This window comes from Terrapene carolina, unplaced genomic scaffold, assembly GCF_002925995.2.
Source record: "Terrapene carolina triunguis isolate 2854851 unplaced genomic scaffold, T_m_triunguis-2.0 Scaffold174, whole genome shotgun sequence".
Taxonomy (NCBI): Eukaryota; Metazoa; Chordata; order Testudines; family Emydidae; genus Terrapene; species Terrapene triunguis.
In genome coordinates this window covers 603,698-674,921 of record NW_020664525.1, presented here as the reverse complement: position 1 = coordinate 674,921, position 71,224 = coordinate 603,698, and the positions used below count along the sequence as shown (strand labels likewise).

The 71,224-nt window shown below is 47.2% G+C and overlaps 2 protein-coding genes across 2 annotated transcripts in view; both read left to right on the top strand.

The window, feature by feature from the left end:
- The window catches only part of LOC113406978 (transient receptor potential cation channel subfamily M member 8-like), a 78,957-nt gene extending 66,086 nt beyond the window's left edge, over positions 1–12,871 (top strand). Inside the window, exons 22-25 of the mRNA XM_026653977.1 lie at positions 3,135–3,234; positions 7,188–7,221; positions 8,556–8,643; positions 12,557–12,871. Coding sequence (XP_026509762.1) covers positions 3,135–3,234; positions 7,188–7,221; positions 8,556–8,606 — 185 coding nt within the window. The 3' untranslated portion in view covers positions 8,607–8,643; positions 12,557–12,871. The remainder of the gene's footprint in view (positions 1–3,134; positions 3,235–7,187; positions 7,222–8,555; positions 8,644–12,556) is intronic.
- Positions 12,872–39,872: 27,001 nt separating this feature from the next.
- On the top strand, positions 39,873–62,167 carry LOC113406982 (secreted phosphoprotein 24-like). The gene is made up of 7 exons (XM_026653988.1): positions 39,873–39,996; positions 40,086–40,210; positions 42,759–42,881; positions 45,288–45,398; positions 50,714–50,768; positions 51,563–51,670; positions 61,988–62,167. Exons 1-6 carry the CDS (start codon positions 39,945–39,947, stop codon positions 51,658–51,660), a joined length of 564 nt encoding a protein of 187 aa, XP_026509773.1. The 5' UTR covers positions 39,873–39,944; the 3' UTR covers positions 51,661–51,670; positions 61,988–62,167.
- Positions 62,168–71,224: the final 9,057 nt, after the last annotated feature.

The following is a 71,224-nucleotide window of genomic DNA, read 5'->3' as shown; positions in this document are numbered from 1 at the left end:
ACCTTGAGAGGCAGGCCAGTCCTCGCCCACAGACAACCTGCCAACCTTAAGCATATTCTCACCAGCAACCACACACCGCACCATAACAACTCTAACTCAGGAACCAATCCATGCAACAAACCTCGATGCCAACTCTGCCCACATATCTACACCAACAACATCATCACAGGACCTAACCAGATCAGCTACAACATCACCGGTTCATTCACCTGCACATCCACCAATGTTATATATGCCATCATGTGCCAGCAATGCCGCTCTGCTATGTACATTGGCCAAACTGGACAGTCACTACGTAAAAGGATAAATGGACACAAGTCAGATATCAGGAATGGCAATATACAAAAACCTGTAGGAGAACACTTCAGCCTCCCTGGCCACACAATAGCAGATGTAAAGGTAGCCATCTTACAGCAAAAAAACTTCAGGACCAGACTCCAAAGAGAAACTGCTGAGCTTCAGTTCATTTGCAAATTTGACACCATCAGATCAGGATTAAACAAAGACTGTGAATGGCTAGCCAACTACAGAAGCAGTTTCTCCTCCCTTGGTGTTCACACTTCAACTGCTAGCAGAGGACCTCACCCTCCCTGATTGAACTAACCTCGTTATCTCCAGACTGATTCTTGCCAGCATATTTATACCTGCCCCTGGAAATTTCCATTCCATGCATCCGACGAAGTGGGCATTCACCCACGAAAGCTTATGCTCCAATACATCTGTTAGTCTTAAAGGTGCCACAGGACTCTCTGTTGCTTTTTACAGATCTAGACTAACACGGCTACCCCTCTGATACTATCCTCCATGAATTTATCTAGTTCTTTTTTGAACCCTGTTATAGTCTTCATGTAACGATACAATGGGGGTGGCAAAACTATTAGATCTTAGCGGCTCTGTGTTTTGATGGGTTAAAATCTAAGAGGTATAGGCCAACACCACACCCCAATCTGACCCACTGATATTTATCCTTGCCCTTTATTTATGCTCCTTCAGCTAATGACGCTTGGGTGGGCACTATAATACATTATTCAAGGACAGCCTGTAAGCAGTGCTCACTTCTCCAGCGGCTCTTCTGCCCTCTGGAGATTGATTGAAAAAGAAAACGAATACTCCTCTGACCACATGGCTGTTGCTGCTGCTAAGTGAGCTCTATCAGGAACACGTATATATAGAAATCCATTCTTGGCTTTGGGTAAGGCCTCCTAACAGTTCTCCCTGCATTTATTCGGTCAGCGAGCACAGATATGAATTGCTTTAACAAGCTTTTCCGACAAATTGGCTCTTGTCTCTGGTATTCTCCCAGCTTTTTGTAAAGTGCCATTCATAAGAGATGAGAGAGAAGAGAGCTTCAGTTAATTGACAGGCTTTTTCCTATACATCAGCAGCATGGCTTTTGCCCTGCAGCATTGATTGAAACTCTTATTTAGTTTAGGAAAAAGTTACTTGTAGAATGTGCAGATCCCCTGCACTGTTTGTGGGGTTGGTTGCCCAAATCATCAGGGTTGCAAATGGCGCTTAGCTTCCACACCAGACAGATGATGATCTGACCATAGAAACTCCTGCTGAGCTGATCTATAATTGATCTTGTACTTCTAGACCCAATGGGAGGACTTAATTAGAGCCAATTTGTGGCTGCTCCAGCAGAGTTGTGCTGCTGGTAAAGAGCACTGGGGGCTGCTTACTCCCTGTGCAGTAGGCAGCCATAATGCTCTCACTCCAGCTCCAGTGCAAGGAGTGGGGAAAGGTGGCCAAGGACTCACTCTTGTGTGGGGTGGACTCCCATTGCCGTCAGAGGGATTCGGTATGGGCATAGCGGACTGCTCATAGGGAGCAGCTTGCAAAATCAGGGCTTAAGTCACCTGGCAGCCCTGACTGAGGCAGAAGGCCTGGTTAGGTTGCAGGTCCCGGTCAAGCACCCCCCATTGGCCACTCACTAGACTGCCGTGAGGGAAACCAGCTGCTGGGTCCCCCGGTGTGTTAAGCCTCTGGAGCCTGAATGGAGCCCAACCGCTGGTCCAGTCCTGGGGTCCCTAGGCACCCACTTGGGGTGCAGATCCTCTGTCTAGCACCCCCTCCTCAGGGCTGGAACCTGCTGTCCAGCTGCCTAACCCCTGGGCTCAGTGCTGACCCTTTAGACTCCCCTGTAGCTTAAACACACCCTTTCCCAGAACTCCCCCGCAAGGTGTGAGCTTTTGGGTCCCTGTTGAACTCTCTCAGAAGGCGCATGGTAGCTGTGAGGTATATAACCCGTACAGACACCTTGCCAGTCTCACCATTGCTCTTCTTCTACTTTCCATAAAGCACGAGGGAGTGGGGCTCATCTAGAACATAACACAAATCCTAACCGCAGTTGCCCCTCGAGAATGCTTAGAATCATAGAATATCAGGGTTGGAAGAGACCTCAGGAGGTCATCTAGTCCAACCCCCTGCTCAAAGCAGGACCAATCCCCAGACAGCTTTTTACCCCAGATCCCTAAATGGCCCTCTCAAGGATTAAACTCACAACCCTGGATTTAGCAGGCCAATGCTCAAACCACTGAGCTATCCCTCCCCCCCCATTTGGATTCAGGGGACCATCTGGATTCAGGTAAGCAGGCAGGGTCCCCAGCCTCATAAGGCATCTACATTCTGGCCCCCTCTATTTTTATAACCTTCCAGTCTTCTCTGTCAGGTGACACCCTCAGGTGACCAGAGACTCCTCCGAGGTGACTTTGTTACCAAGGTGACCTCCCTCCCGTAGGATGACACCGAATGATTACATTGTGAGGTTCCCCAAATTGTCACACAGCATCACTCGCATGTTTGATGTTTGCCTGAAGCTGGAAAATTCACACTTCATTTAAAACCTCCCCAAAGCTGAATGCTTCGAAACCTCAAATATTGTGTCCATTCGGAGGTTGGAGTGGAAATGTGAGTCAATTCCTCTTTTTAATACAAACCCAGTTAGCTTGTCCCGTGCCTTGACCAGGCAATAAAATACATTAATGTTCTATTTACATTATCGCTGCTAATTTTCTGTATGCAGAGAAATGAATTCCGTGAGCTCTGGTGAACAGAATCACCGTCAGGCTTTTTAACATTTCAAAAGAGTAGAGGCAAATTAAGTTAGTCTAATGCCTTTTTGTATTTCTCAGGCTCAAAATATGAGGACAATGAAACGCTTGCATGGGAAGCAGTCATGAAAGAAAATTACCTCGTCAAAATCAATTCCAAAGCAAACGATTCATCAGAGGAGTATGTCTGTTTTGTCTCTCTGCTCGACTCTTAGACGAAACTGCACTTCTGCAAACTTTTTATTTTTAATAAGAAAAAGAAAACCTTTTTTTACATTTAGAAAGTCTGCTTATACACTAATATATTAATAAAATCAGCCTAAAACAGTTCATCCATTCTGCTTCAAGTAAAATATTGGAGATTTTATAATCCATTAGCATAGTGCAGGTTGGTTGCCTAGGTTGTTAAATTTTCATTACAATTTTGCAAATTTGACAATATGTGCTGAATAGATTTATTTATGTACAATTACATACTAAAAATGTCTTCCATTAGCTTGCTAGGGTGAACTTGGGCAAATCACCTCTCTGTGCCTCAATGTTCCCATCTGTCAGGTGGGGATAATCATAGAATCATAGAAAATTAGGGTTGGAAGAGACCTCAAAGCAGGACCAACCCCAACTAAATCATCCCAGCCAGGGCTTTGTCAAGCCGGGCCTTAAAAACCTCTAAGGATGGAGATTCCATCACCTCCCTAGGTAACCCATTCAGGTGCTTCACCACCCTCCTAGTGAAATAGTTTTTCCTAATATCCAACCTAGACCTCCCCCACTGCAACTTGAGAACATTGCTCCTTGTTTTGTCATTGGCCACCACTGAGAACAGCCGAGCTCCATCCTTTTTGGAATCCCCCTTCAAGTAGTTGAAGGCTGCTATCAAATCCCCCGTCACTCTTCTCTTCTGCAGACTAAATAAGCCCAGTTCCCTCAGCCTCACCTCATAAGTCATGTGCCTCAGCCCCCTAATAATTTTCGTTGCCCTCCGTTGGACTTTCTGCAATTTATCCACATCCTTTCTGTAGTGGGGGGACCAAAACTGGATACAGTACTCCAGATGTGGTCTCACCAGTGCCGAATAGAGGGAAATAATCACTTCCCTCGATCTGCTGGAAATGCTCCTACTAATGCAGCCCAATATGCTGTTAGTCTTCTTGGCAACCAGGGCACACTGTTGACTCATATCCAGCTTCTCGTTCACTGTAATCCCCAGGTCCTTTTCTGCAGAACTGCTGCTTAGCCAGTCGGTCCCCAGCCTGTAGCAGTGCATGGGATTCTTCCGTCCTAAGTGCAGGACTCTGCACTTGTCCTTGTTGAACCTCATCAGATTTCTTTTGGCCCAATCCTCCAATTTGTCTAGCTCACTCTGGACCCTATCCCTACCTTCCAGTGTATCTACCTCTCCCCCCAGCTTAGTGTCGTCCGCGAACTTGCTGAGGGTGCAATCCATCCCATCATCCAGATCATTAATGAAGATGTTGAACCAAACCAGTCCCATGACCGACCCCTGGGGCACTCCGCTTGATACCGGCTGCCAACTAGACATCGAGCTGTTGATCATTATCCATTGAGCCCGATGATCTAACCAGCTTTTTATCCACCTTATAGAATCCATACTTTTTTGACTTGCTGGCAAGAATACTGTGGAGACTGTATCAAAATCTTTGCCAAAGTCAAGGTATATCATGTCCACCGCTTTCCCCATATCCACAGAGCCAGTTATCTCATCATAGAAGGCAATCAGGTTGATCAGGCATGACTTGTCCTTGGTGAATCCATGTTGACTGTTCCTGATCACCTTCCTCTCCTCCAAGTGCTTCAAAATGTATTCCTTGAGGACCTGCTCCTTGATTTTTCCAGGGATTAAGGTGAGGCTGACCAGTCTGTAGTTCCCCGGATTCTCCTTCTTCCCTTTTTTAAAGATGGGCACTATATTTGCCTTTTTCCAGTTGTCTGGAACTTCCCCCAATTGCCATGAGTTTTCACAAATAACAGCCAGTGGCTCTGCAATCACATCAGCCAACTCCCTCAGCACCCTTGGATGCATTGCATCCGGCCCCATGGACTTGTGCATGTCCAGCTTTTCTAAATAGTCCTTAACCTGTTCTTTCACCACTGAGGGCTGCTCACCGCCTCCCCATATTGTGCTTCCCAGTGCATCAGTGTGGGAGCTGACCTTGTCTGTGAAGACCGAGACAAAGCATTGAGTACTTCAGCTTTTTCCATATAATCTATCACTAGGTTGCCTCCCCCATTCAGTAAGGGTCTCACACTTTCTTTGACCTTCTCCTTGTTGCTAAGTTACCTGGAGAAACCCATCTTGTTACCCTTCATATCCCTTGCTAGCTGCAACTCCAATTGTGCTTTGGCCTTCCTGATTACAACCCTGCATTCTCGAGCAATATTTTTATACTCCTCCCTAGTCATCTGTCCAAGTTTCCACTTCTTGTAAGCTTCCTTTTTGTGTTTAAGCTCACCGAAGATTTCTCTGTTAAGCCAAGCTGGTCACTGGCCATATTTGCTATTCTTTTTGCACATCAGGATGGTTTGTTCCTGCACCCTCAATAAGGCTCCTTTAAAATACAGCCAGCAATCCTGGACTCCTTTCCTCCTCATATTAGCCTCCCAAGGGATCCTGCCTATCAGTTCCCTGAGGGAGTCAATGTCTGCTGCCCAGGTTGACACCCACTTCTACTTCTCCTACCAATTCTTCCCTCTTTGTGAGCAGCAGGTCAAGAGGAACATGACCCCTAATTGGTTCCTCCAGCACTTGCACCAGGAAGTTGTCCCCAACACTCTCCAAAACTTGTCTGTGCACTGCTGTATTGCTCTCCCAGCTGATGTCAGGGTGATTGAAGTCCCCCATGAGAACCAGGGCCTGTGATCTGGAAACTTCTGTTAGTTGTCCGAAGAAAGCCTCGTCTACCTCATCCTCCTGTTCTTGTGGTCTATAGCAGACGCCCATCACGACATCACCCTTGTTGCTCTCACCTCTAAACTTAACCCAAAGACTCATGCTTTCCTCCTTTTTCAAAGTGCTTTGAGATTCATTGATTAAAAGTGCTATGTAAGAGCTAGCAATCATTTTTACATAGATTAATGGCGCATACCAGACATGTAACCGTGAGAAATAAGGTTATACATAGATTGCGGGGATTCCAAGCTGACCAGAAATCTTTACTAAGTACAAGTAGTAAATGGGGTCTCCAATTCTTTGTTGGGACTTGAAAGGTTAAATATGTCCTAAGGCTACAGGTAGCTTCACAAATTCTTTGTCAAATCCTGACACTTGGCTGATCAGCCTCAGAGTTCTTTCAGGAATCACCTCAGCATTTTTACAGCAACAACTAAGTCAGACAAACTGCCAAGAAAAAAAAAAAGCATACAGACCAGAATCAGAGAACAAAGTGATCAAAAGGCAGACGGGCAGATTTTTAAAGGTATTTAGGTACCTAACTCCCATGGAGACCACACATGCAACTTTATTGAACATGCTACTGAATATAAAAAGCAACCCTCCAATAGTATCTAGGTGTTCTCCATTTCCATTTTTGGCATTGAAAAGCTGGTAACTTTGGGTGGAGGGTTTCACTAGTGCTAGGGCATGCAGCTTTCCTGTTGTGGACATTCCATCCTTAAATGCATAATTAAGACTTGCCATATGCTGCTCAGCATTAAGTCACAAGCTAGATGTATTCAAATTGGGGTGGCCAAATTTTGAGCCAAAAAGGGTCAGGTAAGAAACTTGCCAAGAGCAAAACTGACAGTAATTTGTACAGAGTTACATTAGATGTGATCAAAGCCAGGTGCACACAACCATAATGACTTGTCTCATCCTGGAAAGATGAATGGGAACTATTTGAGTTCCCAGGCAATAACACCTGCAGTCAATATCAGCCTTGTCATTAACCTTCAACTATGTGCATTCAGAGTAGAAGAGCATTCTAGGATCCAAGAGCCATAGTTTTCCTTGATCCACATTTTGGGTGCTCCTATGTGACTAGGTGTCCTGCTTTAAATTAATTGTATGTAATGTTCTGCTGCACAGTTTGACACTGAATCAAGGAGTAGGTGCCAATCGCTAGTTTAATTTTTAGTCCCACAAGACTCATTTTAGTATTTGTCATCTCTTCACAGGATGGCACATCGATTTAGACAACTGGATATGAAGGTACTTTGTTTTTGATTGGTCTGGGAAATATGTGTCTGTGATATGACAGTGAGTGGCATATATAGAAACTGTACCCCTTTATTTATGCACTGTTTACACTTAACTGCAGTCAGATATAATTTTCTTAGGGCTGTACTTCTAAGGTACTGTCCTGTATTGGGGGCAGAGTAGAGGCACTGTGCCTTAAGCAGAAAACTTTGTGTGTGGCACAGATATCTGATAAGGTTACAACAGCCACATGAGGTCACTTAGATGCTCGGAAGCATCTTGTTGTGTTGAAGAATGAAGGAGCAGATATTTTCTAAGCTCTGCAAATGTGGAGAGAAGCCACGCTGTGCTGCTGCTTCTAAGAGCTTTATTAGGTAGGATTTAATTTCTAAATAGTGCCTTAAACGTGCTTCAATTTCAGGAACTGCCTCAGAGCAATGTACCTGTCAGACCCATTGCTTGATTACTAGAAAACCACTAGAGAGTTCTAAAGCAGAAGGGAATCTCAGTGTTGCATAGTAACTGAACAAGGTGTCGCCCCCATTGTAAATACACTTTGAAGGCAGAAACTTCATGCGGCAGTGTGCGCTGTCACCTGTCCAGTTAATTCCATCAAGCAAGATTCTGATCCCCCTCCAGCACCTTATCCATGAGTAGTCCCACTGATTTCCCAGGAAGTAAGTGATGTCTCAGTGAGGGTAAGGGTATTAGTTTGCTGTGTGTGCATCTGAGTGAAAGAAGCATTAGAGGAAACAAGTGTAAAAACATAACAGTCTTTACAGTAGACTGGTTTCCACAAAACTCCAATGACCAGATCTGTGATCCTGTCTCAGGAGCCAAGGCCGATTCAGAGTAATTTGGAGTCAGTTGGTTTCATGATGCCTGCTTGTTAAATGCGTGAAATATGTATGCATTAGGACTCACTACATTTATTACATTGATGAACATTGTAATGGTGGTTGTCCTTCCAAATGGACTGTACTGGGGCAATGTTTGAAGAGGCACTTCTATTGCTCACTAGGGCTATTTCGCTGTGACAAATAACTATAAGCACTGCATTGTTTACCCACACAGCTGAGTTTGTCTGGTAAATGCAAATAGCAGTTGGCTAATGCTCAGGCACTAACAGCTGGCATTCAGAGGGGAACCAAAGAAACAGGAGCTTAACTTGGAGGTGCCATGGGAGTTATTGTTACTGTTTTACAGCCATTCCCAGGCATTTTAAAGGACTTACTGCTTATTTGCCTCATACATCTCTCTGGCTGTTATCCAAGCTGCAAAAATGCCTTGGAATAAGCTAGGCTGACTTCGAACTAACATGAATCTTGATTTGTTTTTGTTTTTAGCTTAATGATCTGAAAGGCCTTCTGAAAGAGATTGCTAACAAAATAAAATAAAAGCAACTTGAAAGCAGAGGCGGCAAACCTCAGCAATGTAAGCTCACTTTATTGACTAACATACAAGAGAGGATTTAATCAGCATCTCCAGTGCTTAAATGCATCTGTCTAAGAGAGAGGAAGGGTTCCATTTGACAGTGGTTATTGATGCTTCTATTTATACCTTCAGCATTGAAAAGGGAACACTAGGCCCTGGGTTTCTGTCTCACTTGGTCATTCTGGATTAGATCCAAGGATATGCTAGCACCATCTTTAATTTCCAGATGGTAATTTTTTAAAAACTTATTAAACCCCAGCAGAATTGTCTTGTTTTGACCCCTTGTTTGCTGAAAAGCTCCAAGCTGTACCAGTTTATGTATTATTTATACTAGAAGCCCCAACTGAGATCAGGGGTCCCATTGTGGTAGGTGCTGTACAGACACAATGAAAGTGCTTGTCCTGATCAGCTGAGTCAGGGATCAGCAACCTTTGGCACGCGGCCTGCCAGGGTAAGCCCCCTGGCGGGCCGGGCCAGTTTGTTTACCTGCCGCGTCCGCAGGTTCGGCTGATCGCAGCTCCCACTGGCCGCGGTTCGCCCTCCAGGCCAATGAGGGCTGCAGGAAGTGGTGGCCAGCACATCCCTCAGACCGCGCCTCTTCCGGCAGCCCCCATTGGCCTGGAGCGGCGAACCACAGCCAGTGGGAGCTGTGATCTGCCGAACCTGTGAACGCGGCAGGTAAACAAACTGCCCGGCCTGCCAGGGGGCTTACCCTGGCAGGCCGCGTGCCAAAGGTTGCCGATCCCTGAAGCTAAATCAAAAAGACAGACCCAAGGGGATGAGAGAGCAAGGATTATTTTTTAATATGGAGATATACTTATCTCATAGAACTGGAAGGGACCTTGAAAGGTCATCGAGTCCAGCCCCCTGCCTTCACTAGCAGGACCAAGTACTGATTTTGCCCCAGATCCCTAAGTGGCCCCCTCAAGGATTGAACTCACAACCCTGGGTTTAGCAGGCCAAGCTATTATTCCCTGGGACTGTGGCATAGAATGTAATTTACCCAAAATGACATGGGAAGTTTATAGCAGAGCTAGGAACTGAACCAAGATTTCCCAAATCCTAAGCTAGTACGCTCACCAACAAGGCCATCCTTTCTCTCTCAGCAAATTGTCTACTTCCTTTGATAGGTTTCCTTATTCTTCTTCAGTTTGTGATTGTCAGGCGTTACTGAATGGTGTGAGGGATTCAGAGCCCTTGGGATAGCAAAAGGAATTTGAGATGCCTGACGAAAAGGCTAGAGTGATGTAGAACAACATCCAAACTAGCAATGACTGGCATCTTCCTTTGCAGAGAAAATGGAATAAGAAATGTGGCTGTCTGGAAGTGAGGACTATCTGGAATTACAATGTCAAACTAAACTTTAAAGCACGGGTGGGCAAACTATGGCCCGCGGACCACATCTGTCTCACCAGCTGATTTAATCCGCTTCAGACGAGGAGCGGGGTCGGGAGCCGCTTCACACGCGCGTGCTGTGGCTCCATGTGGCTCCCGGAAACAGCGGCATGTCTACCCTCTGGCTCCTATGCAGAGGCACGGCCAGGGGGCTCTGCGTGCTGCCCCCGCAGCTCCCATTGGCCAGGAACTGCAGCCAGTGGGAGCTGCAGGGGCGGCGCCTGCGGATGGGGCGGTGTGCAGAGCTGCCTGGCCGCACCTCTGCGTAGGAGCCAGAGGGGGGACATGCCGCTGCTTCCGGGAGCTGCTTGAGGTAAGCGCCGCCCAGAGCCTGCATCCCTGAGCCCCTCCCGTGGCCCAACCTCCTGCCCTGGCTCCAGCCCTGATCCCCCTCCTGCCCTCCGAATCGCTTGATACCAGCCCAGAACACCCTCCTGCACCCCAAACCCCTCATCCGCAGCTCAACCCCAGAGCCTGCACCTCCAGCGAAAGCCCTCACCCGCCCCATGCCCCAACCCCTGGCCCCAGCCCTGATCCCCCTCCCGCCTTCTGAACCCCTTGGTCCCAGCCTGGATCACCCTCCTACACCCCAAATCCCTCATCCCCAGCCCCACCCCAGAGCCCGGACCTCCAGCCTGAGACCTCACCCCGACACACACACCCCAACCCCCTGCCCCAGCCGTGATCCCCCTCCCGCCCTCTGAACCCCTCATTTCTGGTCCCATCCCAGAGCCCGCACCCCCAGCCAGAGTTCTCACCCCCTCCTACACCCCTACCCCCAATTTTGTGAGCATTCATGGCCTGCTATACAATTTCCATACCCAGATATGGCCCTTGGGCCTGAAAGTTTGCTCACCCCTGCTTTAAAGCCACAGGGCTTTCTTTCAGGGATTGAAGAGATTTGTTCCTTGTAGAGAATCATTTTCGCCAGTGCAAAATGAGCGTAAAACGCTGGCAACTCAGTTCTCCACTCGCTCATAGTGGGGGATATGATTTTATACCCACTTTGCAGAGGCAAATGATTATATAAGACGCAATGCCAGAGAGACCCATGGGGGTAAACTGCACGGTTCGAGGAAAGGGCTTAGGGTTTGGCTACACTTGCGAGTTACAGCACAATAAAGCAGCCCCGGGCGCACTAGCTCACTCCCCGTCCACACTGGCATGGCACGTAGAGCGCTCTGACTCCGTGGCTACAGCGCTGCTGGTACTCCACCTCGGCGAGAGGAATAACATTTGCTGTGCCTTGGCTACAACGCCCGGGCGTCAGTGTGAACGAGGTATTGCGTTACTGTGCTCTGATCGGCCTCCGGAAATGTCCCATAATCCCCTTAAATCAAGTGGCCACTCTTGTCATTGTTTTGATCTCCTGTAGGAATGCGGAAATGCCCTTTCAAAGCTCCGTTTCTGACAGCCGGCATGCAAGCCGTTACTGTGGAATGCTGTGTGTGTGAGAGAGTGAGGCGGGGGGGAGGAGGGATCTGTTGCTGTCTGAACTTACAAGACAGCATGCTGACATGCTCTCAGCCCCCCAAAACCCCACTCTCTCCCCCCCCACATACTCCCTGTCACACTCCACCCCACCCCTCCCATTTGAAAAGCATGTTGAAGTCACTTGCATGCTGGGATAGCTGCCCATAATGCACCACTTCAGTGCCACTGCAAGTGCTGCAAATGTGGCCACGCCAGTGCGCTGTCAGCTGTCAGTGTGGACAGACTACAGCGTTTTCCCTACTGCGCTCTACGAAGGCTGGTTTAACTCAAAGCGCTCTACATCTGCAAGTGTAGCCATGCTCTTCGTCTCTCTAGTCCTTAGAGGTAATAAATTCCAAGTTGTTCAACTTGTCAGTTAGCTCAAGTCAGGTAAAAGGTCTGAACTCTAGTTTGGTAGCTTGGGGACTACTCTGGTTCCTAAGTGATGAAGTATAATGGAAGTTGAGGATGCTGGGTCCATCTGAAGTATGGCTTACTGCTTGCTGGCAGGCAGTGAAATCTTCCTGGATGCTGTGAACGCTCTCTTGCATATGAGCTGTCCAGGTTCTGAAGCTGGGCTCTCCCAGAAAAATGACCCAATGTACTAACTAATCTAGATTTATGGGAAGGGCAGACAAGCGATTGCCTCCCAAGAAGCTGAAGCTGTATCTTTGTAGTACCTTGGCCAAGGAGTGTAACCAATCAGCATGGTAATGTTTACATCCACGCTGCACTCGTTTGGTGCAGGGGGAAATGATTGCATACAGTGCAGGGCACTGGAGAATCAGGCCCAGCACCTGCAGAAGATGCTGAATTGACAGCCCCAAAACTTCCCAACTGCCACTGCTCTTACTGAATCCGATAGAGCTGCCACTCTTCCTCATTTCTTAGCAGAGCAGCAAGCTCTTTTTATCCCTAGTAATTTGTTAGGATTAGACCCCTGGATTCCATGTTGACAGATACTGGAATGAAAACAAAAGGTGTCAACTGACGGCAGCGGGAGATTTATTCTAAAATTCTCTTTTTATTTTCTTTGCTCACGCAGGTACTGACTTGTTCACACTAATTTCTAGGAGACGTCTCAAAGCGAATCGTATCCTGCCACAAATGGCAGCACCTGGAAAGGCGTGAGGAGGATGCGTGGTGCTTTTAAAATGACATTTCTGCTTTTTGCGTCTCAGAGCTCTGGGCTCTTTTATTTCCATGGTCATCTTACATACTGATGATAAAAAATTATCCTCCTAGTTGAGCTCCAAATTCTAGAAGCTGATCTGTTGCTTTTCTTCTCAGTCTTTAGTTATTGGCTGTAAGCAGATAGCTCTCATCAGCTGCTCAGAGATCACTTTCCTAACTCCAACAATTCTGCTGCCAGCCCACTCTAGTTTGAGTCTCTGGAACAGATCTTCACCCAGGCGTCAACTAGACACTCAAGTGCAGATTGTCAGAGGTGTTTAGGCTCCTAGCTCAAAGAAAGTTAGGAGCCTAAATACTTTTGAGGATTTGGGCCTCATTGCTCCTTTTAGTGACCCACCAATGATCTCCTCCCCTGCCTTCCTTGCTGCTCACATAGTGTATTTCCAAACCCTGATTACATTTTTACATGCTGGCATATGAGGATGAAAGGCCTCCTGCCTTCCTTAATAGGACATATTGCACTTGGCATCCAAAACTAACCTGCCACCTGGATTCCTGGTGAACAATAAAGACTTCTTCAGATTAGTCTGAGACACTATTTTGTAGTCCAGACTGAGTGCCCACACTCCAGTGCTGAAGGCATGCAGTTCATAAATAAGTCTAATCGTGATGTTTTGCAAGACCCTGATATTGCATTTGGTTTCACTTGTTCAAGTTCTGTAGGGCCTGTTCGTGTTCTGATTCCTTAACAAACAAGAGGTGGTATGTGATTCACCACTCATTTGATGCAACAGCAGGGTATCCTGGTATCACAGTAGTTTAGAAAGCAAGTGTCCCCAGTTGAGTGTTCTTTCCTGGAAGGGAAAGGGGCTTCTAAATGCAATGCTGCCCGTAGCAAGATCAGCTGGATGTCAGCTTGGCTCAACCAGAATGGCTCTGCCTTTGTGTTACATGCTGAAAGTCTTCCGGAGAGCCAAGCCCCGGCAAGCTATTAACACAAATGACTGCTGTGTTTTCTCTGCATAAGAAAACAACTGAATATATTTTCCAGGGGAAGCATTATTAATTGCCTGTTACAATAAAACTCTTTCAGCATCTTGCTGTTCACATCTTTGCTGTGTGATCTGCTATCCAAACTTACCAAATGCACTGAGACAGGTCAAGCTCAGTGTTGATTACAACACCAATACTAAAGGTGATATCTGTTCAGCGGTGCAACATAAGATTTCAGTAGTCCCACATTGGAAAGGCTTGTCAGGACGTGCTCAGATTCCCACTGACTTCAATGGAAGTTGGATTGGGTCCTAAATGACTAAGATAAATCTACTTTATATAAATGGATTTTCGTTTGTCACTTGTGTCTGCCTTTAATGTGGAAAATGTGCCTTCGTTCCATTTTTATTGTCTGTCATGCCATATTCTATGGTACCTGTAACAGTGTTGTTCTCCTGCGTATTGTGCTGGATGTAGCTACAAGTAGTGTGACAAAGAATCAAATGTACCTTTATGAATATACACATTAAATAAGAAGTTAACTCTGGCTTCTTGCCTTATTTCGGGGTGGGAAAGATAAACAAGGGATTTTCCTAAGCCAAATAGGTTCTGCTACCATTGCTACCCCTGTGACACTTTCTGTATTTATTTATCTAATCTCAATTCTACAGGCAAGTGTTCCGTGTTATTGCCAGTTACATATCACCCATTGCCTTACTCTAGGAATTGCAACACAACTCAGAAGACTTTGGGAATAATTAGGGAAACAGTTGCACTAGGCACCCATCTCTGTTTGAAAAGGATTCTCCAATGAGAGGAAAGACATTCTGACGGTCAATGCCAGTGGCCTTTCCTCCTGACCAATAGAGCGTGCTGTTTTCTGCAGTGAGGGAGCCTCACTTCCCAAAGGGTCCAGCACCCACGTCTCCCACTGATGTTAAGTTCAGCATCAGGCCCCAGGGTACAATTCAGATCCGTATGAAAGAGATGGAATCCTCCTGGCGCTGCCCCATGCTGAGATCCTTTCCAAGCTGTCGTACGGCTCTTGGAAAATAATCGGAGAAATGTGTCTCCATGCTATGAAACTCCTGGGAAGGATCGACCAACTGGATCGCTCCACAGCTCGGAGTACCTCTGCACTGCAAGGTGTAATTGAAGCATGTGTAGACATACCTGAGGTGTGAGTGCAACACATGCAGACATACCTGAGCTAGCGTTGACCTACCTAGCTCAAATAATAGTAGCAGTGAAGCCATGACCACATGGGCTTGCCACTTGAGTACATACCCAGGGTTCCACAGGAGTTTTTTGAGCCAGCTAGGTCAAAGCTGGCTTGGGTACGTCTACAAGTGCTGAGTGTCACCTCTGGTTGCAGTGTAGACCTAAACCGAAGTGTTTTGATTTCAGGAAGCTGACCATGACGGTGCTGCTCGCCAACGCAATAAAGGGAAGAGAATGTCATCTCAGGTAAGAGGAAGGGAAACCTCCCTCCCTGCCTTCTGTGCAGGGCGGGGAAGAGGAGCATCAGTCACGTGTACTCTTGCTCTCCATGGCCTTGTCTCCCTTGTTCCAAATTGGAGCCCATTAGTCACTGCTGATGCAGCTGCACTAGTGTGAGGGTGAATGGAAAGCCCCGAGTCCATGGCTTTGGTGGAGGAAAGCAGGTTAAGGTTAGAGGGATAGACCCTGCAGCTCCATGGCTGTTACTCCAGTCTGTCACCCCTCTCTGCCAACCTATGCAGCACAAGCACAGAGAGTGCTGCAGTGCAGCAAGAGGCGGCCTGGGGGAAGCCCCTTCGGCACCAGGGTTTAGACCACCTTCATTTCATTTAAAACCTATATTTCTCATTGCAGGGCGAATGCCCGGAATAGAAACCGAGGCCAGTGCTGCCTGCCGGAGTCTGAACATAGCCTGGAACAGTAGCCCTAAGCTAGGGGTTGTAAAGATATACTGGGGGTTTATGTCCCGCCTGCCCTTCCCATGCTGCTAAATAGGACGGGGGCTCTGGTATGGAAAAATCCAGCAGGGGGCACCCAAATAATGAGGAGAATTGGTCCTAGCACCCATGTTTCAGTAGTATGAGGCTTCTCAGTGTGGGAGTCCATTACTCCTGCTCCAGTGCAGCCTGTCCCCAGCTGAGCTGTTCTGCTCAGGGCTGGACGCTGAGCACTCTGCTTGGGTGCAGAGGGATGTTCCTCTCTTCGAACCCTTTCAGCTAAAGCAAAGGGCAGAGTGCTGTAAAACTGGGCCAGTGATGCATCTGGATTTCATTTCACGCCCTGCTAGGCTGGTTCAGAGGGCTCAGGTGTTTGGGTTGATGCCAGTGGCTGGAGCCACGTTTCCCAGTGACCCTGAACTGCAGCAGCTAAATAGCTTTCCGGCGAGACACATCCTAGGGGTTTGTCTGACGCATGCAAATGCTGCTCTGAATCCCCTTCATTCTCCTTACAGCCCATTTACCCTGGTTCACTGCACCTCGGCGAGGCTGATCTCTCCATTCGTTCCACAGCTGCCCTTTGGACAGCTACCACGTACATGGACAGGAGTCTTGGAACCCAGCGTCAGTGTTGCTGCAGCCAGGAATGCTGGCGCTGAGCTTGGTCTATGAGACTTGTGCCAGCACTGTCAGATCTCAGTCTGACCGACCCTGGGTACTTGGAATCAGCCCCCTACACCTGGTTCCCAGAGCTATGTCATGGACTCAGAGCGAGCGAGGTGAGATGAGTTTCTCTCTGTACATAAATTGAACATTAAATGTAGCAAGAGGGAGGCTGTCTCTCTCCTCTGGCTTTGTGCCACGTAATGCCATTGACATGGGTGCGGCGGTTTTAGTAAAGTGATCAGCTCTGCCACGCTATCGGTAGCAGGAAGTACCCCTGGTGTTCCATCTCCTCCTTCATTCCTACGCGGTCAGCCCCATTCTTTCCCTCTGCTCCTGGGCTTCCTGCCAGCATCCAAATGTGCAATTCATATCGGCATGGCCCTGTCCCGAGACATCATTCTAACACCAGATACATTTACAGGGTGCTCGGCTGCCTCAGATGGCTCTGCATACTCCAAGGGTTCGTTTTACTGACATTCACAGCTGTGCCAGCTGGTGCTTTACCAGGACCTACGGATTAAGACCTATATATAAAGAGCTAGATATTACCATCCCAAAGGCAATTCTATTTTCCAGGCACTGGCAAAGGATGTGCACACAAGTTAGCTTAAGATTTCGGACTCCAGTGCTCAAGCATCTGAATCTCTATCTTGTGCCCTCGCTTGTGTCTGTCCCGTGTGACTTAGCACAGCTGTACATGACTGCAGCAAGGTGGAGCGGTAGGTCCAGCATCTCCCTAGGTGAAATCCACTGTGGCTCAGAGCCCGTACAAGGCTGCTGTGGTGCATAACCCTCCTTCTGGCCCTCAGCACCACAGTGAATTTCATCCTATGAGATGTAAACTAGCATGGCTTCCCTTTAAGCTTCCATAGCTTAAACCTTGCCACAGCCTTGGCCCCTTGTCGGGAGGCAGAATTCTTACATTTAAAGCGGCAGAGCACAGCAAATAGAATCAAAGTTGCATGCACCGTGACCTGAGTTATCCACTTGAAAGGGCACCAGGTAACAGCCCCATGCAAAATGCACTGGTGAGGCATGAGCCACGAAGTTAGCAGCAGCAGCAATGAACACTGTGCTCAAGCAAACCCAGCCCCCAGAATAAAGCATTTTGTTCCCAGAAGTTCCAGAAAGGAGGTGACTGCTACTTCTGTGTCACACATCCAGGGCTGGCCTTACCATGAGGCGAACTGAGGCAGCCGCCTCAGGTGCCAGACTGTGGGGGGGCGCCACTAGGACCCAGAGTGTAGAAAATTGTGTCTGCTGCTGGTACATATGTATTCTCTCTGCTCTAGATGCACAGAGATGGTGGAGTGCTGTACTGGAGGAAGGAGGGCACAAGAGACATAACAGGCAGGCAGGAGAAAAGGTGAGAGGGAAGAACAGAAAGCAGCAGGAGCTGCAGGGAGAGAGAGGAGGAGGAGCCTCTTATGTACCTCTCTAGCACCCCTGGACTGATTAACACCAGCTTCTCAGGGAGCTTCCTGTTTCCTGCTGCTTCCCTGAACCCACTTGAGGAGAACAGGCAGTCAACTGAAGAAGTAGGAGCCAGTTAGGCCCTTAAGACGCTGATATCTTCCCTCACTCAGGCCCTGCTACCAGCTTATTTGTCCCCTTCAATTGAGTGTTGAGAGCCACTATAGCTGGCACAGAACATCAGTCATGAGTGAAAGAAGAAAACGCCCCCCTGAGGCAGCATTCAGAAAAAGAAAGAAAGCAAAGGAAGCTTTTCTATCTAAGCAGGAAGGAGCTCTCCTGAGATAAATAGACACAAATGTTCACGGTGAGCCTTCTGGCCCCAGTGAGGACTGTGAGTGGTGAGGAAATGCCAGATCTTCCAGTTAGTCAGAGTGCAGGTGACCTGGCAGCTACTGCAGCATCCATATCTCCATCTCAAATGGATGTAACCATGCACATTCCTGAAGAAAAGTGTAGATCAGAGAAGAGTGTGGTGGAGGCGCAAGAAACAGCTGCTGCTGAGTTTAGTTCCTTAAGTCTAGATGATCCAGGACTGTGGACCCACTTGAGCAGTAGCCTGAGGGACTTCCTTGTACTGCATGAGCCACACCAAGTGAAAAACTTCCTGTTCCCCAAAGACAATGAAAATAGAAGTTTCTATCCAATACATTACTGGTGTGAAATCTCCAATGGTGACAAAGTGGAGAGGCCATGGCTTATGTACTCAGAAACCCAGAATGCTGCATACTGTTTTTGTTGCAAACTCTTCCAGTCTAATGTTCCAGCCACATTGGGTTCTACAGGAACAAAGGATTGGAAAAATCTGGCTAGAAATGTGGCATGCCATGAGAAGGCAGGAGATCACCAGAGAGCATTCCATAGGTGGAAAGAGCTTGAGATGAGACTAAGGTTAAAGGCCACCATAGATGATCAGCATCAAGAGAAGATTGCATCAGAGTCTCTTTACTGGCAAAATTTTCTGAAAAGGCTCATTGCCATTGTGAGAATGCTTGCTACCCAAAACCTAGCACTTCAGATCAGCTGTATGTACCAAACAATGGAAACTTCCTTACAATTGTGGAGCTGATGGCTGAGTTTGATGCTGTACTCCAGGAGCATCTAAGAAGAGTCACCACCCAAGAAATGTACACACACCACTACCTTGGAAAAGCAATTCAAAATGAGATCATACAGTTACTGGCAACAAAAGTCAAATAGAAGATTGTGACAGATCTGAAGTCAACAAGATATTACTCTCTTATTCTGGACTGCACACCTGACATCAGCCACACGGAACAAATGACTTTAATGGTGTGTATTGTAACAACAACAGAACCTAGTGAAAATGTCCCTGCAATAGTGACTGTCAGAGAGCATTTTCTAGAATTTATTGACATTGATGATACTACAGGAGCTGGTATGACAAATGTGCTTCTTAAAAAGCTGGAAGATACGGGAATTGCGATAGCTGACATGAGAGGTCAGGGCTACAATAATGGTGCCAACATGAGAGGAAAGAACAGGGGAGCGCAGACACGGATCCGAGAGTTAAACCCTCGAGCTTTTTTTATCCCATGCAGTTCTCATTCATTGAACTTGGTGGTCAGTGATGCAGCATCAGCTTCTAGTGAGGCTGCTGAATTTTTTAATATAATTCAAAGCAGCTATGTATTTTTCTCTGCATCGACTCATCGATGGCAAATTTTGAAGCAACATCTGGGAACATCCTCTCTGACACTGAAACCACTGAGTGCCACACGATGGGAAAGTCGAGTGGAGGCGATAAAACCTATCAAACACCAAATTGGGAAGATAGATGATGCCATAGTTGCCATTGGGAGAACAGTGGCAGAGGGAAATATACATAACTTCAAATTTCTGTGTGGCTTAGTGTTGTGGCATGACATACTGTTTGAAATAAATGTTGTAAGCAAGAGACTCCAAGATGTTGACCTTGATATATCTGGAGCAATGGAACAACTGGACAAAGCAAAGTCATACCTACAGTCTTACCAGTTAGATGAAGAGTTCAAAACGTTCTGAAGAGTGCACAGAAGTTGGCAGAGGAACTTCACACTGAAGCTATTTTCCCACCCATTCAAGAATACAAGAGTCACTGAAGAAGAAGACATTTTGATTACGAGGCACAGGATAATCCCATAAGAGACCCCAAACAACAATTCAAAGTTGAATTCTTTAACCAGGTGCTAGATTGTGCAATACAGTCAGTTGAAGAACGTTTCATGCAGCTCAAGGAACACAGCAGTATATTTGGGATGTTGTATGATATTCCAAAACTCCTCACAATACCTGAAGAAGACCTACACCAGCAATGCAGGGCACTAGAGACAGTGTTGACACATGATGACATGTGCGATATCGATGCGAGTGATTTAGGTGATGAACTGAAAGTCCTTTCAAGATACATTTCAGCAGGATCAACTCCAAAGGCTGTTCTGGAATATATGTGCACAAATAAGATGACCACTCTCTTTCCAAATGCTTTTGTTGCTCTGCGCATACTTCTAACACTTCCTGTAACAATTGCCAGTGGAGAACCCAGCTTCTCCAAGCTGAAGTTAATAAATACACATCTACACTCCACAATGACACAGGAGAGGCTGGTCGGCCTTGCAACCATCTCAATAGAGCATGAGCTCGCCCAGACTGTGGACCTTCAGCAGGAAGCAGTTCAAATCTTTGCAACCAAGAAGGCACGGAAAGCACCACTTTGATTATTCAAACAGATAAAAATGCCAGTGTTTACTATGCAGCCAAGAAAAGTTACATTTGCTGTTCAGGCGTTTGAAAGTTAAGTGTTACTTAAAATTTTTGAACAAGGCATTTTAAGTTGTTAGTTCTCCTTTATTGGGGTAGGTAGCAGAGCAATACCATGAGAGGAGTAGAACAGGAAGAAGGCAGAATTGAGACCTTTCAAAGTTTTGGCCCAAGCAAAGGGGCACGGGGGCATCATTTGAGCTCCCCGCCTCGGGTGCCAAAATGTTGTGGGCCGGCCCTGCACACATCTTTTCCTGGCAGCCTCCTGGGAGATTTACAAGAGGCCCCTTTGTCCAGCCAGATGGCTGAAGGGAGGGCCAATGGGTTATATCAGGAAAGAAGCTGATTCTTCAGAAGGAAGAACCTGGTTTTGTGTTCCATGTCTTACTGAGTTTGTCATAAAAGAAGGAGGGTAAAACATAAAGGCCCAGATTCTCCTCTGCTGAGAACCACGCGGGGCAGATTTGGGAGCAACTAAGAACCAGCTGCAGCTCTGATTTTTCAGGGAGTACCTGCACTCACCGCTGCTTAGAGCAGAACTAAGGCCTAGGGTGCCTTTAAATTATGCAGGAGACAAAGGTCCCCTGGCCTTTGAAATGCCACCTACACTAGAGCATGGTGGTGCAGTTTCCGTAGGCGCCAGGTATGTTAGTTTGATATGAGCGGAGACCAACGCCGTGGTGGGGAATTCTTAACAGCCCTGATCCAGCTGTTTTCTAGCCTCTTTCCACCGCCTGGATGGTTTGAAGAAGCTTGTGTGTGTGTGTGTGTGTTGTGTGTGTGTGTGCCTTAATCCTATGAGAGAGGATAAACTTAAACCGGGAGCCCTGATCTTCCAAGTTCTCAGATCCTATTTAGACGCATCAGTTTTCTTGAAAGACATCCCTTTTTATCACACACTTTATTCGGTGCAAAGGCGTCAGGAAGAACTTTGGGGATAGATTGTACCGACTGGACACAGCCCATTGTAAAGTCGTTGGAGAGCCATCCACCTCTGAACAGAGCACCGGCTCAGCATGCCTCCATGGTGCACACAGCCTGGGCGTTTACTACTACGCTCTTCTCGGGTGTGCAGCTTGCTGTGCTCATGTGGTTGGTTTGTTTTTCTGCTGCTTCATTCCACCCACTGGCTCCAGGAACAAACAAACAAACCGTGACCTCTTACTTGGGAAGGGGGGAGGTGGGCAGGGGCACAGCTCCAGGACCACCTGCTCGCTCTTTGTGGAACTTGATGGAGAAATGCCATCTTAGCCCCAGAGGCCAATTTCCAACCCCACTGGCCCATATGTATAGCTAGGGGATGAAAAGCAGGGTTTTGTGATGGAATGAGCAGAGCTTATCCTTCTTGTTTGTCTGGGAGGCCCCGGAGAGAAAGGAGCGGGGAGCCCGGTTTCCTCCCATTGTTAACATTCATTGGTAGTTTGGTTTCAGAGGAAAACACCATGAAACGGCCTGTGATACCTTAGTCCTCACCTGCGGGATGGATTCCAGATGTTGCTGGAGAGAGGGCTGGTTCTCCTGAGAAAAGTGGGAAAGACCGGGCTATCTGTCAAGCTCCTTATAGCAAAGCATGCTGGGAAGGGGAGGAGACTGGAGCCTTTATAAGACAGGCGCTTTTGGCTCTTGCATGATATTTGGGGAAAGAGAACCAGAGAAAGGGGAGCTGAAAAGGATGTTAGCAGAGTATTTCGGTGGCACTCTACAGGTGAGGGATTTGCTGCTTGAGCAGGCTGCTCTCTATATGGGGAGAGGGATCTATAATGGGGGGAGGGATAGCTCAGTGGTTTGAGCATTGGCCTGCTAAACCCAGGGTTGTGAGTTCAACCCTTGAGTATCAGAGGGGTAGCTGTGTTAGTCTGTGTCATAACTATAAAGGGAAGGGTAACAGCTCTCTGTGTACAGAGACTCCAAATCCTTTTACCTGTAAAGGGTTAAGAAGCTCGAGTAACCTGGCTGACACCTGACCCCAAGGACCAATAAGGGGACAAGATTTTTACAATTGGGGGGGGGGGAAAGGCTTTTGTGTGTGTCCTTTGTTTAAGGGGTTGTTTGCTCTTGGGACTGAGAGGGACCAGACATCAATCCAGGTTCTCCCCATCTTTCTAAACAAGTCTCTCCTATTTCAAACTTGTAAGTAAAAAGACAGGCAAGGCGTCTTAGATTTACTTTGTTTTCTCAACTTGTAAATGTACCTTTTACTAGAGTGTTTATCTTTGTTTTGCTGTACTTTGAACCTAAGACAGAGGGGGGTCTTCTGAGCTCTTTAAGTTTGATTACCCTGTAAAGTATTTTCCATACTGATTTTACAGAGATGATTTTTACCTTTTTCTTTAATTAAAAGCCTTCTTTTTTAAGAACCAGATTGATTTCTCCTTGTGTTAAGATCCAAGGGGGTTTGGATCTGTATTCACCAGGAGTTGATGGGAGGAAGGAGGGGGGACGGTTAATTTCTCCTTGTTTTAAGATCCAAGGGGGTTTGGATCTGTGTTCACCAGGGAATTGGTGAAAGGGTTCTCAAGGCTTCCCAGGGAGGGGATTCTTGAGATGGTGGCAGCGGGACCAAAGCTAAGCTGGTAGTTAAGCTTAGAGGTTTTCATGCAGGCCCCTACATTTGTACCCTAAAGTTCAAAGTGGGGATACAGCCTTGACAGTCTGGATCTGTAAAAAGCAACAGAGAGTCCTGTGGCACCTTTAAGACTAACAGATGTATTGGAGCATAAGATTCTGACGAAGTGGGTATTCACCCACAGAAGCTTATGCTCCAATACATCTGTTAGTCTTCAAGGTGCCACAACAACCCTTGAGGGGGCCATTTAGGGAACTGGGGTAAAAATCTGTCTGGGGATTGGTCCTGCTTTGAGCAGGGGGTTGGACTAGATGACCTCCTGAGGTCCCTTCCAACCCTGATATTCTATGATTCTATATACCAGAGAAGATTTTGGCAACTGCTCTTCTGTGGAGTGAACTGTCTGTTGGAGGACTAGCGCTGTAGTTTCTAAGACCCAGCTGTTCTCATGGGTGAAGGACAGCCTGACTCGGCTGTGGGCAGTGAGAGGTTTGTATTGACACATGCTGTAATCTTTATTATGGGGAAAGTGCTGGTGACTCCTAATACTGTCTCAGGTTCGACGTGTCTTGCTCATGGTTGTTTTGTTTATAATTAGGGCTCTGAGACAATCGTGATTTCATGGACTGGGCAGAAATCACTAAATTAGCCCAATACTGTGATTTCTCTCCCTCCCCCCCAACGGCAGGGAGGCAGAAAGGTGCACTAGACTCGTGCTTGGTGTGGCTCATAGCACCCCTCCCCCACCGCTACTCTGACACCATGCTGCTGCGCACGACGAGCCGCACTTAGCACGAGACTGATGCATGCAAATGCCGGCTTCTGCCTCTCTGCGGTTGGGAAAATTGTTGCATTCTGGCCGGGGCGGGGGAAGAGACTCAGTGGCCGGTTTTCTGCAAAGGACGGTGGCAGTGACCTTTTGCCAACTGTTTTCCGTGCCTTTCCCATGAAATTTGCTACGTTACCTGTGATGCTGTTGGGATTTAAAAAAAAAATCTGATTTTTCTCAGGGCTCTATTTATAATGCAAAATTCATATCTGTGCAATGCAAAGGTCCTGAAACCCGACCTTTCCACCCCCGCCCTCACTGTCAGCCCGTTGGCCGACAAACGCACCAACCCAGGGCAATAGGGGAGTTTGCCCATAATCTGTTCCATAGCTTTTGCCAAAAGCTTTATAGTGGTTCGTGATAATTCAATAAGATGTTGAGTTTGTGGTTGGGGACCACTGAAAGGCAGGGAAGTGCGGTGGCCTTCCCATCCCACATACAGCCCCAGAGAAACAGGGATAGGATGTAGGTGGGGAGGGTAGGATTTGAACTTATCAGCCTTGGGTTCAGGTTCCCGCTCAGTCTGGATCGTCCTCTGGCTCATCAGGAAGGGCAGGCTGAGCTGGCTCCTCTGGGTGGAGGTGCAGGATAATGTGCTCCTCATCCTCTGGGGCCACCTCCACCTGCCTCCATGCCCTGACCTTCCTTGGCATCCCATTGGACAATGAGCCTGGTGGGGCTGAGGAGGGGGTTGTGCATCACCTCAGGCTCGGTACTGGGAGCTTTGGAGATCACCCGGGCCAGCTCTTTCAAGAATGGGCATGTTGGGGGACCCCTCCCAGAGCTGGAGTCTTTTGCCTTCTGGGAATGCCTGTCTGCACCATCCTCTCTGAAATGTCCTGATCCCGGGGGCTGCGGGAGAAGTCCGGGAGAACGGTGAAGTCTGACCACCCATTTATCAGGACCCGGGTGTGTTCGGTTGACCAGGCGGCAGCTCTTGGGCGTAGCATGTTCTACATTCATATGTGCTGGGGAAAAGAGGTCAGCAGAAAATGGTTGTGAAGTGGTCAGTGCAGCTCGCTACTATGGGTGAGAATCAAGGGGGACAGGGACCTTTATAGATGTGGGTAAAGGTCAGGCAGGAAAGCGTTCAGAGTGTTGTGGGAACAGAGCTGGAGGACTATTGGACACGGAACATGCCCCCTTACCCCTATCCACACAACAAACTGACATGGGTATGTGACTGGGCCACAGCCTGAGGAGTGTTCATACCCACACCCTCAGACGTGCTAGTGTTCTTATCTTGTACTCACTTGAAACCCGTGTTTCAGGGGTTTAGATGTGGACAGTAGGGGGCTCTGGCACAACCCCGATATTGGACTAGTGTCCTGTCACCAGTCTAGACATAGCCTAAGTGCAAATGAAGTGTCTGTGTCTTGTAAATAAACTATTTTGTATTTCCTTATTTGGGGGAGAAGGAAGCTTACATTTTTTTCTCCAAGCAGTCTTCTGCTTTTCCATTATTAATTTGCTTTAACATAGATGTTGTATTATCTCGAAGCAGTTTTGCTTCCATTTCCCCCTGTATTTTTAGTATTTCAGTAATAATTGTTGAGTTTTTACATCATGCCATTTAATTTTGTGTAGGATGTTAATGTATTGCCAATAACACAACTGGCTAAAGCCATATCCAAAGTAACATGTAAATCCAATTATCTCTCCACTAATTTATAATGTGGGATTATACCACTAGGACAATCTCTTTCGATAACAGAACATTAAACGGATTGCATAAAATGCCTTTGGTTTATGATTTAGCTGGCTTCTGGAAGGAATTCATTTTCCTTTTGCTACTTTCAATCAGATAACTGAAATAAATATTGTGGTTCATCTGAAATGCCAGCTAGCTCTGGGATACATTAAAATGACACAACTTGAAATCTCACCTCCACTGAGGATGTGGGACTAAATGAATGTTGAAAAGGTTCTATCAATTCAGGCTGCTGTCTGCTTGCAGATATCGAAGCATGGGGAAGAAAGATTTACCCAACTTAGAAAATTTAATCATGGCCATAATTAAGTCTTGATTACAATAAATCCTCTTCACTTTGTGAAATCTTAGCTTCATTAATATCAGAGTGTTTCAGGGGCAGGGATAGAAATGTGAAATGAGAGTCTGGCTGGGTGGTTCCGCTAGCTGCTGTTGAATTTTTTGACATGAAATGCTTCTGTATTTGCTCGGTACAGTTCCCTGTACCCGAATGGAGGGAATAACTTGCAATGAATAATGTATTCACTAGCTTCAGCTTTTTTTTCTGCTCACAAAATATCAGGCAGTAGGTTGCTTCCTACTGTTGATTTGTTGTTTGGATGTGTGAAGCCCTTGCAGCTCCCATTGGCCGCGGTTCCCAGCCAATGGGAGTTGCAGAGCCAGCGCACAGAACAGGGCAGGGTGGGGGCAGCATGCAGAGCCACCTAGCCACGCCTCCACCTAGGAGCAGCAGGGACAGGTCGCCACTTCTGGGGAGCCGCCCAAGATGAGCGCCCCCTGGATCCAGCACCCTGAAACCCCTCCCGCACCCCACCCCCCTGCCCCAAGCCCCCTCCTACACCCAAACTCCCTCCCAGAGCCTGTGCCCTGAACCCCCTCCTGTGCCCCAACCCCCAGCCCCACACCCAAACTCCTTCCCTCTTAGTTAACTGGAATTTTTCACTTACCAGCACCTGCCATTCTCCCAACATCCTGGATAAAAAAGCTTTTACTGTATATGGGCATCATCTTCCAGTTTTTAAAGTACATTTCTAGTGCTCATGGGTTCAGAGAACCTTGAAAATACAAACCCCGGAGACTCAAACCCAGGAAGGCCAATAAGATCCCAACATTGACTATTTCTTAATTAAAAAAAAACCTGTCCTGATGTTTTGGGGCCTGATAGATGTTTGAATGGTTGGGATTGGTAACACGGTACTGCTGCAATTGTGGACTTCGAGTTTGTGGTTAAAAGGAGCCCTGGAGAGGGCTGTGGCTGGGGAACAGCTGATTGGGGAAGCAGCCACAGCTGAGGCCACACCCCAATCAGCTGACTGGGAATGCCCCACAGCTGGCCCTATAAAAGGGCTGTGAGCCAGGCGCTCAAGAGGACTCTTTCTCTAGCCTTTTGAGAGAGCAGGACCTGGCTGCCTGGGAGCTGAGCAGGATACCTGAGGTGGAGCAGTGCTGGGGAAGGGCAGAGGGAGCTGGGGAGCTCCAGCCTAGCAAAGCCTCAGGCTGCAGGCTGAGTTAAGGGCCCACAAAAGTACTGGGGCTGCAGAGGGGCAGCCTAGATATAGGCAGAAGCAGCTGGTCCAACCCCCCTTGCCGATGGTGAGTGGTTTACAGACTGCAGTCTGCCCCAGGGAGCAGGAGCTAAGTGGAGACTGGCAGTAGCCACTGAGGCAAGGTGGGGATGGAGGGGGGGTTCCCCAGGGTGGGGAGACCCAAATTGCGGGTTACTGCTGGGGGCAGGACCTGACATAGAGGGGCACCGGGGTCGGGGCGGGACACGGGGGCCAGCGGCAGGTGAGGCATCAGCTGGCAGAGGGCGCTCCGGAGCTGGAAAAGAGTTAATACCCTGGACAACCAGCAGGAGGCACTACACCGGTGAGTCTCACCCTGCCACACATACCATGGTAGAATCCAGACTGAGTGACAGTCACCCCACCTTGTAACTTGGGGTGCCCTTTACAAGGCCTTGCTGCTAGCGCCTCCAGCCTGGACCACTCACAAACAGCCTCCAGCATGTGTCACTCCCAGCTAGTCTGTGTGTGCCGCAGCCAGCCAGACACACCTTGGCTCTTACCAACCTTCAAGCTTACCCCGGGGTGACCCCCCCCACACTCCCAGTCTCTGATTTCCCCCCAGAACTCAAACACACTGGATCAGATGAAACAAGTGTATTAACTACAAATAGATAGATTTTAAGGGAGGGCAAGTAATGAGGCATAAAAGTCAGAAATGGTTACAAGAAAAATAAAGATAAAACGCTTACTGGGATCTACTTAAACGATCTTAGTTGCAAAGCAAACTTTGTCACCATATGTTCCAGCCGATTACTGACCAAACTCAGGTCAGGACCCCTCCCCCAGAATCCAATCACTGCTTCCCTTTGTCTTTTCAGGTGCAGAGAAGGGGAGGGGGGGCTTGGGGGGTTTGTTCCTTCTTTTTATAGTTACAGTCCCAGTCTTGAAAAACACTTCCAGCTGAGAACCAGGAGCCAGAGTCTATGGGGAAGGATATTCCCTGCTCGTTGCTGGGTTTTTTCAGCTGGTTGAGCGGCCTTTGTCTTCCCTTCCTGGTTGATGACTCTGTTTACTGCTTAAATGCAAATTAAGCAGCACACACATTCCTTTGTTTAGGACAGACCTGTTTGTCAACTTCTGTTTGGGCAGGGTTGTGAGATTTGGAACACATATTAATAACATCATCCAGGGGAATCTGATAAATTCACATACAATGTTGACCAGCAAATTACAAGTTTTCAAACGATGCCTTACAAGGTGTATCTTATACAAACATTATTGCAATAGAGTGTAGGGTGTGAACGCGCGTATATTCTGTCACAAAGTTACATTAACGGCACTTATTGCTTATGGGATAGGCAGAAATTTTGCAACAAAAAATTAACTGTTTGATTATCTTAATGAGTAGAGAGGGGAGACTAAAGCAGCAAGTACTTCAAGAATACCGTGAATTTCTAAATCGATTCAATTCAGTCATGTGCATGCACCTGTTTCATTCACTGTCTGCCAATTCTGTGTAATTGCATTTTACTAATATAAATGCTCTTGGGATGTTCGAGTTTGCAGGCTTGATACTTACAGAAAATGAATTTGAATCACTTTGTCACTTGGCACTGGAAATCTGATTGCAATGGCTAAATTAGTGCAGTCAGGGAACAGAACCAGTACCACATGATGCATGTGACTAGTTGCAATCAAACAGCTTGAATTTCAAATAAGAGTTTGAATACACTTGAGAAAATAATGATCTGTCCATGGACATTCCATAAGAGGAGGCAAAATTCAAAAAAGTTCGCTTTGAATTGTTCACTCAAATCTGCCCAGTGCAAGGATACCGGAGTGATTTGTTGGCAGTCAGGAGTCCACTGATAACACTTAACAATTCTATTGCACCTTCCAGCCAAGGATCTCAAAGCACTTTGCAAATGCTAATGGACTAACCGTCGCAACCCTTCTGTGAAGTAGGTAAGAATTTGCGGTCCCCTCTTTACAGATGGGGGTAACTGCCACAGATTTTCTGAGCATGTGATGCACCTTCTCCGTGCTAAAGCAAGGACCAGAAGCCACAGCTAAGGGGGGTTTTATATGCTCCATGCACCCAAGAGGGAAGGAAAGGGTTGGTGCAGGGCCTAGGAAGCACTCACTACAGAGACTTTCCTTCAGAAAAGTCGACTGGCTGGGAGCAGAGGCTCTGATCCGAGCTCCCCAATGGGCTGTAGCTGTTCAGAACCCTTCCCCCACGTACCCCGGCAAAGGTGCACTGCAGACTGGAGGTACACCTCTATCCCGATATAACGCTGTCCTCAGGAGCCAAAAAAACCTTACCGCGTTATAGGTGAAACCGCGTTATATCGAACTTGCTTTGATCCACCGGCGTGCGCAGCCCTGCCCTCCTGGGAGCACTGCTTTACCGCGTTATATCCGAATTCGTGTTATATCGGGTCGCATTATATCGGGGTAGAGGTGTACTAGAAAATGGAAGGCTGTCTCACGCTTGCTCCCACAATCACAGTATCCAAGCACCTCCCAGCTCTGAATGCACTAAGCTGCATAACACACCCTGTCAAGTCTGTGGCAGAGGGAGGGACTTGAACTCTGGGATCCTGAAGCCCAAGCTAGGGCTCTAACTGCTCTCCCTCACCTATTTTTTTTCTGTAAAGGGAAAGTGGGCAGCCCTCTGCTGTGAAATTGAAAGTCTGGAAGTTGGGACAAGGGGCTCTTCCTGTTAGTAATAAATACACCAAACTGGAGGGGCCGAGCCCGGGCTTGTGTGGTAACATTACCGAGGTAGGATTGGTGTCCGAGTACCCCACGACGAATTGGAAAGGTTATTGACCCAGAGGGCGCTCTGAGCTAGTTATCAGCAAATCTGTAAGACGGGTTCCTCATGGGCCATATCACCTAAGCAACTGTTTGATGCCAAAGCACAAACCTGGAATGATTTCATAAAGCTAATCGCCCTGAGTCTTTCAATGAGTCACAATTAAGCAAACGCACTTCTGTGCTACCTTTTGTCAACAGAGCAGATAGGGATGTTGAAGCAATCTCTGTGGAGGGAGGACAATTCTCAGAGCATGGGAAAATGACTCTTGCAGATGGACCCACTAATGGGGGCCAGGGGGGAAGAGCCAGACAGGTGTGAGAATAGCTGGTAGGTGTTTTCCCAAGCTCGGACCTGAAGGGTCCAGCTTCAAGCACCAGCTTCAAGCTGGCCTCCAGTTCTGCCCATTTTGGCATACACAACTGAGTGAACATGCAGTCATTCAGCACAAATCATGCCAGTGGGCGCGCACACTGGCTGGCTGGGGCTCAGAAGGCTCCTGACTTCCATTCAATGGAAGTGAAGAGCCTAAATGCCTTTGAGGATCTGGGCCTGGGTGCCCAGCTGCCTGGCTTTCATGCGTGGTGGCTGTCAGGGACCTCCAGAGAGAAAAGCATGAGTTACTGCCTCTTGAGTGTGAGAGCCAGGCTCTAGCTGGGAACTGTAAGAGACCCCCCTCCTTTGTTGATTGGCACAGCACATGGGCAGAGGGTCGCTTGCAGAGCAGGTGCGATCCCATGTTTGCATGCTCAGCCTTCAGTGTGTTTATGGCTTGCCAGGGTGGGAAGCTGCTTCTGCGGGAGCTGTTACAGGGTGCGGGGAACCTACAGCACCCTTTGACTTCACTGGGCATTGTGGGTACTTGGTAGCTCTGAGGCTAAAGCCGTGAGTGGGAAAGACATAGCAGCAGGTCTTGGACAGCTGTGACCCAGGGTCTCTTTACTTCTTGCTTTGCTCAAATGCCCGAAAGCTTGCCCTCTGGGGCTGTCAAATGGCTGACTGCTTGGATGGCTTGCTACGCTTCACTTAGCCATCGTGCTTAGAGATGTACCCAGTGTGAATGCCTGCAGTGATCAGACTTCTGTGCTGTAAGTCACGCCAGCTGGGGCTACTTCTGACACTCAGACCTGTTGACAGTTTCCAAATGTCCCCCACTAGCAAGAGAACCTACCACGCTGCCGGCTAGCTGCTTCACACTTGGTAGAAGAGACAATGGCGGGGGTTGCAAATGAAATTGGTAAAGTAGCTTTTTGTTTGGAAAAATATGTAGCTAGCCTGTACGATAAGCTGTGTTCCCCATACTCCCCCTGAAGGTGAGTAGGAATAGGACAGCAGCAATAGGGCAATGAAGGGGTTAATGGAGGCCAGAGGGACCAATTAACCTATTAGGTTGCAAGCTGAGGGAATTAAGGCTGAGAGGAAGGCCTTAATTAGGAGCTGCTCACCTGTGCAGGAAAAGGTGGGGCTTCTGTAAAGCCAGGGAGCTGATAGCAGATAGGGGCTGCAGGGCAGTAGTCTGCAGTCACTCCCGGGGGAGGTGTGTTTGGGGCTATAGAAACTAGTCCAGTTATTCCCTGGGAGGAGGAAGTTTGAGTTGGCAAACCCAAAGGGGGGAGACAGAAGGTCTAGGAAAGGCTCAGGGAAAAGGCAGCAAGATTCACGATGGTGCAGACCTTGGTTGTGGATTACAGGGTCCCTGAGCTGGAACCCGAGTAGAGGGCAGGCCCAGGGTCCCTTATCAGCCTAGGGGCAGTGAATGGGAAGACTGCCTAAGACTTCTGGTGAGGAAAGACTTGGATACCCCCCAGAGAGTGAGAGACCGGCAGCAGGGCATGCAGTGAGTATGAACCTGGAAAGAGCTAATCCCCAGAGCGGCAAGGAGGAGGTTCTAGCTATGGTATGTGGACCCCATGACAGTCTGAGGAAGTTGTCTTTTGTACCACTTGCAAACAGGCTGAAATTCATGACCATCATGCTACTCACAATGCTCACACACACAGCAAGGAATGCACATTACTTATAAATCAGACTGCTGCAGTAGCAATAGGGCATTGACAGAGAAACTCTTATAATGGGCCAATACCTTAATTTAGCAACGGGAAGGCCGTCCAGAGTGTACCAATGACAGAAGGCTTTCAACAGAGGGAAGAGTGAGGGTTGACTGGGTGTCACCTTGAAGACACTGGTTGGCTACTGTTAATTTACTTGGCATAGGGAAAATGTGTGTGGGAGAGGTTGTGGGTTTTAGTCTAAATTTCCTGGCTCTTGTGGGCATTGATTTGCTTATTTGCTGTTAACAGCCTTAGCTACGTAAACTGAAACATACAGAAAACAACATACCTGCAGAGTGCACATGCCCTGCATATTGGACGACAGAACTTTGTGAAACTTAATGAATATAGTCTTAAAAAATCTGTCCCTTGCTTCATACTTGCCAATTCTTTAGATTTCTAGGTTAAAGTTTGACTCTCAGTAACAAAACTAAAATGTGTCCCCGTGACTCCATATCAGAGCTGATAACTGCTGAGCGTGCAGAAACAGCAAACATAAATATTTAAGTTTCAAAGGCAGCTAGGTTCAAAGAAATGAGAACTGAAAGCTGTGGGATTCTCATGCACCCTCTGATGTTTCATAAGGGTTGTACGGTGTTATCAAGGTTTTGTTTGAGGTTATAAAATGTTTCCTATGCTCCAGGTTCAAAGTCCACTTCCAGGAACACCAGTGGAAATTGTGAGGGTCTGAGTGCCTTCTCTGTACCAACTCAAACCTTTTCACACACAAGAAGCCAGGCCTTACCTATAAATACTTGTTCAAACTAAACTAAACTAAATCCCAGTGAAGTCAACAGAAAGGCCATAAAAGAACAAGGCAGTAACTTTGTTGGGTGCATCTCTAAGGCTGATGAAATATAGAACTTCTTTAGGCTGGAGCTCTTACAGAGGCGTACAGTCCTACCCTCAATTTGATAGCTATGGGAGAATACGCTCTCCTCTGGTGGCACATGACTGTCTGAGTTTGCTTCCTGTTCCTGGCATTTCTGTTCTTTCACTGTTCTTGCTCACATGAAGCTCCAAGCCTTCAGCTGCATTGCTCTTTGCCAATCTTTAAAACAAAGGGCTCACCCTTGGTGGGCCGGAGCTCGCCCTCTGCTCTTGTTGACGATGAGGGCACGTGTCACATCGCAGGACTGAATCTGAGGAGAGAGCGTGAGAACAATCAGGGAGAAGCTAGAAGAACAAGCAGAGTCCATCCAGTTCTCTTCCATCCCATACTCCATCGTAGGGACATGTAGGGCAACAATGTTCAGGCGTGTTTGCAGGGAGTGACTGTGGGCTGGTCAGGGCAGACTTTTACCCAGTTTCTTAAAGGGAATATGAGCCTGATCCAAAGCCTATTGAAGTCAATGAGAGTCTTTCCAGTGGGCTTTGAATCAGGCTCTATAACCTTTGTGGCTGACTTTGGTTTAACCAGTAAAGTCATAGAATTACTGTTTCTGGATTCTGCCCAAGCACAATAGTGCCACTCTTCAGAGGTTCTAAGGAGGAAATCTACCATGGAGGAACAATGAAGAGGCAGAAGGTTATCGACAAAACCAACAATATCTTCCTAGGAAGCTATGCAGGGAGAATGATGGTTCTAAATGCCCGAGATGATGCAATTGGGCATGTTCTCAGAAGTGTAAACATGCAGTAATGCCTCATGATTTACCCTTTTAGATGACAGTGTATGTTGTAATTATCTAAACATCTCTTCTAAAGGGAAATTATTGTTCTCTCAATTTTCTAGGAAAGGAGTAGTCTTGTTGCAGGGAATGAAACTGGCCTGCAAATTGTCATCTAACTGAGGGCTATTAAGTTCCTTAATTTTCTCTTTTCATTGCAGAAATGAAATTGGATACAAAAAGCTCCTCAGAGATCTTGGCATCTGGAACTTGCTGGTAGGGGATCTAATGAACAACACTTAAATTGCCTTAAAGTATCTCTTTTCCCCCTTAAGTTTCAGGAGATTTAAGGTTATCCTGAAAGACAGACTCAGTTCTGTTTCCAAAGATGTTTTTGTTTGTGTCCATAAGGTTTTCTATCAGTTGTGTGAGTTCAGGCTCTCTTTGAAAGTCTACTAGACCTTCCCAAATCTGATTAAGTTGGAAATACTGTCCCGATAGTACAGAAATGCTGTGAGTTTTCTCTCAGCCCTGGCAGAGAGAGAGAGAACCAAAATGTTAAGGTTGTATTTCAAGTGTTCCATATTGGCGTAGCTCTGTTTCCTTGAAGTCAATGTAACTCCCATTGGCTTAAGTGGGAGCAGAGTTGGATCAACAATGGAGTACCTTTGAAAAAAATCAAATGGTTTAACTTTTTGATCTTTCCACATCTCCCTCCATGCCCTAAAAAGTCTGGTTTTGGTTCTGTTTGCGACATCTGATGGACACAACTATACACTTGCCTTATGATTACTATTAGCTATTTAATGCTATGAACTAGAGTCTTCTCCCAAAGATACTTGTATACAATGTAGATACTTGTAGGCGAACTTTTGAATTGAGGTACATAATCCAGGTAGGCCATAATGCAAATCCTCGTCAGAAACATATGTGGTGTTGAAAGTCATGTGATATGTTCTATGTAATTGCTTTGGGTTTTTACTTTTTTTCAACTGATTTTATAAAGAAACAGTGAAAAATAAAACAAGGTGAATGACTTCCAGCTTGTGTATGTCTCCGAAACAGCACGCTACATGGGATCTCCAATCTTACAACCCATCAATGCTGCAGGAGCAGACAAGACAAAACCACACAATGCTACAAAGACATAACTCATTAAGGTGCGGGAGACAGTAATAAATGTGTTTGTTTTTAATACAGTTGAAAAACAACCTTGGGTCTGGATGTTGAACACTCTGAGGTGTTTTGGATTGGGGGATTTGATTTGGCCTCTACCAAAGCTACGGGCCACACTTAAACTTCAATCTGGATCTAAATTCAAATTACAACAGCCTTCCTAAATTCAGGTATGTTTAAATCATGAGTCTAGTTTAGGGCAGTCTCTAGTTCATAGGCAGTGTGCTGGGGGCTGTCAGACCTACTTCACTTTGAAAGGCAGAGCTCGTAAGAGTGATGGGTGAACTGGCTGGACTTCTGCAACAGATCTGAGCAGAACCCTTCAGATCTTCCTTTCTACTTCTTCAATGGATAAGCCTCTGGTCTGTGACTTGGGAGAATGAGGTTGGCTTCCCAGCCCTGCCACAGACTTCCTTTTCCCTCCCCCCCGGTGTCCCCTGTTTCTTTCCATTCTTCTACCTGTAGACAAGATTCCTCCTCCCTTCCTCCAGATTTCTGAGAGTCTTTTCCCAGCTCTCCCTGTACCCATCCCTTATCTCTCCCATGGTTCCTGCCCTTGCTTCATCAGAGTCCCCCATGCGTGTGGCCCACTCCTTCCCCCCCCATCCTCTTGGGGTGCCTCCCTAAAGAGTTCTCTCTCCACAAGCTACCTCCTGTATCCTCTCCCAGTTCTCTTGTGCCGGCCCCCATCTCCCTTCCCCACCACAGGTCCCTTCTGTCTTGTACTTCTAGTTCATCCCATCCCCACCAAAGATCAACACCCCCCAAGTTCTACTGGTGCCCCCCAAACGTTCCTTTCCTTCTAGGAGTCCTTCCTTCCCACCCACCTTGCAGCTACCTGTCTCCTAAAGGGTGGAGAAGCTGCTGGTGGTGGCTAACTTCTTCTTGACTGGCCCAGCTCCCTCCTGTGGGGCCAGATGCCAGGCTACCTCTGCCTCACTAGCTCTTGGCTCCTTTGGAAGGGCAGGGAAAGAGCTGGGCTAACTGAAGAGAAGCTCTCTGCTGACCGCCTGCCTAACCAGGAGTGGGGTGGAACGGCCCTTGCTGGCAGGATGCTGCAGTGAGATTCCTGCTGAGGCCAGGAAGTGAACCACTGTTAGCCAGCTAGCCAGAGGGAGGAGAGCCTAAGGCTCAAAGCAGCCACCTCAACTGCACTCCCCATCCCACCCTTCTTAAGCAAGCCGAAAGCTGGGGAAATATTAGGGTGGGGAGAGGGGTAATTTCACCCATCCCCCTGCTTACGATAATACCTCTGGACCCAAGAGTCAATCTGGGGTTGGATATCTCAACTGAACCCAAACTTGCCTCTCCTTAAACTCACCTGCTACTAATACCTTGAGCAAAACCAGTTTTGCTAAACTTCAAGAACTACTGGAGTGTCTAAAGTATCAACCGAGACACGGGGGAAATATTTACCGAGCTCATTACAGACTTAATGAGCTGAGCTTCAGGTAGATGAAATGCACAGTGTCCAAGTTTAGTAGGCAAGCCAGAAAGGGGCAGCGGAAGTTTTTATTTCAGTAAGTAATTATTTCTGAGCACCCATCGGCACCTCTCCTATCTCCGCGCGGGGAATGTCTCGCTGTAGCTGTGATAAGACTGGAATCTTCAAAACACTCAATCAATTCCTTTGTTGAAATGACAATTTATTTTATGATGGTGCTTGGCATTTCTATGGCATTCTATGCGTTCAGCCCCCTGGATGAACAGTATGTGTTCAACCTGTCTAAGATGGGTAAATGTTGCTATTTCTCACCCGGAGAAACTGAGATGATGTGACTCTGAGATGGGGGATGTAACTTGCCATGGTCTCACAGTAAGTCATTGTTAACTGATCCCGAGTGCATGCTAACTCCTCATCCTGAGCTTGGTACTCCAGAGGGCACGGTCTGAACTCTAATTTTCCTGTGTGTTGCATTTTGCTGGTTCTCTTATGGCCTCTGGGGGCTACCCTGTAGATGGCGCATTGACTGACTTTGGAGAAAATTAAAGAGCTGGTCTCAAAAGAAGGCTTCTGAAGAGTTTCCTCTAGAGCCCAGGCAATGTACTGTATCTCTGTGGCACAGCAAAGCCAGTCTCCAGTTGGACAGACTGCAGCATGGCCTTGTTCTAGACATGCCCGGGTTTGCAGTAGTTCAGGGTAAAAAGACTGGATTACGGTGTGACATCCACTTGGGAGGAGGAAGCTTGCAACAGCCTGCCTGCAGTGTCACGGGTACTGGAGCTAGTGGATACTGACCTCTGTTACATGAGGGGAGTACTAATCTTTTTATATCCCTGATCCACACTGAGTAGCAAGAGCTGGGGGGAGTTCAAACTCTTAACAGCATTGCTGTGTGCCACTCCTGTATGACATACTGTAACAATAATGCCTAGCTCTTTCATAGCACTTTTCATCAGTAGATTTCAAAGTGCTACCCAAACTAGGGATTGTGAATCTTCACGACCCCCCTGTGAGTCTGGGCAGCTCTATTATCCCCATTGTACAGATGGGGAACTGAAGCACGGAGATGCAAAGTGACTCACTCAAGGTCCCACGGTCTGCAGTGGAGCAGGGACTCATACCCAGATCTCCCAAGGGTAGCTTCATTATTAATTGGGGTTGCAAATGCACTTGTTGCTAATAACAGGTTTGTTCTTTGGTGGCTCCATAGAGATTAATGATTAGAGATTAAACTCAGCAGAGGCTGAGTTTTATTAATACCACAATCAATATAAGCAAAATTACAGAACTAGAAAAACAATATGAGAATAACAGCAGAGACGGTGTCCCTTATACTCACGAATCTGGGGGGCTGTGGGTTCCCTATAAAGTGAGATTAAGCATGAAGGTTGATTCCCTTTTATGCATCCCTTTTATCCCCACCTATTTCTGAGACCATATTTAATGAAGTCGTGGCCTCTTGTCCATATTTGTCATTCCTGCTACCCATTTTGGGGGTTGACAATTGTCGTGAGCATTTGCTCAGCTGGGAAGGTACTCTGAGCAATGTGGTTAAGGAAGTCTTTGCTGATTGGTTAACTGCCTTGAGGTGTTAGTGGTGGTGTTGGCGGCCAGGGCCGGCTCCAGGCACCAGACGAGAAAGCACGTGCCTGGGGCGGCACATTGTAAGGGGTGGCATTCTGGCCAATTTTGGGGGCGGCCAGCCCAGCCCTGCAGGGGCACGAACTAGCGATCCCCGCCGCTCATCGTGCCGCTGGGCTCCCCGGGACGCATCACTCCCCGGCGCCTGCACCGGCCTCCGCTTCCCGCGCCGCTCTGAGCCCAGGCCGGCCGAGCCACCTTTAAAGGAGCGGCTGAGCCAGCACCTCCTGCAGCCCCCAGGGGCTCTACCTGCCTGGCCGGGAGAGGCATCCCAAGGCCGGAGGGCTGCCCACGGGCCGCCCTTCACCCCCCTGCAAGCCGCCTTGACCGCCCTCGACGCGCTCCCTGTGGCTGCCGTTTTTTTGGTTTGTTTTTTGTTTTGCTTTGGCAGTCCGGCCGCCTTTTTTTTTTTGCCTGGGGCGGCAAAAAAGCTAGAGCCGGCTCTGTTGGCGGCAGATGGAGTCCCCCTAGAGTGTTTCTGGCCCTTTCTTTGCAAGTTCCCAGAGGCTGCTTCTGAGGGCTCTGATACATAAGGTTCTGTCTCATCACCTCACCTGCTCAAGGTGTGTGTGAGGCAGCTAGACGGATTATCCAGGAAACACAAGATCAGTGGTCCTGAGGTCTGATAGACTCTACCAAGCCTTGTTTGTCCCAGCCCCCAGCTATCTAATGTAATGTTTCTCCCCCTCATTTCTGCAGTGCTTATTAAATCTGGGCTTCTGACCATTCCGGTACTTGACATGCAGCTGTCTAGCAAGTTCCCTTGTGTCCTCTATGTTCAGGAAGGTCAAACGAGGACTCAGCCACCTATATGGTAAGAATAATCCTGCTGTTTTCAAGGCTATGTCAGAAATCTTAGCCGTCAGATCTGCAAATGTATTGTGTATCGGGCACTAGCTTAATGCACAGAATAACATTCATGACAGTCCCGTTACTCCAGATAGGCTTGTAAATCACTTGAGTGCCCTTGAAACTTTTACCCTCTAGCTCTCACTGAAAGTTAGTGAGACTGAGGCACCTACATTACTTAGGTGCTTTAGAAAACTTTACCCAAACTTGTTGGGTGGCTTCCCTGTGATACAGGCACCAGAGCTGCCTCAGACATCTGATAATCTGAACTGAAGGATTGACTGGCACTTAATCGCTTCGCTTTTGGCATGTTTGAAATCACATCCCATGAACCTCTTGATTAGCTGCCTTCTGGCAAAATAGAAGCATGAAGGCTTTAAATCATCTGTGAGCTGACCTGTCATGTGTCCAACTCCTGTTGTGTCCGATTTCACCCTGTAAACTCTTAGAGCTTGAGCAAAGTTCACTAACTTTAAAAGTTGACTAAATATCCATAATTACTCTGTTGCAACTCAGATGTGCTTACTGCAGCATCAGAGGGGTATCGGGGAGCTGGTTCTGGCCATAATTTCTTTGCTTAGCTTGGTTCTAAACTTGGTAAAAGTTAGAGCAGCCTAGGGGCTTCTCTAGTCTGCACCAGCTGGCAGTGGTTCTTGGCAGGATTGTCTGCCAGCTGACAATAGCCAGAGTGCAGCAGTGCCCTGGCCATGCCCCTGCCACCGGCAGCACATCCCTTACACCTGGGCCAGGCGCAGGGGTGGCTTAAGAATTGGCCAGACCAGCTTTACATGGACAAAAAAATCCCCATGCCAGGGGAATTCTCTGCTGCCCAAATAGGACCAGAATGTGGACCCTTTGTCTCTGGAGTAGTGCAAAGGGGCTGGATTAGGTCTGATCCAGTGGCTTTAAACTGAAGAGCAAAGGCTAGAAGCAAACCGATATAACTGGACGTGGAGCTTGTTAGGAGCTGTATTTCTGATGCTCCCTGACGTCTCTAATTTGGTCGCAGACTTGTGGAGAAGTATTGCAGACAGTACCCCTTTGATGAAGAAATCCCACAAGCACTAGAAAGCCTAACAAATATTTGCCATTAGATCAATCCTTTCTGTTTAAAGTGCAATGTTTGTAGCTAAACTCTGACACCGGAAGGTCAGGTGGAGTATCAAGGTTGCATTATATAAAGGCAGAGAAATATATGCTGGAAAGCTGATGGGAAGAGTTCGCTGCTTCGAGGGGGAAAGTTGGGTTTTCCAGCAGAGAAACCATGAAGACCTTATTCATTTTTGCCCTTGTGATGAGTGTTTGGTCTTGTTCTGGTAAGTTCCTCTAAATAGGAAGAGCATGCATTCTTACTGGATGAATGACCAATGCTTGTTTTAATGGGCCTGTGATATGTTTGTGTCAGGGTTGCCGGTGTATGACTATGAACCATCTATCACGGAAGAAGCTCTGCGTGCCTCCATTGGAAGAGTGAATTCCAGATCACAATGGCCAGCCCTGTTTGGCATCGTCAGGAGCTACGTTAGAGGGGTGAGTGTGGAGCTGGTCAAAAGAATGTCACTGACATGTTTGTGGTGGGGAAAAACCAGGAAACATCAACCAATTTTCTTTTGGTTTGGAATGCGCTAATTTTCTTTAAAAAAAAAATTTTTTTTAAAGGGTGATTTTTTTTCTTGGGCATTCAGTCAACATTCTTGGTTTTCAAAAACTAAAATCATGTTTTTTGGAAAACCAAAATGTTGTCGGTTTTCAGCTTTTCATTCACCATAAAAACCATGGTTTTTTGGTTTTTTTTTGAGGGACACTTCAAGGAAAAACAATGTTTTCAAAATCTTCCATGGAAAAATAATTGGCATTTTCAATCAGCTCTAGAAAAGTGCACTCCAGTTTTGGGTGCATTGTAATGTGGCTCAGTTGAACGTTTCTTGGCCAGCGTTTATAATATTTAGTAGATGCACTTGTCCTTATCACTTATGTTCATCATTCATGCAGTCTAAACATATTCAATCTGTATGTAGTATCATGGCAGCAATTCTACTGGTCATGTGTAGCTGGCACTAGCTGCCTTCAGTGCCTACAGCTTCCTCAGAAAATTGCTTTAACAGGCTCAAGTTTCTTACGCTCAATTGTTATTCCACAATGGACTTTTTGAAAAGCAAAAAACCAAATGTGACTGTCACCCTCCTAGCCCCAGTGACATATGCTGTAACTCCTGCATTTTGATGTAAAATTAAGAGGCTTGCAAACCCAAACAAACCCAAAGCCCCACTGTTTCTAAACTTTGAACTTGGAATGTACCTAGTCCTGCATGATGAGTGGTCCCATGGTCCTGCTGGAATAACTCTAGTTGGGAAATATTGCGGGTAGCAAGGTTGGAAAATAAGGTGCTGAAAGTGAAAGGGAGATTCACTGGGTCTGGAAAGTCAATAAGAATGGGAGGAAGAGGAGAGAAGACCTTAATACATATAACTGCAAATGTACCTACCAGTCTTTAAAGTTTGTCACGTTTCCTGCTGGACGGTACTACTCAGCACCTGTTCTGGTAATAGGATTATTGTTTGGTATTATTGAACACTTATATTGTGAGTAGTGCCAAAAGGCAACAACCAGATTTGGCCCCAAGGTGCTAGGCACTGTACAGGCACTCTTTTTAAGGGTCTCACTTTGGAAATTGATTGTTACACAGCTTCTGTGACATTTATAAGCTAAAATAATGAGATGACAGACTTATAACATAGCTGGGCATGAATAAACCATGGGGTGAACGGTAAGTTGCAATTGCAGGAGTAATGACGGAAAGAGGAGACCCAGGAAAGATTTTCTTTTAGCTCAATAGGGAGCTTTTTTCCTAACACAGTCATCCTGGGGTTTTTTTTGGTATAACAGATTCCTCAGAAATAAGGTTAGTTAACAGTAGATACAGGTTAACTGTCACTTGTCTGTGATTCTCCACCCTTGACAGCTCATTGCTGGAACTGTTTACAACACACAAGGCAGAGCTGCAATTCAGCAGTAGCTTTGCTGTTGGGCTGAAAGGTGCTAATGACGTGTGTGTGTGTGTGTGTGTGTGTGTGTGTCTGATGCATAACCAGCCTGACTCATTAGGGAGACAATGTGAGTTTCCAGTGTCAGCCCTTAGAGCAGGGGTGGCCAACCTCAGCCTGAGAAGGAGCCAGAATTGACCAATGTACATTGCCAAAGAGCCACAGGAATATGTCAGCAGCCCCCCATCCGCTTCCCCCTCCCAGTGCCTCCTACCCACTGGCAGCCCCGCCAATCAGCGCCTCCCCACACCCCCGGATCAGCTGTTTCGTGGCGTGCAGGAGGCTCTGGGGGGAGGAGGGGGAGGAGCGAGGGCACGGCAGCTCAGGGGAGGGGGCAGGAAGGGGTGGAGTGGGGGCAGGGCCTATGGCAGAGCCAGGGGTTGAGCAGTGAGCACCCCCCGGCACATTGGAAAGTTGGCGTCTGTAGCTCCAGCCCCAGAGTCGGTGCCTATACAAGGAGCCGCATATTAACTTCTGAAGAGCCGCATGTGGTTTCGGAGCCACAGGTTGGCCACCCCAGCCTTAGAGCTCCAAGGTTCCTTTTGGATGGCAAAGCAGCCACCCAGGAGAGCTGATGCCCAGACTCTTTCAAAGCTCATATACTCCCAGAGGAAGATCTGTGAGCTCCAGGGGTGCACCAGGTGTAAAATTCCAGGACTGGGGCAGAAAGGGAACTGTTTAATTAAGCAATTTACACTGGTGAGAGACCATAGAGAGTCAGGTGTTGCTTGGGGCCATCACGCCTTACCTGAGGCTTCTGCAGGAGGAGTTGCTAGTGTGAAGCTTTTACCAACTCTGTTCAAGGAAATAAGATGTGGTGTAACTGGTTTATTTACAAAATGTCCACAAGAAAATACCCTGACCCAGTTCCTGATATTCTGCTCCAGTCCCTGATATTCTGGTTGGATACTGACTCTCAAGGCCCTGATTTCTGCCACAGTTTGGCAAAGAGGCAGTAGTACCGAGTACTTTACACAGGGGAAAAAAACCCAAGCAGCAATCACACATGCTGTTGGCCTTTCCTTCTTATACAGGTTGACCTGTTGGATAACAATGACTACAGTATAGTGCTGGACTTCATTGTTCGAGAAACCACCTGCACTAAAGATTCAGAGAAGGATCCGTCCTTGTGTGACTTCAGAGTGGGACGCTATGTGGTAAGCATGCCGGGTCTCCTAGCATGGAAAACACCCTCTGTGTGATTGAACATGGCCTGGGAATCGGTCAGCTTTTGTACTGATCATTCAAGGCCTTTGCTAAGCAAATACTTGGCTTGAAGCATTAAGTATATGACATTTGAGGACTGGCCACAATACATAACCTGCTGTAGACTCCTCCCTGCTCAACATGCACAGGGTGGGAGAAAGGGGGGTATTCCATGCCACGTTAGAAAGGACCAGACCAAGCCCATCTTCATTATTTTACATTGCCTCACTTAACAACACAGGCGTAGTTAAGATGTTTTTTTCACAGCAAAAAATACCCGACTGAAAAATTGCTCCTGCATCTTCCTCTCCACGATGAGCATATTCATAAATTCCAAGGCCAGAAGGGACCATTGTGATCATCGAGAATGACCCCTTGTGGGTGGAACCCAGGCCAGAAAACTTCCCTGAATTAATTCCTGTTTGAACTAGAGCAGATCTTTTAGAAAAGCAGCCAAGCTTGATTTAAAAATTGCCTGCGATGGAGAATCCAGCACAACCATTGGTAAATTGTTCCAATGGTTAATTCTCCTCACTGTTAAGAGACACTTCTTTTTTCTTGTCTGAATTGATGTAGTTTCAACTTCCAGGCATTGGATGTTGTTGTATCTTTTGTCAACTAGATTGAGGAGCCCTCTGTTATCAAATGGTCCATTACCTGTGTAAGTACTTTGATGCTGACCAAGTCATCCCTTAACCTTCTGATTGAGCTTCTTGAGTTTTCCAGTCCTTTAATCATTCTCGTGGCTCTTTTCTGAATCCTCAACAATTCCCAAAGGATATTGAGAAATTAGAGATGACAGAACTGAACACAGGATTCCAGTAGCAGTCATACCAGTGCCAAACATAGAGAGACTAGAACCTCTCTACTCCTACTCATGATTCCCCTGTTTATACATCCCAAGGATCACATCAACCCTTTGGGCCATGCTATCACTCTGGAAGTTCAAGTTCATGGTGGACACCATGATGTCCAAGTCCGCCCTGCATCCCAGGGTAGTCCCCCATGTAACTGGTCTGCTACCTGGATGAGCATAATATGAACACCAAGCTGCTGTTTTGAGGATATTTAGGATTCAGTAAAAATCAATGCTTATCTGATGGTCACTCAACCAGCTAGCCCCAGGATGGGAGTGGAAGGAAATGTGGCTTAAAGCCACCTCTGTACACAGTCTCCCACTCCTGAGCTGAGCTACATGCTGGCCTGTTCCCTGGCATAGAGCAGAGCAGCCCGTAGGACTCCGAGTCCTCTGTCAGGCAACACTTGTTACCAGGCCAACTGAAGTCCATCACAGGGCCACACCCAAGTCCATTGGCAACTAGTCAGTGGATTTTATCATTTAGGGGAGTCCCTATCCAGTGGCTGAATTTGATGCATGTGTGTATGTCTGCGATTGTGTCCTTACTCAGCTCGGTCAGGTAAAGTACAGGAAAGTTCCCTCAACTGAGGGAATAGGAATTTCAAACTGTCTTCTCTGCTTTGTGTCGCTTACAGGCAATCCTAATAAACGTGCAAAAGTATGAAAGTACAGTATCAAAATATCACCAGGAGGGCGCTAAGGGCACTCCTGCAGTACCCCATCACCTAAAATAGGTGTTAGTTGTGCTTCAGTTTGTGTGAAACTACCACTTAATCATTAAAGCCTCCCGTCTGGTGATTAAAGAAGTAATTTAAAAAAAAATGGGACTACCACCAGCTCAGCACCGTATGGCTCCCCATCTGCAATCTTAGAGAACCAAAGGGATGAAAAGGGCCTCTGAAATGTAGATGGTCATAGAGTTTAAAGCCAGAAGGGCCCACCAGATCATTGAGTCTGACCGCCTGTATGACTGGCCACTAAACACCACCCAGCCCAACAACCAGAATTAGACCAAACACTACAGCCTTCAGAAGACTAAATTATTGGGTGGATCAGAAGGGACTGATGTTCTCCCTGCCCTGGAGGAGTTCCTTCTGTGGGGGCTGAGGAACACTGGGGAAGCAAGGTGTGAGGCACCTCACCTTAGCGCTGTCCATGCTGCACCTATTTGTGGTTGGGCAGAGGGCAACAGTCTCCAGGGCGTGGGGGGTGATGTCTTTCAGGAGCATGAAAGCCAGACATTCCCAGTTCAAAAATGGAAAGACTCAAGAGACTGGTGACTACACTGAACTGCCACAAATAAGTTTTGCTGGAAGACCAGAACCAAAGGCTAATCCAGGGTTGTGAACAATGTGCTCTCTCAGGTCCCTGCTCTTGGTAGCTGGCTATCAAAAGGCTGTATGACTTTTCATTGAAACTTGTTCTCCAGACAGTGCCAGTAGGCTTATGCCATAGCCTCCATAGCTGCATGGGTGAACTCTATTTTGATCTGTTACAGCAAACGGCCTTCTGCAGAAGTACAGTGCGGGTCTCTGAAGAGCAGATACAGAACTTGGCAGTTTACTGCAGCCAGGATGGGTCCAGCTCAGAATCCTCAAGCAGCGAGGAGGTAAGTAAGCGGAGAATTTGCTTTTGCTATGCAGCTTCGTCTTAAGGAAAATTCCGCCTCGGGGGCACATGAGCTCGGCTTCCCCTAACCTGACTAGGAGTTGCACATGCATATCTGAAGACACTCTGCCTTCATAGATCATTCCACTGAAGCAGTGAATGACAGAGACAAAAGTGGTGATCGCTTTAGGGGGGGAAAACAGCCCTTCAGCACACGGCCAACAAAGAACAAAAACTGCCTCTCCCGACAGGGCTCTGTTCCCCTCTCCGGGTCTGGAACTTGGCTATTTTGTCTCATGCATCACCCCAGATCTGCTGGGATCTTTGATTTTCCGTGATGGATGCCATGGGAGAACTTGAGTTGCAGCCTCTAATTCTACATTGTCCTGCATAGTATTTGTAGGCATGAACATAGAGATGCAGATATGCAGCTCTAATAGTCAGAAACAAATACAATTTATTCACCTACTCTTCTGTTTTGCTGTTCAAGTCATCACTAGTCCAAACACTTCTTGTTATAACTAAAGCACTTTCACTCTGGGAACTGTTCCACATCCTTCTTTGGTTTTGATTTGCCTCGCTCGATTCCTAGACTTGAGTAAAAAGTTGGATCAAAACAGCTGAGCTCCACTTGGCTGTTTCAAAACCATGCAAATGTGCACATTTTCAAAGACTTTGATGCAAAACCAGGTTCATCTGGGTGCCAATTTTCCCACTGCTGGACAAACATGTTCCTGCATTTCCAGATTGTAACAAAGCAAGAAAGCAGCTGAGTTCTGGATGGTGTCATAGAATTATAGAAATGTCTGGGGGAAAGGGCCCTATCTAGTCCATCCCTAAAATTTTCCTCAAATCTAATCGAAATCTTCCTTGCTGCAGATTAAACTCATTATATCTTGTCCTACCTTCAGTGAAGACAGAGAGCAATTGGTCACCATCTTCTTTATAACAGCCCTTAACATATTTGAAGGCTATCAGGTCCTCTCCCCACCCCTCCGCCCCAGTCTCTCTTTCTCAGTACTAAACATGACCAGTTTTTTTAACCTTTCCTCATAGGTAGGCTCGGAAGGATTAGATTTTTGTCAGTAAATGTCAATTTCATTGGCTACACACAAACCGACAAAAAAATATTTCCATCAATAATAATCAAAATGTACAGATAGGCAAAGTAAGAAAATGCTGCTTCAGAATTTCTTAGTTGTATATTTTGACATGTGATATTGGCGATTTGTGTTTAAACTATTACAAATCTTTAATTTTTTATATCGGTCTACTGTCTTTAACCAGGCATTGTCTGATTCCCCCATAATTTCCTGCAACTGTGAACATTTAAATAAATAAAAATAGAAAAAATGCTTAAAAATAAACATTGAGATTATTCAGAGGTTTTTTTTAATTTCAAACTCGGCCAAGCCTACTCATAGGTCAGGTTTTCCAAACCTCTTATGACTTCTGTTGTTCTTCTCTGGATTCTCTCCAGTTTGTCCACATCTTTTCTAAAGTGTGATGCCCAAAACTGGACACAACACTCCAGCCGAGGCCTCACCAGCGCTGAGCAGAGCAGCAGTTACCGCCTGTGTCTTACAGCACTCCTGTTAATACACCCTAGAATATTAGCTTTTTCTGAGATTGCATCATACTGACTCGTATGCCATTTGTGACCCACTATAACCGCCAGATCATTTTCAGTAGTACTACCACCTACCCAGTCATTCCCCATTTTGTAGTTGTACATTTGATTCCCCCTCCCCGCCCCCAACTGTAGTACTTTGCACTAGTCTTTATTGAATTTCATCCTGCTGATTTCAGATCAATTCTCCAATTTGTCTAGGCCGTTTTGAATTCTAATCCTGTACTCCAATGTGCTCACAACCCCTTACAGGTTGGTGTCCCCCACACATTTTATAAGATACTCTCCACTCCATTATCCTAGTCTTTAACAAAAATATTGAACAGTACTAGACCTAGGACGGACCTCTGCGAGACTCCACTAAAGGCATCCTCCCAGTTTGACAGTAAACCATAGATAACTACTCTTTAAGTACTGTTCTTCAACCAGTTGTGCCACCCACCTGGCAGTCATTTCATCTAGGCCACACTATCCCTGCTTGTTTATGAGAATGTCATTTGGGACTTTGTCAAAAGCCTTATTAAAATCAATATATATCATGTCTACTGCTTCCCGGCCATCCACTAGGCCAAAGGAAATTAAGTTGGCATGATTTGCTCTTGACAAATTCATGCTGGCTATTCCTTATTACTCTATCAGCCTCTAGGTGCTCACAAATTGATTGTTAAATTAATATTTGTTCAAGTAACCTTGCAGGTATCAAAGTTAGGCTGATTGGATCATCTTTATTCCCCCCTTTAAAGATGGGTACTATGTTTGCTCTTCTCCAGTTCTCTGGGATCTCCCCCATTCTTCGTGAATTCACAAAGATAATCGCTTTGCATCAGCAAGTTCCAGAAGTACCTTACAGTGGATTGTGTCAGGCCCTGCCGACTGGAAAACATCTAACTTACCTAAATATTCTTTAACCTGTTCTTTCCTTATCCTGGCTTGTGTTCCTTCCAGCTTGTTAATATTAATTGTTAAGCTTCTGGTCACAATTAAGTCTTTTTAGTGAAGACTGAAGCAAAATAGGTATGAAACACCTAAGGCCTCTTGATGTCCTCCATTATTAGCTATCCTTGCCCACTTAGTAGCAGACCTACATTCTCCTTTGTCTTTCTCTTGTTCCTGTGTATTTACAGAACCTTTTCTTAGGACTGGTCTACATGAGGAAATTAGGTTGGTATAACTACATGGCTCAGGGATGTGAAAAATCCACACCCCTTAGTGATGCAGTTAAACCGATCTAAACCCCAGCGTAGACAGAGGTAGGCTTATGGGAGAATTCCTAGCTATACTGCTGCAGTACTTTAAGTATAGACAAGCCCTTATTGTGTTTTATGTCCCTTTCTGGGTATAACTCATTCTGCACCTTGCTTTTCTGATTTTGTTACATTTGGTGTATGAACATTTTGCACCACTCTGTTTTTTGTTAATTGTCATGGTGTTTAAAGTTGGGCCCAATAATTATATTCAGAAATGAAGTTTGCATTTCAGGCAACAGCTTATAGTGCCAGAGTATGGGGATAACTTGTGCCTGTAGCGAGGCGGTCTGGTTCCTAGCTGCCCTGGAGAGGGATGAGCCCCTCCGGATGCCAAAGTGGGCGGAGCCAGTGGAGCTTGCGCCCGCCCTCCAGAGGTCAGGGCGCAGGACAGGAAGTACAAAAGCCCAATCCCAGAGCTCACTAGAGCCCCAGCCTCCAGAGAAGCCAGACGCTTGTGACCTAGCTCCCGGTTGGGAGATTCCTGCAGTCTGCGATCAACCCGAGGACTGGCCAGACCAGCCGAGGCCTGATGCCGACCAGGCCCTGGAGAAGCTGTTAAGCCTGCCTGTGGCAAGTTACCCCGAGGAGCTGCCAAGCCTGCCGCTCGCCGAGTACCCTGAGGAGCCCATGGTGCTCGATTCCTTGGAGGACACCGTCCAGATGCAGGTACCTCTAGAGGGGGAGGTAGGAAGTAGCCCGGGGGCAGCCGACCCTAGTCTGGCTGCAGCACACCCAGAGCCGATGTCAGTGTGTTGCGGTCAGGATCCCCACTGACACAGCAGCGGGCCATCTGCTGCTGTTAGGGCCCCGGGCTGGGACGCAGTGGAGTGGGTGGGCCTGCGTCCCTCCTGGCACCCAACATGCGGGTGGCCGTCTCCCCCTCTCCCAGGCCCTTCGGAGCCAGGGCCTAGGCCTCCTGAACTCATTTGTTTGCTCAGCCCCTGCATAAGGGACTCTCGACTGCCCCGCCCTGAACTAGGGCCTGGATCTGCGGAATCGAGGTGTTTGTTGGTCTCTACTGTTGCTGCTGCGTGAAACCCCGCGGCCAGGCTAGTTCTCCTGAAACAACCTGACGGACGTAGCGAGGCGGTCTGGTTCCCCACCCCCCGGAGAGGGCCGAACCCGGCCGAATCCTTCTACCATGCCATTGGTTAAAAGTTAGAGCACAATGAATAACTTGGAGCAAATAAGATTCAAACTTCAGCATCTTTAATTTGTCAGAATAGCTTGTGACGTTCTTGTGTTCAGTCCCTATTCCAAACTGTTCGGAGAATACGTTCTAGGAATTCACAATCTGTAGCATGGAAGCAGTGCAATTTGAATGTTTAAAATTCAAGCTATGTGGGTAAATTTGGAGCATTGGTTCTGTTCCCTGACTAACATGACTCCTACAGTGGGGTTTCAGTGTAAATACTCACTTTTTGGAGTATAGTCCTTTCGGTGAATACTCTTTAACAGTCATTTAAAATTGTCAATTGCAGCCATTATTCCTGTCAGGAAACACAGTTGCTATAGTATTCATGAAGCATAAAAGCCAAAGGGAAGTGATGCCAGAGAAAAAGGGAAATAAGTTTCTTTCTGCAAAAGGTGCCCTGCAAATCTGCCTTCGGAGGTTATGGTTTAAATCAGGAGTTCCCAGCCCGGCATGCTGTGAATAGGTGTTGGGAGTGGGATGAGGGGGCACATCTACCCTGTCCTTCCCGGTCACACCACAAATGCTAGCTTAGCCGAACCAGGGTGAGGCAGTCTTGCCACGGATTGGCTGAAGGGCCAGCCTGGGCACCAGTGAAGTCAGTTAGAACCACAGAGCACGTGTCTCTGTAGCAACAGGAGAGGGGAGAATTCCTGCTTGCTTGCGGGTGGGGTTGGTTGGAAGTGTTGCACAGCATCAGAGAAGCTGGCTTGGAACGGAGAATTTCTCTGGCCATATGTTTGTTACCATAAATGGCCTGGGGTGGGGATCAGTCGTCTTCCAACAAAATTCCCAGTGACTTCAGGGGGGCAAGCTCAGGCTTATGGCCATGTGATGCTACTGGCAGGCAGGAAGAGAGTGACTGGTATAAACTGTTCAGGCTTTTAGAAAACCCCAAAGGCTCCAAGCCAAGGTCCCTAATCTCATTGGTTTCAGAGGCTCTAATTAACAACGGGATACCTTTGAAAAGCTCCTCTTGATTTGGTGGGGGGGAGCCTCTATTTCCAGGGTCCCATTTTAAAGGTGATTTCCCTGCATGCCAGCCAGGGCTACCAAGCCAGTTTCCTCTTGGACTGGCTGTCCCTTTTTCAGTACTCATATTTCCTTAGGCTGGTTCAGTGATGTTTTTCCCAAACGGAGTTACTTTAAACGAGATAAAATCATAGCAAATCCAAAAGGCTGCCTTTGACTGCTGCTTACTTTGACAGCTCGGTATATATCCCTTTTAAAGATGTCTTTACTTTTAGATGATGTTCATGGAAATGATGGCCCCAAACAGAAGGGGTGACCGTCGCAATGAAGGTAAGTAATCTGGGTGATTGACTCTTCGTCACTCAGAGGTTTGATGCATATCGTTGGCAGCCTAACAGACAAGATTTCTCTTACCCCCTTAACTACCATATAACCACCCTAACCTAAGCATAGGTGCTTTGAATTCTTGATATACTCTTGAGGCAATGAGGCTAGGGTGAATGATCTGATTGGAACGGGGTAAAAAAACCCTGACTTACTGATCCAAGGTGGGGGTGAGATAGGGAAGCATAACTTGAGGGAGTGGCCAATGTGGAATGATAGCGATGCAACCAGGCGCAGGACCAGACCATCGCTACCTTTCACAGGGATGAGAGGGCGTGTAATTCTGAGAGCGTGGAGAGGGGAGCAACCTCAGGCAGTGGTGAGACTTGCATTCTCCCAGTGCCCACCAGCACAATCTCTTTCCAAGCTTCCCCTGGGTAAGTGTTCTGGAATGGAATATCAATTTAACCTTTTCAAAATTGGTTTTGGGCTGAAACTCTTTGCCAAATTTGAGCTGAATTCATTAATAGCATTTTTGGGGTGAAATTACTCTTTGCCCAAAACACTTGACACCTGCTAGGCCAATGTTTAATAGCATGGTGTATAGATCTCTCCATATTTACCTCAAGTCTGTACATCACGATGTTCACCTCATCAGAAGTTGGTATGTGCTTTTTCCGTATGGGGTTGGACCCCGACTGTCCTAACCCTTACTCGGATGCTTTAAGGGGATGTCCTGCTCAAACTGTACATGAGAATGCTGAAGGGACCCACTAACATCTCACGTTCTTTTCCAAAAGCTCAACTTGCTCCTGAGGCCTTCTCTGCAGGGAGAAGACGCCAGAGCTATAAAGCTCAGCGCCAATCCAGTAAAGCCAACTCCTACGCATTGGAATAACCCCACTCAGGTAAATACACTTGCTTGAATGTGCCTTCTATCAAGGTATATCCTGGGACTTCCCAGGCTGATTGCTTAGAATAGATGAGCTCCTGGGAATATAGGAATCCATAAACTGTGACTTGGCTACTAGTGTGCTGGAAGCCAGCCTGTCCTGGGAATTTAGAGTACGTCTACACAAGCAGTAGCCCGCGGCAATGAGTCTCAGAGCCCGGGTCTACAGACTCGAGCCGACAATAGCTGTGTCGATGATTGGGCTCCGGCTCTGACGCCCGCTCTGGGATCTGAGCTTGAACATCTGCAGCTATTTTTAGCACTACAGTGCGAGCCCCAGTCTGTGGATCCAGGCGCCGAGACTCGCTGCTGCTCGTACAGACTTTACTGGTGGGAATGCCAATGAGACAAGCAAGAATGGAAACAGCACTACCGCTGTGTTACTCAGGTAAAAAGAAATGCTTGCAGTTCTACGACGCAACGGCCACATTAAGGGAACACCTTCACATGATGTGCTGTCTAGTCCAGTGTGGAAATGAACTAATAACTAATGAACACTAAACTGAAGTGTCACAGCAAGCAAAGAAACGATATGAAAAGATGGAGTTTGTCTGTAGCCCATCCAGTCTGCTTTCTCATCCAAATGTAATGGTTTGGCAGTCTCTTTAACTGCTCCCTCTCTCGTCCCCCCACATTTTCTGTGAGCCTGGCAGGCATTCAGGACTGAATAGCTCCATGGACAGGTAGTGACTGGAGGCTACTGCGATCAGATAGCTTTTGGGGAGACTGTGTCATGTTTATGGGTTTAATCCCCTTCCACATCCCCAAAACCACCCCCACAAATAAATCCTTGACTCAGCAGGCTAGAATGAACTCTGGTGTTCACAGGCCTGCACTCTTCCATCTCTACCACTTTTCTCGACCTGTCTTGGTTGATACAGGGAAAATTTCTGTTAGCAATAAAGCACATCATATATAGTTAGGGCCTTTTCAATTGACTTTGGCTCTGGATCATGCCCTTGTTGAGGTGTCTCATGTGAGGGCACATCTTAAATGCTATCTCTCTCAGTGAGTCGTGACTATGTTCCTGCTGTGTAGCCATGTTTGATTCAAATGCACACACAGGTACAACTTGACAGCCATTCAGACTGTTCTAGGAATAAAGGCTAATGTAAAGCTTAATCTAGAGCTGCAGGGCGGTCTAGTGGCTGGGCGGTCTAGTGGCTGGAGCACTGGAATGGGAACCATAGAATCATAGAAGATTAGGGTTGGAAGAGACCTCACGAGGTCATCTAGTCCAACCCATGCTCAAAGCAGGACCAACACCAACTAAATCAGGGGTTCTCAAACTGGGGGTCGGAACCCCTCAGGGGGTCATGAGGTTCTTACATGGGGGGGGGTCACGAGCTGTCAGCCTCCACCCCAAACCCCGCTTTGCATCCAGCATTTCTAATGGTGTTAAATATATAAAAAAGTGTTTTTAATATATCAGGGGAGTCACAATCAGAGGCTTGCTATGTGAAAGGGGTCACCAGTACAAAAGTTTGAGAACCACTGAACTAAATCATCCCAGCCAGGGCTTTGTCAAGCCGGGCCTTAACCTCTAAGGATGGAGATTCCATCACCTCCCTAGGTAACCCATTCCAGTGCTTCACCACCCTCCTAGTGAAATAGTGTTTCCTAATATCCAACCTAGACCTCTCCCACTGCAATTTGAGACCGTTGCTCCTTGTTCTGTCATCTACCACCACTGGGCACAGCCTCGCTCCATCCTCTTTGGGAACCCCCCTTCAGGTAGTTGAAGGCTGCTATCAAATCCACCCTCACTCTTCTCTTCTGCAAACTAAATAACCCCAGTTCCCTCAGCCTCTCCTCATAAGTCATGTGCCCCAGCTCTCTAATCATTTTCGTTGTCCTCTGCTGGACTCTCTCCAATTTGTCCACATCCTTTCTGTAGTGGGGGCCCCAAAACTGGACGCAATACTCCAGAAGTGGTCTCACCAGTGCCAAATAGAGGGGAATAATCACTTCCCTCGATCTGCCGGAAATGTTCCTACTAATGCAGCCCAATATGCCGTTAGCCTTCCTGGCAACAAGGGCACACTGTTAACTCACATCCAGCTTCTCGTTCACTGTAATCCCCGGGTTCTTTTCTGCAGAACTGCCACTTAGCCAGTTGGTCCCCAGCCTGTAGCAGTGCATGGGATTCTTCCGTCCTAAGTGCAGGACTCTGCACTTCTCCTTGTTGAACCTCATCAGATTTCTTTTAGCCCAATCCTCCAATTTGGCTACGTCACTCTGGATCTTATCCCTACCCTCCAGCATATCTACCTCTCCCCCCAGCTTAGTATCATCCACGAACTTGCTGAGGGTGCAATCCATCCCATCATCCAGATCATTAAAGAAGATGTTGAACAAAACCAGCCCAAAAACCAATCCCTGGGGCACTCCGCTTGATACCGGCTGCCAATTAGACATTGAGATATTGATCACTGGCCATTGAGCCTGACGATCTTGCCAGCTTTCTATCCACCATATAGTCCATTCATCCAATCCATAATTCTTTAACTTGCTGGCAAGAATACTGTTGGAGAGGTATCAAAAGCTTTGCTAAAGTCAAGGAATATCATGTCCACCACTTTCCCCTCATCCACAGAGCCAGTTATCTCATCATAGAAAGCAAGCAGGTTGGTGAGGCATGAATTGCCCTTGGTGAATCCATGTGACTGTGCCTGATCACCTTCCTCTCCTCCAAGTGCTTCAAAATGGATTCCTTGAGGCTGACCGGTCTGTAGTTCCATGGGTTCTCCTTCTTGCATTTTTTAAAGACTGGCACTATATTTGCCTTTTTCCAATAGTCTGGGACCTCCCCTGATCACCACGAGTTTTCAAAGATAATGGTCAATGGCTCTGCAAACACATCAGTCAACTCCCTTAGCGTCCTTGGATGCATTGAATTCAGTCCCATGGACTTGTATATGTCCAGCTTTTCTAAATAGTCCTTAATCTGTTCTTTCACCATTGCGGGCTGCTCACTTCCTCCCCATACTGTGCTGCCCAGTGCAACAGTCTGGGAACTGACCTTGTCTGTGAAGACCGAGGCAAAAAAAGCATTGAGTACTTCCGCTTTTTCCACATCATCTGTCACTAGGTTGCCTTCCCCATTCAGTAAGGGTCCCACACTTTCCCTGACCACCTTCTTGTTGCTAACATACCTGTAGAAACCCTTCTTGTTACCCTTTACATCGCTTGCTAGCTGCAACTCCAATTGTGCTTTGGCCTTCCTGATTACACCCCCGCATGCTTGAGCAATATATTTATACTCCTCCCTAGTCATCTGTCCAAGTTTCCACTTCTTATAAGCTTCATTTTGTGTTTAAGCTCACTGAAGATTTCTCTGTTAAGCCAAGCTGGTTGCCTGCCATATTTGCTATTCTTTCTGCACATCAGGATGGTTTGTTCCTGCACCCTCAATAAGGCTTCTTTAAAATACAGCCAGCTCTTCTGGACTCCTTTCCTCCCCCATATTAGCCTCCCAGGGGATCCTGCCCATCAGTACCCTAAGAAAGTGAGTCTGCTTTTCTGATGTCCAGGGTCCATACTCTGCTGCTCTCCTTTCTTACTTTTGTCCAGATCCTGAACTTGACCATCTCATGGTCACTGATTTCCAGGTTGCCACCCACTTCTACTTCCCCTACCAATTCTTCCCTGTTTGTGAGCTGCAGGTTAAGAGTAGCACGGCCCCTAGTTGGTTCCTCCAGCACTTGCACTAGGAAGTTGTCCCCAACACGCTCCAAAAACTTCCTGGATTATCTGTGCACTGCAGTATTGCTCTCCCAGCAGATGTCAGGGTGATTGAAGTCCCCCATGAGAGCCAGGGCCTGTGATCTGGAAACTTCTGTTAGTTATCCAAAGAAAGCCTCGTCTACCTCATCCTCCTGGTCTGGTGATCTATAGCAGACGCCCACCATGACATCACCCTTGTTGCTCTCGCCTCTAAACTTAACCCAAAGACTTTCAACAGGCTTTTCTCCAGTTTCATACTGGAGTTCTAAGCAATCATATTGCTCTCTTATATACAGTGCAACTCCTCCACCTTTTCTCCCTTGCCTGTCCTTCCTGAACAGTTTATACCCATCCATGACAGTGCTCCAGTCATGTGAGTCACCCCACCTAGTCTCTGTTATTTCAATCACATCATAGTTCCTTGACTGTGCCAGGACTTCCAATTCTTCCTGCTTGTTTCTCAGGCTTCTTGCGTTTGTGTACAGGCACTTGAGATAACTAGCCGATTGCCCTACTTTCTCAGTATGAATCAGGTGGCCTTCCCTGTTGCACCCTCCTCCTGGTGTTTCCTCCCAGTATCCCACTTCCTCACTTACCTCGGGGCTTAGGTCACCATCCCCCAGCAAACCTAGTTTAAGGCCCTCCTCACTAGGTTAGCAAGCCTGCCTGCGAAGATGCTCTTCCCTCTCTTCCTAGCAATCCTCCTTCCTGGAACATCATCCCATAGCCCAAGAATCCAAAGTCCTCTCTCTGACATCACGCATTTACCTCCACAATTTGATGGTCCCTAACCTGGGCCTTTTTCTTCAACAGGGAGGATGGACGAGAACACGACTTGTGCCTCAAACTTCATTATCCTTCTTCCCAGAGCCATGTAGTCTGCAGTGACCCGCTCAAGGTCATTCTTGGCAGTATCACTGGTGCCCATGTGGAGAAGTAGGAAGGGGTAGCGGTCTGAGAGCTCGATCAGTCTTGGCATACACTCCATCACATTGTGAATTCTAGCTCCAGGCAAGCAGCACACTTCTCGAGTTTCCCGGCCTGGACGACAGATGGATGACTCCATCCCCCTTAGAAGGGAGTCCCCGAGCACCACCATCCGTCTCTTCTTGAGAGTGGTGGTCATGGGACCCCCATCCCTAGAACAATGCATCCCATGCCTTCCGGCCGATGGGATCTCCTTCTGATCCCTTCCTTCAGATGACTCTTCCAAACCATTCTCCGCCATAGTACCTGTGCAGAGAGCCTGAAAACGGTTTCTTACATCTATCTGCATTGGGGGTACATGGGTTCTCCTCTTTCTTCTTCTGGAGGTCACATGCTGCCAATTTTCTTCCCCGTTCTGAACTGCCCTCTCTGATTCTTCAGCGTGCTGTGCCTGCAGTACCAAACGCTGACTTCTATCCAGAAAGTCTTCATTTTCTCTGATGCAACGCAGGATTGATACTTGGGTCTCTAGTCCTTTAACCTTGTCTTCCAATATGGAGACCAGCTTGCACTTACAGACGAAGTTGCTTCTATCCTCCGGGAGAAAGACAAAAATGGCACATCCCGTGCAGGTCACAACAGCTGATCGCTCACTATCCATATTGTCTTCCTTCTAAGAGCCTCTTCAGATGTTGTACTTACTGCTCACAGATGCCTGAAAGGCAAAAACTCTGTGGGAACTCCCCCCAGCTGAACTCCCGCTGTTGGCTTCTCCTCTATTGGCCGCTCACTCGGTTTGCAACTGGCTGCTTTTTTATAAGGCTGCTGTTTGGAAGCAGTTGCCCCGGTTCAAAGCCTTCTCTCCAATCAGCCACTCAAGGCCCACCTGGAACAAAGCACTCCCAGTTCACGCTTTTCAAACAAACAACCACCCAGTCAAACAGCTCCTGCAACTAGCTCCAGTCAAACAAATGGTCACAGCAGACAGACACTCGGATATTGACCCCACCAGCTCACAACACAGCCCCCCTAATGCAGCACTCACCGTAGCCCTTCTCGGACCGTTCCCAGGCAAACTCCCTCTGTTGGCTTCTCCTCTGTTCGCAGCTCCATCACTGACCTGCTCTGTGACCTTGGGCACATCCACTTCCTGTGTCTGTCATGTCTACTTAGAGTCTAAGGTCTCTGGAGCAGTCTCTTTGAATCCTGCCTAGCACAATGGAGCCTTAAGGCCCTACTGTCATACAAACCATTACCTCTGTATTACAGTATCAAAGAGAACAAAGAAGCAGTGTAACTGCAGCAGCAGTTCATTACACCTCCACCTGCAGTCTGGCTGCAAGGGTAACAGTATTTAGAGTCTAATTAATGCAAATAACAGTGAAGGCACAAGCAATTCGTTGGCTTCAGTAAGCCTTGCATTGCACAAACTGCCTTTGCTAACCTACTTCTGAGAGGCTGCGTGGGAGTCGTTCTAATTGCTGCTGCTATTTCACCCACCATATCATGCGACAGAGAAGTTAATCTAAAGGAAAGTGACTTTAAATGAGATGAATGTGCACACCATGGAGATAGCTGGTTAGCATTTTAAACACTTTCAAAGTCCGCTGAGGAAACGGAAAGTTGTTCTTTAAGCAGAAGAATCTTTCTGCAGGATAAAAGATGGCCTGTGTGCAGTTCCTATGAACCATGTAACCACAGCATGATTGGCACCGTTGCTGACAGCCCGGGCAGAAAGAGCTAGGATGCCATGCCATCTGTGAGGAGACTGAACTAACTTTTCCGGTTTGGAAAAATGATAGTTTTTAGACAGAGATTTGACAAACCCCAAGCAGCTGTTGGATCCTGAGCCAGATTCTTGTTTAAAATTAAACGGAAGGGGAGACTTACTTTTTCCTTCAAACAAGAGGTCAAAATTAAAAAGAGAAAACTCAGTACTCAGCTAGATCAGGGCTTGGTTTAGTTCATCATGCTATTTAAAAAATAATGCTTTCCCTATGTCTGTCCTCTTTTATGCTCGTCACAAGTCATGGCAAGCTGACACACCGTTTTAATTAGTGCTTTTCCTTTTTACGTAATCTTTGAGCTTTCTAATTTCTTCCGACTTCCATGGTCAGGCTGCAGCGTCGTTCTAGCATGCAATTTATTTTCTTCTAGCTGGCTTTTTTCCCATTACGAGGCTCAAGATGACAAAACTAAAGCTAAATCAAGAGTAACAAAAAGGTTTGATTTCCCTTAATGTGCTAAAACAAAGATTAAAATAAATCCAACTGGCTGTGGTTGGAATGTGAATTCATTCCAATGAGCTCAGTGGAGTGGCACCAAGGATGAATGTAACTCGTTCATCTATAGACCTATGGCAGGGTGCGCGTGTTAATTTTATGTATAATTTTTATTTAAAAACTTCTTTTGCTCAGATCTTGCATTAGAAATACTGGGTTTTCTTTGGTTTTGCTGGCAAACTAGTGAAATGACCTCAGAAGGGTCAAGAGACTGTAAGAAGCATGATTGGGAGGGGGATGGGGTGTGTCAGACTGCCTAAAAATCTGTGTGCATTTTTAATAGCTCTCTAAACCAGCGTCTACTAAAACTTGGGAGGGAGGTGAGGAATTCTCTTTGAATGAATTCACCTTTTAATCTAAAGAGTGCAAGGTCTCCCAAACCAGTTCTTTAGTCCCCCAAGAAGTCATCTGGATAAAACGGTAATATCACCAATATTTTGTGTCCCCTAAGGTATAAAGCATACATACCCCCCCCCCCCCGCCACAAAATAAAACCAACCACACCTAAAAACAAGCAAGCAGGAAAACATCCTTTTAAATGAAAATAAAGCAAATGGAGAGGAACGTATGACTCTTAAAAATCTTACCTGCTTTCTTTGTTAGGATCAGCTGAAAATGTTAAGCTGCCAGTGATAAATATGGGCCAGAGACCCCCAGCTGAGGGCTAGGCTTTGGATGTTCAAAGGTCAGAGGTGTGTGGATCGGGAGTTTTAGGAGGAGATTGTCAAAGCCACAAAGGGATGTGGAGTGCCTGCTTCCCCTTTGTGCCTCTGGAAATCTCTCTTTGCTGGAGTCAGCTATGAAATCTGCAGCTGGGTTTGCTTTCTGAACCCCTCTCATGTCCAGGGTTGGGGGTGTGTCCCTGAAGTTTAAGGTAAAACAAACAAAGCAACAATCCCCTGATTCTACTTCAAGTAACCTACTTCAAGTAGGTCATCACTGTTACTAATGTGTTTTCTCTGGCTTAATCACACCAGGGCAGTCTCTCCTCAAAGCAGATCGGGTCCAAAGCAAAGTAAGGGGGGGTTGAAACATAGACAAGGCCAGATCTTCAGCTGGGATAACTTGCCATTGACTGCAATGGAACTGGGCATGTGACTGCCATTAGAGATGGTCTCTGAATACAGAAGGTAATTGAGAAGGGATCAAACAGAGTGGATAAGAGTGTGACAGCATAGAATAGTGGGATTTTCCAGCAATGAAAGAGCCAGCCTAGCCAATCATGGACTTAGTCTTATGTGTGTACCTAATAGGAATCCTGGATGAAAAATACAGAGAGGATCTGAGAGCTGCCCCGGTCCTTCTAGGCAAAGGATAGTCCCAATGCAGGATGCATCATGTTTCCAGGGTGTGGGAGGAAAAGACCTCATCCCTGGTGTACTCATTAAGAGACCACCTCTTTAGGCACAGCGTTGCATTCTCCATAACTTTGTGCCTAGCCCTGGGTTATCATTCACTTCCCCCCACCTCCCCTCATCCTCCGCAGGAGGTTTGTCTCTGTTTGGTGGAAAGAAAAAACCCTGCAAGCTGGGAGCTGCTGCATAACTGATGAGCTCGGAGTGAGTGTTCATCCTGGCACAGAGCCAGGGCCCTTTATTTCACCATTATGCAACTTGGGTGAGGTGCAGGCAGCGGCAAAGATCCTATTTCCTTGCAGCTGTTGTCCCTTCCCCTGCAGAATCTGCTCTTGCTACCTCTGCGCGCTGAATCCGATACTCCCGGCCTGCTTATAACCCAGAAGGCCACAGGCTGCTTTCTGCAGGAGAGCAAAGCCCAGGTGACCTGACAAATAGAAGAGTGGCTACAATAGTCCACGCCAGCTGTTCTGAAGACTTGTCACTTTCTCTGCCATTTAGCAGTCGAGGAAACTGTCTCTATGACTTTCCAGAGTGTGCCTTTCCCTCTCGGACCCGCTGTCCATAGGTCTTTGCTCTTGTTGCTGTCTAGGAATTGCTACTGCTCCCAGGAGACTCAGAACTAGGTACAAAGCCTCTTGAAGCCAATGGCAAGATTCCTTTTGACTCTGCAGTTCGGAGGGCCTGATCCAAAGTCGCTGATTTATTCCCAGGCAAAGGCAGACTGATGGAGGCCCCATAGCTTTCTCCCGCACTGGCAAGCTGGCATCTTTCATAAGCACCAAAGATTAAATGCGTGTTTACCCCCACAACTGCTACGTAGCCCAGGGAGTGGTGATGTCTGCTTCCTCACACAGGTGGGGAGTTACACACCGGGAGGGCCACGGCTAGCCCCGAGAATAGCTCTTTGTCCATGATCCTGCCGTCCTTCTGGTCTCTGAGACTGAGTGCTGCTTACAGTGCTAGTTCTCTGACCTGGACACCTGTTGGTGAGGAACTGAGTTGAGGCCACAAACTTGTTCACACAAGCCAGCCAGTGGCTGTTAGCTGGTGGGGGAAGTTTGTGCCTCAGTTGTTTTCACTTATTTATGAAACGGTAGTGTGCAGGGAAATGCTTAGATATGAGATTTCTGGTTATGATTACATCATGAAACTGTGGTGGAGCATGCTGGAGACATGCTCATATGTCCTCCAGAAACACCATGTAACCCAAGTGTACAGTGCCCACGGTAGCCTTTGATTGAACTGCATTTCCCATAAAACCTGGCACCATGTTATGACTAGAAATGGCTCCTCCTTTTAGACTGTCCATTGTACTGCTAATTGTAGTTCTCTAAAGCTGGTTTAGGTCACTTTGTACATTTTGTATTGTGATCTCTTCAGTTTTTCCTGGGTTAGCCAAACATGGGCTTGCTATTTGCAAAACTTTGAGGGACTCCTTTGTAGGCATATGAGAGAGACAAGGTGGGTGAGGTGATATCTTTTATTGGGGAGCAGGGGCGGCTCTAGCTTTTTTGCCGCCCCAAGCATGGCAGGCAGGCGGCTTTTGGCGGCATGCCTGCGGGAGGTCCTCTGGTCCCGCGGCTTCGGCGTACCCGCCGCCTAATTATCGCCGAAGCCGCGGGACCGGCGGACCTCCCACAGGCATGCCGCCAAAGGCTGCCTGACTGCCGCCCTCACAGAGACCGGCAGGCCGCCCCCCGCGGCTTGCCGCCCCAAGCACGCGCTTGGAGCGCTGGTGCCTGGAGCCGCCACTGTTGGGGAGAGTGACCTTGTAGGACTGGCATTTCAGCCTACCTTTGTGAGCAATTGCCATGGAATATTATGGACCCTCTTTACTGAGCACCAGACATGTGAGATGGCACTGTAGCTGGTATGAATACAGGTTTATACATGGTCTCCTTTCTGAAGCTGTGTCTGATTAGGTTTTGTTAACACTGAATGCTTTAACTATGATTTGTTTTCTTTTCTTTTTTTTTAAAGTAAATTGAAGATCCAACAGGACCAGAAGCCAAGGAACCAGCACATGAAGGAGGAACTTGCCAGCAATTAACTTTATTACATCAGCAAAAGCCATTCTGTAACATATTGACTCTCTCCCCCCCCCCACCACTTTCAATTTCATGGCAAATGTCCATTAAAGTGTGCACACAAATGTGTGGAAATGGGCATTCGATCGCATTGCTGTATATTAGGGATCATTTGGAAAGCCGTCTAGCACAACTGTCTCCAGTGTGTGGTGCATCATCTCATAATGGTGCTATTAAAGGATCATTATATCATCTACATGTGCTGGGTGGCTCACTGGCCGGCGACACTCATTGCTTTCTGTTGTGCTCGTTACTAACTCTTGTTCAATTTAAAACACAACAAACAATTTCTGCCCTCTATGCCTTTCTTTCCACACACAAACCAGGAAGGGGGTCTAGTGTCTCCAGAGAAGGTATGTGCAAAGGGGGCAAAGGCTGTGTGGATTTATTTAGTCGCCTTTGTGGGAAAAGGTCAGCTCTTCAGATAAAAGGTACGTGCCGCCCCAAACATTGGGGTACAATTTACTGACAAGTCCTACTCTCTAAATTTACACAAGGGGACAGTAAATCAGAGTAATTGTACCAGCTTCCTCTTGCTTTATTGTGATCTCCCATCACAATTAATTAATTTGTGTAATTCTTTGCATATGCAAATAATTCAGTGTAGTGCGTGGTGGAATGGGGGAAAGGAAGGGCATACTGAAAAAGGGAAGGGAGAACCGTGCTTCTGGCTACTTGCTAGCAGCCAGGATCCTTCCCTTAGAGCCCTGCGTCAGTAGCTTAGCGAGATAGTAAATTCCTTAGGGGTGGTACTAGTCTGAGTAATCTTCCACAGAGCAGCAGTGACACTGTCGGCTACTACCTCCTAAGAGGTGGAGTAAACACTATAGTCCTTGTACCCTTTCTCCATAGCAGGTGGAATGGAAGAGAGAAAGAGCAGAAGCTCCATGGTAATGACAGATCCTGGTCCATGCCTTTTGAAATGATGCTGCGTGAGTCAGCAAAAGACACCTTGACAGATCAGGGCAGAATGGCACAGAATGAGGGCAGACCCCCTCCCTGGGCTTCTAGTGTCCTGGTCCTAGGGTGACCAGATAGCAAGTGTGAAAAATCAGGATGGGGAGGGAGGTAATAGGTGCCTATAAGAGATAAAGCCCTAAATATTGGGACTGTCTCTATAAAATCGGGACATCTGGTCAACCTACCTGGTCCCTCCATCTGTGGAGTGGCAGTGAGGATTGCGGGAACAAGTAGTTAGAAATATAAAAAAAACCAAAAACATAAAAAATAGGAGTCCTAGGTTCTATTAGAGGTGGTTGGAAACTTTTCTGACAAGAGTTCCATCAGAAAATGCTGATTTGTTGAACACAAAATGTTTCACAAAACCAGTTCAGTTTTGTCAAATGGCAGGTGGGGTCCTCCCAGATCTCTCCCTTCCAGAAAACCTGCCTGGCTCCCTGCAAGCTAAGCTGGGGTTCCAGCTTCTACCTGCCCTAGAGCTAGAAGCCTGAAAGTCCTGGCTCTGCAGCAGGGTCTAGGGGCCAGAAGCCTAGCTCCAGTTTAAGCTAGGGCTTGCAGCCGCCTGTCACAGCGCCCGGGATACGGAAGCCTCTCCTGGCTATGCATCCCCTGCCCTGAGGACAGCTGGGCGTTTGATAGCTCTGGGCTCACCTGGGCAGTTCATACAGCCGGGCTTCCCTGGAGCAACAGACCATGGGATCCTCCCCAGCGGCTGAGTGCAACTGACATGATCTTGTCAGTTTCATGCAGGGCCACTGAATAGCAGCCATGAAACTGAGCAGACTGACTAGTTCTATTCCTAGCTGTGCCACTGACCTGCTCTGTGCCTTTGTGCAAGTCATTTCACTAGTTGTCCTCCGACTCCTATTTGGTGCTTTTAGACTGAGAGCTCCTCAATGAAGGAACTGTCTTACTGTACGTCTGTACAGGGCCTGGGGGGGTCTGTATTTTACCTGAAGCCTTTGTGCACCGTTGTAATAGAAACATCTGTATGGTAGTAGAGAGTCTGACCTCAAAAACAACACGAGGTGACATGCACACATGAGAGAACATGGCTCAGAAGAAAGATGAAGCTTTTACAGTGGGATCCCTTACGTTGATAGAAATGTTGACACAGTAGTTGTCAACTGCAGACCTATAATTAATCTATAATTGAGGCTGGTAGTTAGCTAGCTAATCAAATTGCTCACTCAATCCTGGCTATTTAATAAATTCCAATTGAAAGGGACATGCCATTCCCACGTTGTCTTATTTCATTGATGGTGACACTAGTAAGGAATGGACTGGATCAAAATGAAGGGGTCTTTGTTCTCCATAGCAGCAGCACAATGTAATTCACAGCTGGCAGAGCACAGGGTAAGGGTTATAATTTCAATGACAAGTATCTGAATTAGGCAACCTCTAGTATTAGTCCGAGTCTTCCCCAGGGCCAGCTCCAGGCACCAGCGAAGGAAGCAGGTGCTTGGGGTAGCCAATGGAAAGGGGCGGCACGTCCAGGTCTTTGGCGGCAATTCGGCAGCAGGTCCCTCAGTCCCTCTCGGAGGGAAGGACCTGCCGCCGAAGTGCCACCGATCGCAGCTTTATTTATTTATTCCCCCCCCCCCCCCCGCTTCGCCGCTTGGGGCGGCAAAAAAGCTGGAGCCAGCCCTGGTCTTCCCTGTGCAGGTCTTTCTGTCTGTCTATCTATCTATCTAGATTATTTATTAGCCAAGTGTGGAACTCACCCCTCTGCACCATCATAGCTGGTCCAAAGGGACACCAGCACTTTTCAGTGAATATCTACCGGGCTGGCCCCAAACCCCATCTGCTTTATTCCCCGGTCTTTCCACCCAAGTGTCCCTGCTGCAGGGCTGGGCCTGGGGAGGCCCAGCCAGCGTGTTCATACACCAGGGGTATAATGTAGGGCAGCCCTTCGAGCTGCTCTAACCAGTGCCCGGCTCTGAATCGGTCCCTGGCAGGTCCAGGCTCTGGGGGCTCAGCACTGTTACAGGGAAGGACTGTGCTTGACATGGCGGCATTTGGCAGCTGGCTAGAAAACTCTGGCTCTTACCTAAATGCTCAGAATAAAAGGTTGGGGTTGTGTTTGTAATACACACTTTTCATACAATCCATAGACAATCCAGTGTGTAGAAACCAGAGCTTCTCAAGCTGGGGCTTCTGACCATCCGCTCTGTCTTTAAGAACCCATGTGAGGGCGATCTCAGAACTTTTCTCTGTTGTAATAGAGGGTGTCACAGTAGGAAAAAGGTTGAAACCTCACTGCTAGAATCCATGGGGCTCCTGAGCTTTGGGTGAAATTAAGCAGGGATGGACAGAAGTGTAAAGCATTGTCCAATAAAAGCAAGTATCATGCCACTGAAATACAGAGATGGGGGCATTTACCTCTGCCATTAACTGCTCGTACCTTTGGATTGATCTGGAACAGTTCAGTCAGGATCAGTCTGCTGAGATGGCAAAATCAAAGGCTACTTGGGTAGCTGTGGAAAGGCGTGACCCTGTCACATGACAAGGTCATCAGAATAGACAAACCTACAGTAAAATTTTTCTCTCGTGGCAGATTAAAGAAAGCATCAAGCAGAGTTTAAATCCTTCCCGCTGTCATTGTTTATCCCAAGCATGCGCAGCATCAGTTTGATCTGCAGCCAACCCGCCAGACTCCGCCACTCGCCTGTCTCCCTGGATATGTGCCATTGTACAGAAGATGGATGCTTGGCATTTTATTCCCTATGGGACCTTCCCAGTTTGGAAGCCTGCTGACCTTTTTTTTTTCTGTAGGGTGACTTTTTCATGCTGTTTCCCTCTCTGCTAATTCACTTTCCAGACTGCAGCAAAATAGTCCAATTTTGTATGGGTTTCTGTCCTTTCAATGCAACACCATGGAATCCGAACTCCAAGATTACAGCGTACTAGCTGCAGGATAAGAAAGGTGTTGAAGAGACCTAGGGGAGTGGGCAAGCAAAGGAGCATCTGCCCTCCTAGGGGCTTAGGTGTCCTTTGTCTGTGGAAATGGAACAGAAACCATCAGCCATGCCTTCATTACAATATATGGCTTTGAGTTTGCATCTGATTGCCAAAGACTGATACCTTACTGCAGGCACATCATTTTTGCAAAACAGCATCTTCTATATGTGAGACCTTATCACAGAATCACAGCAACGTTGAGCTGGAAGGGACCTCAAGAAGTCCAGCTGAGGCAGGACAAAGTAAATCTAGACCATCCCTAACAGGTGTTTGTCCATCCTGTTCTTTAAAATCTCCACTGAGAGGGATTCCACAACCTCCCTTGGAAGCCTGTTCCAAATCTGAGCTATTCTTATAGCTAGAAAATTTTTCTTAATATCTAATCCGAATCACAGAAGATTACGGTTGCCAGAGACCTCAGGAGGTCATCCAGTAAAAGCCCTGCTCAAAGCAGGACCAATCCCCAACTAAATCATCCCAGCCAAGGCTTTGTCAAGACAGGCCTTAAAAACCTCTCAGGATGGAGATTCCACCACCTCTCTAGGTAACCCATTCCAGTGCTTCACCACCCTCCTAGTGAAATAGTTTTTCCTAATATCCAACGTAGACCTCCCCCTCTGCAACTTGAGACCATTGCTCCTTGTTCTGTCATCTACCACCACTGAGAACAGCCGAGGTCCATCCTCTTTGGAACCCCCTTTCAGGTAGTTGAAGGCTGCTATCAAATCCCCCCTCGCTCTTCTTTTCTGCAGACTAAATAAGACCAGTTCCCTCAGCCTCTCCTCATAAGTCATGTGCCCCAGCTCCCTAATCATTTCTTTGCCCTCTGCTGGACTCTCTCCAATTTGTCCACATCCTTTCTGTAGTGGGGGGCCCAAAACTGGATGCAGTACTCCAGATGTGGCCTGACCAGTGTCGAATAGAGGGGAATCATCACTTCCCTCGATCTGCTGGCAGTGCTCCTAATGCAGCCCAATATGCCGTTAGCCTTCTTGGCAGCAAGGGTACACTGTTGACTCATATCCAGGTTCTCATCCACTGTAATCCTCAGGTCTTTTTCTGCAGGACTGCTGCTTAGCCAGTCGGTCCCCAGCCTGTAGGGGTGCTAGGGGTGCATGGGATTCTTCCATCCTAAGAGCAGGACTCTGCACTTGTCCTTGTGGAACCTCATCAGGTTTCTTTTGGCCCAATCCTCCAATTTGTTTAGATCACTCTGGACCCTACCCTCCAGTGTATCTACCTCTCCCCGCAGCTTAGTGTCATCTGTGAACTTGCTGAGGGTGCAATTCATCCCATCATCCAGATCATTAAAGAAGATGTTGAACAAAACTGGCCCCAGGACCGACTCCTGGGGCACTCCGCTTGATACTAGCTGTCAACTAGACATCGAGCTGTTGATCACTACCCGTTGAGCCCGACGATCTAGCCAGCTTTCTATCCACCTTATAGTGCATTCATCCAATCCATACTTCTTTAACTTGCTGGCAAGAATACTGTTGGAGACCGTATCAAAAGCTTTCCTAAAGTCAAGGTATATCACGTCCACCACTTTTCCCATATCCGCAGAGCCAGTTATCTCATCATAGAAGGCAATCAGGTTGGTCAGGCATGACTTGCAAAATCTCCCTTGCTACAGGTTAAACCCATTCCTTCTTGTCCTACCTTCAGTGGACATGGAGAACAACTAATCACTGTGCTCTCTGTAACAGCGCTTAATGGATTTGAAGTGTGTTATCAGGTCACACCTCAATCTTCTTTTCTCAAGACTAAACGTGCTCATTTTTTTTAACCTGTCCTCATAGGTAAGGTTTTTCTAAACCTTTTCTCATTTTTGGTGGTTTCCTCCAGACTTATTCCAAGTTGTCCACATCTTTCCTGGAGTGTGGCACTAAGAACTGGATGCAGCACTCCAGCTGAGGCCTCAGCAGTGCTGAGTGGAGCAGGCCAATTATCTCCCGTGTCTTATAATATGACACTCCTATTAATACTCTCCATAATTATATTAGCCTTTTTCGCAATAGCATCGCTGTTGGCCCAAGTAACCAGTGATTTTGGCGGTGCAAACTGAGGCAGCTAAAGGGGCCTAATTTTCAGAAAGAGGTGTGTACCCACCCTTGAAAATCAGGTCCTGATAAGGTGGGCAAACAATTGTTTAAAAAAAATCTCAAAACAGGTCCCAAGAAATGACAAGACTGGCTTCAAACTAATGAGATTATAGAAATAATGCATTCGGGGTCCTTTTCTCTTCTTTTGTTTGAGCCTTTACAGGGCCATGTTTTCAAGCTTTTCTCTACACACCGGAGAACTAGAGATGGCATTTAAAATAAAAGCTGGGATCTTCACATAACTCCAGCAGCTGGGCCTTTAAGAAAAACACCAGCTATCAAGAGACTTCGCAACACTGGATTTCCTTCGCTCCATTTTTTTGGGGGGAAATACTGTAGCATTTTTAAAAATCTTTTTGCAGATGGGAGCGGTTGGGAGCAATGAAAATACCGTATTTGGAATGAACACTTCCACTTGCCAGCTGTACACAGGTCACATCGCCAAGGAACTATTGCATTTGAACTTTGGGGGCCTTTGAAAGGACCTGACCGGTGGAAAAATATCATTCTCCGTGTTAATAGAGTATGTGGGCCCTTTAAGATAGGCTTTGGGGTTCAGTCTACATCAGAGGAATGCTGGGATTTGTACTTCCAAGGGCCGATGAGAGTTGCTAGCTCTGGAGAAATGCATGCTGGGAAGGCATCAGGCTTTATATATGCATCTCTCATTCCTTACTCCTGTGAGATGCTATGGATAGTCCTTGTTACTGCATGGTGTTCTGCAGAACCAGACAGCAGAAGGCACTTGGAGAGAGGAAGTGCTTCTTTGGAGGTTCTTGGGAAGGGAAAGATATGACAGAGGTGGCCTCAGGCAAGGCAACATAGCAGGCCTGATGTTCAGACTGGGCATTTGCTTCCTGTAGCGGGTGAGTGGAAGTTTCCCTGAGCCCCACTGCATCAAGGGTGGAAATCTGCACAGCCCTCAGCTGTAGAGCCTGTGTACCACACACTGGGAAAGAAAATCTGGGCTGTTGGTTTGGACTCCTATTCCCTGAGGAGAAGTGGGTTTTTAATCTGCCTGGAGTGCTAAACCTAAAGAAACGACAAAGGCATCTGGGTGAAGAGAGAACTGAGGACGGCTGTCTTGGAGCACAAGGTAGGAGACTGCAGCGTGTGTGAGGGCTTGGGTGGAAGCCTTGCTCTTTTGGCTCAAATTGCCTAGAACAGTGACAAAATCCCTCACCAGGTCTAAGGGAAACACGTTCGCCCCAGGTGGAAGTGGGAGACAATCTCACTTAGAGCACATCTTGCTCATCTAGAAAACTGAGGGGGAAGTCCAGGGGCAATGACAATGTGTCCCTCGTTATTCAAACTCCATTTTCCTGTCAGTGTGACATTCTGCAATGGGTTACCTTGGAAACCACTGAGAGCCCAGGGTGTGGCTGGGGCTGAGAGCAGTGGCCATCACCACCATCACCTAGAGGGGCAAGGGCATTTCTTCTGAATATTCAAGAAGAAGCCCTAAACCTTGACAATTCCCTTTCATGCCTGACTAAGCAAACCCTGCCCTAGTCCCTGATCCTGCAATGACCTACATGCTGGTGGATCCATGTGCCCGCTCTCAGTGGGCTGTGTGTGTCTATATGCGCAGCGCTCATTGCACGACTGGGGCTCTAGGGTTGTACAGTACCTAGCACAATGGGCCCCAACCTGATTGTGGGCTTTTGGTGCTACTGTAATATAAAGCTTCAATAATACTAGCCAGCATGACATGCTTGTGTTCTGACAGTAGATTCCCACTAACGGCTGACTTGCTTGATGCTACCCTCGGTGTGTGCTGTGCCATGTACTGTGTTTCTGGTAGCAGCGAGGGAAGCATATTTGCTAGATATGCTGTTCAGCACTAAAGCAAGTAAGCCCTGGTCTACACTGCGGGGGGGGGGGGGGAGATCGATCTAAGTTACGCAACTTCAGTCATGTGAATAATGTAGCTGAAGCTGACGTACTTAGATCGACTTACCGTGGTGTCTTCACTGCGGTGAGTCGACTGCTTCTGCTCCCCCGTCGACTCTGCCTGCGCCTCTGGTGGCGGTGGAGTACAGGAGTTGATGGGAGAGCGCTCGGTGGTTGATTTATCATGTCTAGACTAGATGCAATAAATCAATCCCCACTGGATCTATCGCTGCCCGCTGATCTGGCGGGTAGTGTAGACACACCGTAAGAAATAGCTCGAAGTTCCTTGAGACTAGTTTTGAACCAACTTGATTTCAACAAAGAAGGAACTTTCTTGAGTGAGTTCACTGCACAGAGCTGAAGGCTCATTAGAACGGAAGGCTTTTAGTCACTCGAAGGGAATACAGTGAGTTCAGGAATAGCCTTTTCTGCCATCAGCTTAATCTCAGGTGGGTAACAAAACAGAGGGACCTTTGCTGGTGGATGGGCCTGCATGGCAAAACCTCAGTCTGATCAGCTGATTCACATTTGACCTTAGCCCTTTTCCCAGTTCCAATGTAACATAAGAATGCACTTATAAAAGCATATCGCAGACAGAATTCATCATAATTACACCGTTCTTCTGAGAATGGCATGAAATCTCTGGTGGCAGTATAGGGTTGGCCAAAAACTGATACGGGGACTAATGCTAGTTCTGAAAGCGCTATCTAGTTTCCTTTTCCACTTCTGTTCTGGCTCATGATCAAGGGGCCAGTAGGTGGCAGGCTTGAATAACGGCAAGTCCTGAGGCTGTGAGGGGTTTCTTGTAAAATACCAGGTGAGCTGGATGAAGGATGATCAGTTTTTAGCCAATGACCTGTTTGGATCTCCTAGCTGTATCCTCTGAACAATGGCAGGTCCAGTGGCATCTTACTGCACTTCTGCTAAGCACTGTGCTCTCCATTAGAGGGGTTAATTTACTCCAGAATCAAACCCTACATTACGGCTTCTTTCTGCCCTCTCTACTATCTAGGCATTGAGCCTTCCCGAGGCCTGGTCCACGCTACAGAGTTAGGTCGATGTAAGGCAGCTCACATTGACCTAACTACGTAAATGTCCACATTACAACGGTGCTCCCGCCAGTGTACGTCACCCACTACCCCAACCTAACAACTCCACCTCTGCTTAGGTTGATGTAGTTAGGGTGAGGCAGTGTCTGTGTAGAGGCTGCG

Excerpts from the sequence above, each read along its gene's own strand:
- LOC113406982 (XM_026653988.1), top strand. The coding sequence starts at position 39,945 with ATGAAGACCTTATTCATTTTTGCCCTTGTGATGAGTGTTTGGTCTTGT. Across the intron at positions 45,399-50,713 it reads AATCCTCAAGCAGCGAGGAG|ATGATGTTCATGGAAATGAT; the intron begins GTAAGTAAGCGG and ends CTTTACTTTTAG. Across the intron at positions 50,769-51,562 it reads GGGTGACCGTCGCAATGAAG|CTCAACTTGCTCCTGAGGCC; the intron begins GTAAGTAATCTG and ends CTTTTCCAAAAG.